The sequence below is a fragment of the Piliocolobus tephrosceles genome, chromosome 5 (assembly GCF_002776525.5).
Source record: "Piliocolobus tephrosceles isolate RC106 chromosome 5, ASM277652v3, whole genome shotgun sequence".
NCBI lineage: Eukaryota > Metazoa > Chordata > Mammalia > Primates > Cercopithecidae > Piliocolobus > Piliocolobus tephrosceles.
In genome coordinates, this window is record NC_045438.1 from 119,097,810 (window position 1) to 119,158,757 (window position 60,948).

At 35.8% G+C, this 60,948-nt stretch overlaps 1 protein-coding gene across 3 annotated transcripts; it reads left to right on the forward strand.

Annotated features, from left to right (window-relative positions):
* Window positions 1-13,318: 13,318 nt before the first annotated feature.
* Window positions 13,319-60,440, forward strand: CRISP1 (cysteine rich secretory protein 1). 3 transcript variants are annotated; one of them, XM_023213091.1, is made up of 8 exons: window positions 13,319-13,401; window positions 31,364-31,431; window positions 36,613-36,741; window positions 40,195-40,285; window positions 48,018-48,166; window positions 53,650-53,747; window positions 56,128-56,216; window positions 59,358-59,941. In XM_023213091.1, exons 2-8 carry the CDS (start codon window positions 31,366-31,368, stop codon window positions 59,483-59,485), a joined length of 750 nt encoding a protein of 249 aa, XP_023068859.1. In that variant the 5' UTR covers window positions 13,319-13,401; window positions 31,364-31,365; the 3' UTR covers window positions 59,486-59,941. The 3 variants fall into 3 exon arrangements, with proteins under 3 accessions (XP_023068859.1, XP_023068858.1, XP_023068860.1); XM_023213090.1 differs by lacking the exon at window positions 13,319-13,401 and adding an exon at window positions 19,995-20,101 and having other exon boundaries at window positions 59,358-60,200; XM_023213092.1 differs by lacking the exons at window positions 13,319-13,401; window positions 56,128-56,216 and adding an exon at window positions 19,995-20,101 and having other exon boundaries at window positions 59,358-60,440.
* The last annotated feature ends 508 nt before the right edge of the window (window positions 60,441-60,948 follow it).

Consider the following 60,948-nt stretch of genomic DNA (forward strand, 5'->3'; position numbering starts at 1 on the left):
ATGTCACTCCTTGATTAGAAAAGAATATTACTAATTATACTCATGTTTGTCTCATATTATTTACTAATTCTAGGATGCAAAGCTGGAATACAGGCAGTAGCTGCTACCCCAGACAAACTTGTTGCTGCACTCATCTGTACTCTTCAATCAACAAACCCTGATGCGAAAAACAGAAAAGGGGGATATGTAGGAGATTGGTCAGGGTGGTGGGAAAAATTATAGGGAAAGACACAAACCTTCTTGGAAGGCTGGGAGGTTTTGCAAAGCTTCGGGAGAGAATAAAAGCTGAAGGCATCTAGTTCTCTTACCCTGAAGCAGAGGGTGAAGGGTAGATAACGGGGAATATAAAGGAATTTATCTAGATGAATTCATTTACTTTCGTCTCTGGAAACCAACCTTTGATCATTCGCGTGTAGGACTGCTTTCTACTTGAGGATCGACAATGTTAATTACTCACAAATTGTGTTTGGTCCAGGTCTTTGTCATTAAAACTGTACTGAATAAATCCAAGCCTCTCTGGCTTAATGGGGCTGCACTCTCATCAGCAGTGTTAAGCCATGCAGTCCCCTAGCCATGCTCTCAGGCAGAATACCTGTGTCTGTGTACTTCTTTCATACGTTACTCAGCCAGAGTCTGTGGAACAGACTCTGCAATATCTGACACTTTTGAAAACATTTTTACATTTAGACAAAGGCATTTTTTGTTTGAAATGGAGTTTAGCTGTTGTCTCCCAGGCTGGGGTGCCATGGCATGATCTCGGCTCACTGCAACCTCCACCTCCTGTCCTGGATTCAAGCAATTCTCCTGCATCAGTCTCCTGAGTAGCTGGGATTACAGGTGCCTGCCACTACGTCCAGATAATTTTTGTATTTTTAGTAGAGACAGGCTTTCAATATATTGGCCAGGCTGGTCTTGAATTCCTAACCTCAGGTGATCTACCTGCCTCAGCCTCCCAAAGTGCTAGGATTCAGGTGTGAGCCACAGCACCCAGCTCAGGCAAGGGAATTTTAACGTCCTTAGGTTTAAATAGTTTCATCAACCCCCTTCCTCAACACATGCAATTCAAAACACCTGCAGTGGAAAGGCTACAGTGAAATGTCTTGCTTTGTGTTAAATATAAGCACAATTATGAGAATATATAAAGGGATATTCAGTCAAGAACTAGACAGAGAAGAGACTTCCTGAAGAAAAGGGCTTTAATCATTAACCTAATTCAAGTATGCATCACCAAATATAAGTTGTTCATTATGTTTTTCTGACCATAAAATGTACTAAACATCTTTATATCTCATTTTGTTTTTTTGTTGTATTCAGGTTGAGCATCCCTAATCTGAAGATCTGAAATCTGAAATACTCCAAAATATGAAACTTTTGAGTGCCATGACACCAAAAGTGGAAAAGTCCACACCTGATTTCATGTGACCGGTTGCACAAAACACAGTTTATTCTTCATCCCCAAGGGAAAAAAGACTCAACTGGCCCCTTCCGCTCCAATATTGTTTTCTGCACATGCCCAGATTCATCCACACCAGTACATACACAAAGAGTAATAAAATGACATGCATGCAGGTTGGGTGCACTAACAATAGGTTCCACACAGTGCCTTAAATGGGGCTGAGACCCATGTGTATTACTTACTATAGTATTTTTTTTTCTTATTTTCTGCTCTGTGGTGTATAGATGTTGTTGAAAATGTCAAAAAACCTTCAGGTTACCTTAGAGATAACAGTAATAAGAAAAAGTGAAGGCATTTCTGTTTATCTATAGCACAAAAAGTTAGATTTTGGGTAAACTGAACAGTGGTGTAAGTGTGAAATGTCTTACAGAAGACTATGGTGTTGAAATGACTACCATGTATAACCTGAAGAAACAGAAGGATAAACTATTGGAGTTTTATGCTGAAAGTGATGAGGATAAGTTAATAGAAAATAGAAAAACACTGCATAAAGTTTAAAGTGAAGATCTTGATCATGTGTTGAAAGACTGATTCATCAGCATCATAATGAACACATGCCACTAACGGCATACTGTCTACGAAACAAGAAAAAATGTATTGTGGTGAACTAAACAGTGAAGAGAACTGTGAATATTTAACAGGCAGGTGTCAGAAATTTTTTAAAAGACAAGACATTACATTTTTAATGACCTGTGGTAATTAAGCATTTGCTGATCTTAAAGCAGTGGAGAAATTATTTGATGAATTTTCCAAGGTCATGGCTGATGAAAATCTGATGGAAGAACAAGTCTCGAATGCCGATGAAACATCACTGTTTTGGTGTTGTTGCCCGAGAAAGACATTTACTGCAGCTAATGAGGAAGCCCCTCCAGGAATTAAGGATGCCAAGACAGAATAACTTTGCTGGGATGTGCTAATGCAGTAGGTACACATAAATGTAAACTTGCCATAATAAGCAAAGGATTGCATCCTCACTATTTTCAAAGAGTGAGCTTTTTACCAGTCCATTTTTATGCTACCAAAAAAGTATGAATCATTAGGAATATCTTTTCTGATTAGTTTCAAAGACATTTTGTACGAGTGGCTCATACTCACTGCAGGGAATTTGGACTAGATGAAAACTACAAGATTTTGTTATTCATTGACAATTGTTTTGCTCATCCTCCAGCAGAAACTCATCAAAAATGTTGTTTATGCCACGTGCTTTCCCCAAATGTGACTTTATGAATTCAGTCACGTGACCAGGGAATCCTTAGATCAATAAAGAGTAAATATAAGAATACTTTCTGGACCGAGGCATGGGTGTGGGAGTTTTCAAAAGGAGTTTAGCATGAAGGATGTTGTATATGCTGTTACCAATGCGTGGAACACAGTGACTAAAGACATAGTTGTGCATGACTGGCACAATTTCTGACCTGCAACTATGTTCACTGATTATCATGAGCAAGATGATGACTTCGAAGGATTCTGTATGTGAAGTGAGAATAAAAACAATGTCTGACCTGGTTACATATATAAAAACTATGCCTTGAGACTATGTCAGTAAATTGGAAAGTGAATATCAAAGAAGGTTTTAACATTGATAATGAAGCACCAGTTGTTCATTCATTGACCAATGGTAAAATAGCCAAAGTTGTTCTGAATACAAGTGATCATAATAGTGATGATGAAGATGACATTGTTAACACTGCAGAAAAATATGTATAGACAACATAGTGAAAATGTGTGATTGTTTTATTAAAGTGCTAGAGAGCTATGCATTTATAACAGAAGAAATCATTTTCAGTTTATAAAATCAAAGAGAGACTTCAGAGAGAAAAACCATTGTTAATGAGGCAGATGACTCTGGAGAAGACATTTTAAAAAACCACCAAACAAAGTTTCTTCTTACCCCTGGAGGACCAACCTTTTTGTCCCTCCAACTGCTTCTGATCTTTTGTGTGTGTGTGTGTGTGTGTGTGTGTGTGTGTGTATGCTGATCTTAAAACAGTGGAGAAATTATTTGATGGATTTTCCAAGGTCATGGCCAATGAAAATCTGATGCATATATATACACACACACATACACACACATATATACACATACATATATAATAACATGCAATCTGTACTATACATATACTTTATATACATATATATATAACATGCAACCTGTACTCTACATATACTATATATAATATATATATATTACACACACACACACACACACACACACACACACAGAGTACAGATTGAGGAAGCAGAGCAAGATGGCCAAATAGAACTCTCCAGTAATTGTCCCTTCTGTGGAAACAACAAATTCAACAACAATTCATACAAAAAAAGCACCTTTTTTAATAAGCTCCAAAAAATCAGGTGAGCAATCACAGTACCTGGTTTTAATTTCATATCACTAAAAGAGGCACTGAAAAGGACAGAAATGAAATCCTGAATTGCTGACACAATCCTGTCCCATCCCCCAGCAGTGACTGTGTGGTGCAGAGATAATCTGTGTGCTTTCAGGAGAGAGAAGGCATTGATCATGGGAATTTGAATTAGAACTCAGTGCTGCCCTGGCACAACAGAAAGCAAAACCAGGATGAACTCAGTCAGTGCCTACAGAGGAAAATTCTGGAAAGCCCTGCCACCATGGGCTAAAGGACTCTGGGGTTCTAAATAAACTTGAAAAGAGGTCTAGGCCACAAGGACTGCAAATCCTAGGCAAACTGTGGTGCTGTGCTGAACTTGGAGCCAGTGGACTTGGTGTACATGTGACCTAGCGAGACACCAGCCAGGGTAGCCAAGGGAGGAAAGGAGAGGAAAGAGTAAAAGGGACTTTCTCTTGCATCTTGGGCCACAGTTGGGTAGAGCAGCAAGCAGGCTCCTGATAATCCTGATTCCAGGCCTTGGCTGCTGGTCCTGGACCAGAATGGAGTCACTTGCCCTGAAGGAAGAGACCCCAGTCTGGAAACATTCACCACAAGCTGACTGAAGAGCCCATGGGCTCTAAATGAACATCGGCAGTAGCCAGGCAACACTTGCTGTGGGCCTGGGGCACTAGTGGACACAGGGAGAAACTCCTCTGCTTTAGGTAAGGGGAAGAAAGCATGGGGAAGACTTTGTCTTGCAGCTTGGGTGCCAGCCCAGCCACAATAGAATGGAGCACCAGGTAGATTCTTAAGGTTTCCTAATCCAGGCCCTGGCTCCCAGACAGTATCTTTCAGGGCTAAGAGAACTCATCACCCTTAAGAGAAGAAAGCAAGCCAGCTGGATTGTCATCTGGTGATTGTAGAGCCCCTTGGGCCTTGAGTGAACATAGGTGGTAGCTAGGCAGTGGTCACTGAGGGCCTTGGGTGTGACCCAATGTTGTGCTGTGCCAATAATAACAGGTCTTACCCAGCACAGTCCCAGTGGTAGTGGGCACAAGTATAATTGTGTCATCCCTCCCCAGCTCCCAGGAGCTCAACCCAGAGACAGACTCTGTTTGTTTGGGAAAAAGTAAAGGAAGAGAACAAGAGTCTCTGCCTTGCAATTCAGGGAATTATCCCAGATCTAACTCAAGACCTCCATGACACCAAAGACTTAGATGACGATACCCATGTCTCTTTGAATATCTGGAAACCCTTCCAAAGAAGAATGGATACAAATAAGCCCAGATTGTGAAGATTACAATAAATACCTAATTTTTCATTGACCAGACAATGGTGAACATCCATGAGCATCAAGACCATCCAGAAAAACATGACCTCACCAAACAAATGAAATAAGGCACGAGTGACCCATTCTGGAGAGACAGAGACATGTGACTTTTCAGATAGATAATTCAAAATAGCTATTTTGAGGAAGCTCAATAAAATGTAAGATAACCCAGGAGAAATTAAGAATTCTACTAGATAAATTCAACAAAGAGATTGAAATAATTAAAAAAGAATTAAGCAGAAACTCTGGAGCTGAAGAATGCAATTGATATACTGGAGAATGTATTAGAGTCTCTTAACGGCAGAATTAATCAAGTAGAAGAAATAATTAGTGAGATTAAAGTCAGGCTATTTGAAAATACACAGGCAGAGGAGACCAAAAATAAAAATAAAACAATGAAGCATGCCTACAAGATCTAGAAAATAGCCTCAAAGGGGCAAATCTAAGATTTATGAGCCTTAAAGAGGAGGCACAAAGAGAGATTGGGGTAAGAAAATCTATTCAAAGGGATAATAACAGAGAACTTCCTAAACCATGAGAAAGATATCAACATTTAAGAACAAGAAGATTATAGAACACCAAGCAGATATAACCCAAATATACCTACACCAAGGCATTTAACAACCAAACTCCCAAAGGTCAAGGATAAAGAAAGAATCCTAAAAGCAGCAAGAGAAAACAAACAAATAATATACAAAGGAGCTTCAATATATCTGGCATTAGCCTTCTCTGTGGAAACCTCAGAGGAGACTTCTCAATTGCATGATATGTTTAAAGTACTGAAGAAAAACAACTGTTTTCCTAGAATAGCATATCAAGGGAAAATATCCTTTAAACATGAAGAAGAAATAAAGACTTCTCAGACTAACAAAAAGTGAAGTATTTCATCAACACAAGACTAGTACAAGAAATTCTAAGGGGACTTTGGGAGGACGAGGTGGGTGGATCACGAGGTCAGGAGATCAAGACCATCCTGGCTAACACGGTGAAACCCTGTCTCTACTAAAAATAACAAAAAATTAGCCAGGTATGGTGGTGGGCACCTGTAGTCACAGCTACTTGGGAGGCTGAGGCAGAAGAATGGCATGAACCTCGGGGGCGGAGTTGACAGTGAGCCAAGATCACACCACTGTACTCCAGCCTGGGTGACAGAGCAAGACTCTGTCAAAAAAAAAAAAAAAAGAAAGAAAGAAAGAAAGAAAGAAAGAAAGAAAGAAAGAAAGAGAGACAAAAAAAAAACGCTAAGGGGAGTTCTTCAATCTGGAATAAAAGGGGTTAATGGTAAATATAAATTATCTGAAGGAACAAACCTCATCTATAACAGTACACAGAAAAATATAGAATATTATAACACTGTAGTTATGGTATGTAAACTACTCATAACTTGGGTAGAAAGACTAAAAGATGAACTCATCAAAAATAAAAACTATAACAAATTTTCAAGACATGGACATCTTATTATACGTTATATAATAAGATATAATTAGAAACAATAAGAAGCTAAAAATGGGGGAATGAAGTTAAAGTGTATAGTTTTTATTAGTTTTCTCTTTGTGTGTTTATTTCTGCAAACAGTGCTAAGTTGTCATCAGTTTAAATTAATAGATTATAAGGTATTATTTGCAAGCCTTATAGTAACCTCAAATCAAACAATCTATAACAGGTACAAAGAAAAGCAAAAAAGTAAAACTTATCACAAGCAAAAGTCACCTTCAACAAAAGGAAGACCAGAGGGAGGGAAAGAGGAAAGAGAAGACAACAAAACAACCACAAAACAAGTAACAATATGGCAGGATTAAGTTCTTACTTATCATTGGTAACATTAATATAAATAAATTAAACTCGCAATCAAAAGATGTATAGTGGCTGAATAGACAAAAAATAAAAAGAAAAAAACAGACCCAATGATTTGTTGCCTACAAGAAACATACTTCACCGATAAAGACACACACACAGAGTAAAAATGAGGGGTAGAAAAGTATATGTAATGGAAATGGAAACCCAAAAAAAGCAGGGGTAGCTATACTTACATCAAATAAAATAGATTTCAAGACAAAAACTATAAAGAGAGACAAGAGATTCTTATGTAATGACAAAGGGTAAATAGAGCAAGAGGATACAATTGTAAATATATATGCACTCAACACTGGAGGACACAGATATATAAAGCAAATATTATTAGAGATAAAGAGAGAATAGGCACCAATATAATAATAGCTGGTCTTCAACACTCTACTTTCAGCATAGGACATATCATCCAAACAGAAAATCAACAAAGAAACATTGACCTTAATCTGCACTATAGACCAAATGGACTTAGTAGATGTTAAGATAACATTTCATCATATGGCTACAGAATAGGCATTCTCCTCCTCAGTGAATGGGTCATTCTCAAGCATAAACTATACATTAACTCACAAAACAAGCCAAAAATTTAACAAAATCTAAAATAATATCAAGTATCTAATCTGACCACAATGGAATAAAACTAGAAAGAAAATGTGGTACATATACACCATGGAATACCATGCAGCCATAAAAAAGAAAAATATCATGTTCTTTACAGGGACATGGATGGCACTTAAAGGCCATTGTCCTTAGCAAACTAACACAGGAACAAAAAAAAAAAAAACCCCACAAATATTGCATGTTCTCACTTATAAGTAGGAGCTAAATAATGAGAACATATGGACACATAGAGGGGAACAACAGACATGGAGGCTGACTGGATGGCGGAAGTTGGGAGGAGAAAGAGGATCAGTAAAAATGACTGTTGGGTACTGGGCTTAATACCTGAGTGATGAAATAATCAGTTCAACAAACCTCTGTAACACAAGCTTACCAATATAACAAACTTGCACATGTGCCCCAGACTTAAAGTAAAAATTAAAAAATAAAGAAATCAATAACCAAAGGAATTACGGAAACTTTACAAACACATAGAGATTAAGCAGTATGCTCTTGAATGGCCAGTGGGTCAATGAAGAAATTAAGAAAAAAATTTAGAAATTTTTAGAAACAAAATAAAGTGAAAACACAATATACCAAAATATATGGGTATACTAAAAGGAAAATTTGTAGCTGTAAGTGCCTACATCACAAAAGTAGAAAAACTTCAAATAAGCATCCTAACAATGCATCTTAAAGAACTAGAAAAGAAAAAGCAAACCAAACTCAAAATCAGTAAAAGAAAAGAAATATGATCAGAGAAGAAAGAAATGAAATAAAACAAAGAAAACAATATAAAAGATGAATGAAATCAAAAGTTTGTTTTTAGAAAAGGTAAACAAAATTGGCAAACCTTTAGCCTGACTATAAAAAAGGGAAAAACTCAAGTAAATAAACTCAGAGATGAAAAAGATATTACAGCCAATACCACAGAGATTCAAAGGATCATTGGTGGCTAGTCTAAGCAACTATATGCCAATAAATTGGAAAACCTAGAAGAAATGAATAAATTCCTAGACACATACAACCTACCAGGATTGAACCATAAAAAATCTGAAAACCTGACCAGTAACAGATAAGCCCAGGACCCAATGTCCACTGCTGAATTTTATCAAACATTTAAAGAACTAATGTTACTCAAACTACTACAAAAAATAGAGGAAGAATGAATACATCCAAGCTCATTCCTCAAGGCCAGAATTAACCTGATATCAAAACCAGAAAAAGACACAGCAAAAAAAGAAAACTACAGGCCAATATCCTTGATAAACATTAATGCAAAAATCCTCAACAAACTATTAGCAAAATGAATCCAACAAAACATTAAAAATACTATTCATCATGATCAAGTGGGATTTATTGCAGGATATAAGGATGGCTCAACCTAAGCAAATCAATGTGATGCATTGTAACGACAAAATGAAAGACAAAGCTATATGATCATTTCAATTGATGCTGGAAAAGCATTCAATAAAATTCAACATCTCTTCATAATAAAAGCCCTAAAAAAAACTAGTAATAGAAGAAATATACCTCAATACAATAAAAGCCATATATAACACACACAGCTAATATCATACTGAATGGGTAAAAACTGAAAGCCTTTCCTCTAAGATCTGGATGACAAGAATGCCAGCTTTTACCACTGCTATTTAACATAATGCTAGCCGTTCTAGATAGAGAAATCAGACAAGAGAAAGAAATAAAAGGTATCCAAATTGGAAAGGAAGAGTCAAATTATCCTTGTTTGCAGATAATATGAACTTATATTTGGAAAAACCTAAGGACTCTACACACACACACACACACACACACACACACACACACACACAAAACTATTAGAACTGACAAAAAAATCAGTAAAGTTACAGGATACAAAAATCAGTATACAAAATTAGTAGCATTTCTACATGCCAACAGTGAACAATGTGAAAAATAAATTTAAATAGTAATCCCATTTACAATAGCCACACATAAAATTAAATACCTAGAATTTAACTTAACCAGAAAAAGTGAAAGATTTTTACAATGAAAACCAAAAAACACTGAGGAAGGAAACTGAAGAGAACACACACACACATACACACACAAAAAAAAAAAAAAAATGGAAAAAAATTCCATAGTTCATGGATTGGAAAAATCAATAGTATTAAAATGTACATACTACCCAAAGGAATCTACAGATTAAATGCAATCACCATCAAAATACCAATGACATTCTTCACATAAACAGAAAAAATAGTCCTAAAATTTATATGAAACCACAAAATACCTAGAATAGCAAAAACTATTCTGAGCAAAAAGAATAAAACTGGAGTAATCACATTACTTGACTTCAAATTACACTACAGAGCTATAGTAACTGAAACTGTCTGGCACTAGCATAAAAACAGTCTCATAGACCAATGGAACAGAATGCAGAACCTAGAAACAAATTGATACATCTACAGTGAATTCATTTACAACAAAGGCATCAATAACATACATTGGGGAAAGGACATTCTCTTCAATAAATGTTGCTGGGAAAACTGGATATCTATATTCAGAAGAATGAAACTAGACCCTATGTCTTGCCATATACAAAAATTGAATCAAAATGGATTGAAGACTTAAATCAAAGACCTCAAACTATGAAAATACTGCCAGGAAACATTGAGGAAATTCTCCAGGACATTGGACTGGGCAAAGATTTTTTGAATAGTACCCCACAAGTACAGGAAACCAAAGCAAAAATTGACAACTAGGATCATATTAAGTTAAAAGCTTCTGCACCATAAAGGAAACAATCAATGAAGTGACAACATAAACTAAATAATGGGAGAAAAGATTTGCAAACTATCTTTCTGACAGAGGTTTAATAACCAGAATATGTAAGTAGGTGAAACAACTGTAAAGAAAAAATTCTAATAATCTGATTTTTAAATGGGCAAAAATCTGAATACACATTTCTCAATAGAAGACAAACAAATGGCAAGTGAGTATACCAGAAGGTGCTCAACACCATTGACCAGAGAAGTGCAAATCAAAACTACAATGACATATTATCTTAGCCCAGTTAAAATGACTTTTACCCAGAAGACAGGCAATAATAAATGCTGGCGAGAATGTGAAGAAAAGAGAACTCTCATACACTGTTAGTGGGAATGTAAATTAGTACAACCACTATGGAGAACAGTTTGGAAGTTTCTCAAAAAACTAAAAATAGAACTATTATATGATCCTAGCAATTCCATTGCTAGGTATATAGCCAAAAGAAAGGAAATCAGCATATCAAAGAAATACCTCCACTCTCATATTTATCGCAGCACTACTCGTGGTAGCCATGATTTGGAAGCAACCTAAGTGCCTATCAATAGACAAATAAATAAACTGTGGTATATACTCCATATGTATACAAAGGAGTCCTATGCAGCCATAAAAAAGAAAGAGATACTGTCATTTGCAACAAGATGGATGGAACTGTAGGACATTTTGTTAAGTGAAATAAGCCAAGCACAGAAAGACAAACTTTGCGTGTTTTCATTCATTTGTGGGATCTAAAAATTAGAATAAATGAACCCATGGAGATAGAGAGTAGAATGATGGTTACCAAAGGCTGGAAAAGGTTGTTGGGTGGGGCAGGTTGGGAAGTGGGGTTGGTTAAGGGATAGAGAAAATACACTTAGATAGAATAAATAAGATCTAGTATTTGATAGCACAACAAGGTGATGATAGTCAACATTATTTTATCACATGTTTAAAAATTACTAAAATAATAGAATTAGATTTTTTAACACAAACAAATGATAAATAATTGGGCTAATGGATACTTCCTTTGCCCTGATGTGATTATTATGCACTGTATGCCTGTATCAAAATATCTCATGTACCCCATAAATATATACACTCACTCTGTACCAGAAAAAAAAAAAACAAAAATAAAAGTAAAGAAAAGGATAAAAATCATGGGAGGAAGAAAACACAGAAGAAGTTACAAAAATACAGTGTGTAGTAAATTTTTAATCAAGACACCACATTATAAGTGGAGACTAAAAACTTGCTGTTGTTTGTTGTTGCTGTTTAACAGCAGATACACGTATTCTGGTGATGCTACTCTATTGCTTAGTTAGCCTAAACACATTATTTTTCACTATATTAATGGTATATCATAATTGTTTTCTGTTAAGTACTTATGTGTGAATAAGTGTAAGAAAATGATTGTTTATAGATTGCATATGCATTTAGAGTCAGGAATAATGGCAATGCCAAGCAACCACAGATTGTCTAAATGGGCGGCTGAGATAGCAACATCTTTGCTTTCTGATGGTTCAATGTACACAAACCTTGGTTCATGCACAAAATTATTTTAAAATATTGTATAAAATTATCTTCAGGCTGTGTGTAAAGTATATATGAAACGTGAATAAGTTTGTGTTTAGACTTGGGTCCCATCCCCAGGATATCTCATTATGTATATGCAAATATTTTTAAAAAATTGAAATCCCAAACATTTCTGGTCCCAAGCATTTTGGATAAGAGATACTCAAACTGTATTTCATTAATATATCCACATCAAACACATTGAACACTGAATTGTGTTCAGATTATTTCATCTGAGTTTTCACCACAAATTATTTCTCTGTGCAAAATGTCTTCCTAGTTTGCTGAAGATTGACCCCATTGTTTGTTCTTGGTGACCAATTTATGAATTAGTAGAAATATCACCCTCATTAAAACTATGCAAGAGAGAAAGGGCATTTTAAATTTTGTTTCATTTAACTTATCTGTTTTAAAATGATGTGAAGCAGAAGAGGGTATTATTTTAAAATCCAGACTCAGAAGCTATAGGGCCTGGATTCCCATAGTTCTGAGATTTTAAGTTGCTTCTCAGAACCATACTCCATTCATACATAAGACAACGATGATAATATCTTCTATTACACAAGCATATTGTCATTTTCCTAACTGCATTAAGGAAAAATTGTAAATGGATTAAGAAAATTCTTCCTCTTCTTATATTAGTGGAGAAAAACATCCCCTTAGCAGACAAAGTGAGAGGTAAAGGAGCAGAACATAGAACAGGTACAATTAAACATATGACTTTGTGAGAGGCTGAGGTAGCATCCTTGTTTGTGCTTGTTTTTGAAAAATACTTGGATAATATACAGCATACTCTGGTAGATGGTTATATGTATCATTTTATTTATTTGTGCAATGTGATTACTGGATCAGAGATTTTTGACTATTGGTTTGACTGTTGAGGTTTTTCCCCAGGTCATGTTGATGGAAGTGATTTTAAAGTAATATCACATGGAACATTGTCTTTCCACTGGTGGTCTGAATTTTTAAAAATGGCTCCCAAATTTATATAAGGCCATGACTTTTCATCTATATTGTCAATAAACATTCCATTCTAATAGAAAGAGTATTTTATGAGAGTAATTTGTGGGACTACTATAAATCCAATGTCATGATTCACTCCTACCCATTTGCTCCCTCTCCTGACCTGCTTGAAATTTCTGGACCAGAAAGAATCATTGAACATATTGCCTGTAGTAGGTTATCAGGTTCATACCATGAGAGTAGGACTATATTAACTTTATCTTAAATCTGTGAAAGCCTAAAGGCAAGAGCTAAGCTTTAAAGGGTTCAAATTTCCTTAAAGTACAAAAAAAATTAATTGGAAAGTTATACTGTGTGTGTGTGTGTGTGTGTGTGTGTGTGTGTGTGTGTGTGAGCTTTATGCATTCATAGTCCAGTTTCTTTGCAGCCACCTGGATAGAGCTTGGTGAGATAATACTTTTTTTCTTCAACTTCTAAGTTCAGTGGTACATGTGCAGGTTAGTTACAAAGGTGAATGTGTGCCATGGTGGTTTGCTGCACAGATAATTGCATAACCTAAGTATTAAGCCCAGCATCCATTAGCTATTCTTACTGATACTCTCCCTCCCCATATCTTCCCTTCTGACAGGCCCTAGTGGGTGTTGTTCCCCATCATGTGTCCATGTGTTCTCATCATTCAGCACCCACTTATAAGTGAGAATATATAGTGTTTGGTTTTCTGTTCCTGTGTTAGTATGTTAAGGATAATGGTTTCCAACCCCTTCCATGTCACTGCAAAGGACGTTAACTGTGTTCCTTTTTATGACTGCATAGTGTTCCATGGTGTATATATATCACATTTTCTTTATCCAGCCTATAATTCATGGGCATTTAGGTTGATTTTATGTCTTTGCTTTTAAGAATAGTGCTGCAGTGAACACACATGTGCATGTATCTTTATAATAGAATATTTATATTCCTTTGAGTATATACCCAGTAATGAAATTGTTGGATCAAGTAGAATTTCTGACTTTAGCTCTTTGAGGAATTTTCACACTGTCTTCCACAATGGTTGAACTAATTTACACTCCCACCAGCAGTGTAAAAGCATTCCTTTTTCTCTGCAACCTCATCAGCATCTGTTCCTTTTGACTTTTAATAGTAACCATTCTGACTAGAGTGAGATGGCGTCTCATTGTGGTTTTGATTTGCATTTCTCTAATTATCAGTGATGTTCAGCTTCTTTTCATATGTTGTTGGATGCATGAATGTCTTCTTTGAGAAGTATCTGTTCATGTACTTTGCCCACCTTTTAATGGTGTTGTTTGTTTTTTTCTTGTGAATTTGTTTAAGTTCCTTGTACTCTCTGGATATTAGACTTTTGTCAGGTGAATGGACTGCAAAATATTTCTCCCATTCTGTAGGTTCTCTGTTCACTCTGATTTCCACTCTGCACTTTTGCTGTGCAGAAGCTCTTTAATTAGATCCCATTGTCAATTTTTGCTTTGTTGAAATTGCTTTTGGCATTTTCGTCTTGACATCTCTGCCCATGCCTATGTCTAGAATGGTATTGCCTAGATTTTTAAAGGGTTTTTGAAGTTTGAGGTTTTACGTTTAAGTCTTTAATCTATCTTGAGTTAATTTTTGTATAAGGGGTAAGGAAAAGATTCAGTTTCAGTTTCCTGTGTATGGCTAGCCAGCTCTCCCAACACCATTTATTCAGTAGCAATCCTTACCCATTGCTTGTTTTTGTCAGGCTTGTCAAAGATCAGATGGTTGTAGGTGGGCAGTCTTATTTCTGAGGGTTCTATTCTGTTCCACTGGTCTATGTGTCTTTTCCTATACCAGTACCGTGCTGTTTTGATTACTATAGCCTTGCAGTATAGTTTGAAGTTTGGTAGAGTGATGCCTCCAGCTTTGTTCTTTATGCTTAGAATTTTCTTGGCTATTTGGGGTCTTCTTTAGTTCTACATAAATTTTAAAATAAAATTTTCTAATTCTGTGAAGAATGCCAGTGATAGCTTAATGGGAATAGCATTGAATCTATAAATTACTTTGGGCAGTATGGCCATTTTCACAATATTGATTCTTCCAATCCATGGGCATGGAATATTTTTCCATTTGTTTGTGTCCTCTTTGATTTGTTTGAGCAGTAGTTTGTAGCTCTCCTAGATGAAGTCTTTCACCTCCCTTGTTAGCTATATTCCTAGGAAGCAATTGTGAACCTAATTAGGAGTTCATTCATGATTTGGCCTTCTGCTTGCCTCTTGTTGGTATATAGGAATGTTGTTGATTTTTGCACACTGACTTTGTATTCTGAGACTTTGCTGAAGTTGAAGTTGTTTATTGGCTTAAGAAGCTTCTGGGCTGAGACAATGGGGTTTTCTGTATGTAGAATCGTTTCATCTGCAAACAAAGAGAGTTTGACTTCCTCTCTTCCTATTTGAATACTCTTTATTTTCTTCTCTTGCCTGATTGCCCAGGCCATAATTTCCAATAATATGTTGAACAGGAGTGTTGAGAAAGGACATCCTCGTCTTGTGTCGGTTTTCAAGGAAAATGCTTCCAGCTTTTGCCCATTTGGTATTATGTTTGCTGTGGGTTTGTTATACATGGCTCTTATTATTTTCAGTTATGTTTCTTCAATACCTAGTTTATTGAGAGTTTTTAACATGAATGGGATGTGGTTCTTTAACAAAGACCTTTCCTGCATTCTATTGAGATAGTCATGTGGTTTTTGTCTTTAGTTCTGCTTATGTGATGAATCACATTTATTGATTTGTGTATGTTGGACCAACCTTGCATCCTGGAGATGAAGGCAACTTGATCATGGTGGATAAGTTTTTTGATGCACTGCTGGATTTGGTTTGCCAGTATTTTATTGAGGATTTTTGAATCATTCATCAAGGATATTGGCCTGAAGTTTTTGTTGTTGTTGTTGTCGTATCTCTACCAAGTTTTGGTATCAGGATGATGCTGATATTATCATAAAACAATATCCTGAAGGCAGGCTGAAAGGGCTGAGTCGACCAACCCTTAAAAATAGTGGTTTTCCCTACCCCAAGAGGAAAGTTATTTCTAACATTTACATTCAAAATCAAATGTCATTACTCTTTGCACATTATCAGTTATGATTTGAACTACTCTGGAAGAATATGAAAGGAAAATATCATGATTTTTCTGAGTGTTTTTAGTTATCTGAAATCAATTGGGTCTATTTTTCTAAATGTTTTACAGCATTAGGTGCCAGTACTTGCCTTAAGAAACTATATAACCATTTTAGTTCTAATATTATTCAGAATTACCATGTTTATTATTCAATGACTACTGAAGGATGATCTGTCATTAATAGTAATAACAACATTAGGTTTCTGGCTTGCCAAGGTTCTGTTATTGACTGAAAATGTCTTCCTCCTCGTTTGCTTATTTATTTTTTCTAACTCTGGAACAACAGAGAAAACTAAAATTCAACATGGTATATTAATTCAGAAGGAATACTTGAAGAGCATATATCCTAATTTCTATATTTTAAAATAAGAAAATTGAAGTATCTGTGGGTTGAAGAATGTATTTAAACCAATCAACTAATTAGGAATTTTCAGTCATACACAGATATTTGCTTGTGTCTATCAGTTTAACACTCCTTAAAATATATTAGAAGCTCACCTTTATGGCTCTGATTCACTGAAATGAAACTAGGAAATAAAATCTGGAGGTCAAATGGGTTGTCAAGTTTATATTTTTGTTAAGTGTAGGTACTGAGCTTTAAAAACAACTTTAAATATTTTATCTCCTACTGCTAATAATTTCACTACAGGTAGAACTGTTGCCACCAGTAATATAAGCAATACATAATCTTGAAAGAATTAACATTCCTTCACATTTAATATGACCAGTTCCATAAAGAACTCTGTTCCTTTGGCTCCATTTTGTTGATGAATAATGTAAACTTCATTCTTAATTATCAAAATTAAGTTTGAGTGTGCATAGTGAGAAATGATTTCAAGTATTATATTCTCTAGGTAGGAAAAATAGCCTACCATGAGGATACATAAGGTAATTTTAGGTTGGTTGCTTTATGTCAGGGACTGACTGCCAAAGTGTAAACTAAAAATTTATGAAGACTAAATATTGATTCTTAGTATTTGATCATTAATCAAATTAAATTGCATTTATTTTTAAAAATTAAGCAATATATCCTGAGATTTGCTTATGCTTCAAAGTTCTCTATGTTGCAAGGGCTCAATGACTCTACAATTGGTAGCTTTCATAATCAGAGTGAAAGTCAATATACATTTATCTTTCTATTCAACTTTGTTTTACCTATCTACTTCTCATAATAAATAATCCCAAGGCTCAATGATTTAAAGTAATAAATGTTGTCTCTTGGACTGGGAATCAGTAATTCAAGGATGGCTTGACTGAGCACATTTAGTTTATGGTGCCTCATTGATTGCAATCAGTTGTCAGTTGAGACTGCAGACATTTATGTCTCTGATGACTTTCCTGCTTCCAAATTGATTTACTTATGTGACCCGCAAGTTGGTACTGTTGATTGGTGGGAGGCCCTAGTTGCTCTCCAGATTGGCCTTTCCACAGGGCTTCTGGTTATCTTTATAACTTGGCAGTTATCTACTCCTGAGCAAATGATACAAGAACACAGGAGAGGCTGCAAATTGTAGAATAAAAGGGGGAAATTTTCAAAGGGCCACTAATCTCCCAAGGTTCTTAAAATTCAAATTCAAAAACTGACTTTGGCTTTATTTTATGTGCAACATAAGTTTGAATTTGTTAAAGTCTAGAGTACTTTTTGGCCTGAGATTCTGAGCAAGTCTGGAGTCATTGAGCCCTTGCAACACAGAGGACTTTGAAGCATAAGCACAATTTTACTGAGTGGTGTGAAGAAGCAATCAGACACAAATGAGATTGTTGTAGGTAAGAGTTCAGTCATGGAGAAAGTGAAGGGAGAGGAGAGGATGTCTGTGTCCAGTGGATAATTAGAATAAAGCCACAGCTAGAATATATGCAACAATTATTTTACAAATATGATTTTAAAATCACATTTAACACATGAATGCTTCCTTCAATATGTATTATTTGTATGTGGTTTATAAAATTTTTGTTAGCCAATCTCTGAATAAATGATTGATATAAAGGTTCTTTTTAATATGGATATATTCAGACAAACAAGATGTGGTTGTAAGCAAATTAGCCTTTATCTCTGAAGAGTGTTCTGGGATAATCCGAGTAGAAATATTCTATCATGTTGTTATATGCTAGATAAATGTGTCAGATTTTTATTTTAGGGAAAAAAAGTTATTGTAGATAATTTCCTACTATGCTAAAAAGCTTAAACAGAAAGAGAACAATCTATGAAAATAGGAAATTTATGAACAGAAACAGCCAACTGGCACCCATGTTTGGGACTCACATGCAAATCAAGTTATTCTTCACTTTCCAACACTTCCTAAATTCTTTTAAAACCATATTTGAAGCTGGATAACAACTCTATATGAAGACATCAGTGCTATAAATACAGACAGCATTGTGTTGGGTAGAGCAATGCCAGGAATTGACAGGACCAACAGATAAAACCAAAGCAATTAAGTTTCACTTGATGTTGAATCAACACTCTCCTTTATAAACAGCAGTTTAGCAAGAAATAAATGACAATTATACATTTCCAATATATAAACCATGCTGGTGTGGTGAAGTAACAGCATTCTTTTCCAGCTTTCTTTTTACAATGCAATTTGTTGGAGAAAGTTGCTCAATAATTTATAAGTGTTAATTTCAAGATCATGTAAAATTATTTAAAGTCAATTAAAGTTAAGCTAAAGATAATTCATCTTATCTATGAAAGACTTTACAGATAAGCTTTGGTATGTTTTTAAATTAACGCCTTCTCCCTCAAACAAAAAAAAAAAATTCTTCTGGCTGTAGGTGAGCAACTTTTAGTGATGTTTAGTTCTCCTTTCCTGCAGATGGTTTTCTGGACATTCATTATATACTTTAGCAAGACCAGAAAGTTCTATCTTAAGAGCCTCTGATCTTTCTTTTAATTTTTATTTCCTAACCATCACCCCAGAACTAACACAAAATAACTTATGACTACACACTTCTTTCCTTATTTTTACTCTTTCCTTTTAGATATTCAATTGCCCTTTCTTAAGCAAGACATAAGAAAAATATTTTTTATTAAATAATAATGTATTCTTTCTTACAAAGAACAAAAACTTAATTCATAATTTTAAAAACATGCCAGTAAGCTATGTAGAGACTTCAATATAAATGACCATGCACTCACATATACAAACATTTCCCAAGTTTTCAGAATAATAAGACAAGTCAACAACATGTGATTACACCTAGTTTCAGAGTAAATTTTCTATTCTCTTTGTGATTTTTGTCTGTGTGATATTTCTTTCTTTGTTCTAAATGTCCTGTTTATTTCTCATCATGTGACTCAAACGATATCTGGAATTTTTAGTGTTTTACAATTTAGTGTTCAGTATTTCTAGACCTCTCAAGGTAGTTAGTTGCTTCCACATTGTTTCTGGACAAATCTCTATTAGAATTCTCCCAAACTGCAGATAGTTTTCCTTTTAACCAGGAAGTTCTTAGGAAAATTGAGTATCTTTTCATTCCCAGAACCTCTCCAAGTATGTGACACATTATAGAACAGTTACCAAACTCCATAAGATTGCGTAGTTTATATGTTTGGTTATTCTATGTATCTTCAGATCTAGAAGAGAGCATAAATCATCTTAAGACCTCAATAAATAATTACTGAATGAATTTAATAAAGCTGAGAAGTTGTTACCCTTTTCTGGACCAGCAAGTCATTTTCCCTTACAGTGACCTTTGTTATCTGATTGTGGCTCTGCCGAATCATGCAACTGATCTTTGCAGTTTGTTCCCAAGGTAAACGTTTAAAATTGGTGAGGTTCATTGATGATGTTGCCTGGGTTACGAACTAGAAATGTCCCCACAATCATCATTTGTAATCTTCACAGACTCTAGATTTGTTCTGATTATCATGTATTCATATCCAGTGTCCACTGTAAATCCCTTGATCTGTTAGAGGCACGTACCTTGTACTGACTGCCTCATTGAACAAATCTCCCCCGTGTACTGTCATTTAAAAGCCCGAGTACACTACATAGTGAAAGGCTGGGTTCTTGTTAGGACACAAATTTACAAGCTGTGTGGACTTGGGTAAGTTATATTATATCTTTGTCCGTTTCTTTATTTGAAAATAAGATTCATAAGTGACTACCCAATAGCACTGCTATAATGTTAAATGAAATTACATGCAATGTTTTATTCTAATACTATTGTGATCTAAAAGTAAATGTTAGTTATCTCCATGCTTTTAATAAAGGAGTTTATAAGCTAAAATATACTATACAAATACAAAGTATTATTACATGTTGAGTTCATTCTCATGAACTTCTTGGGGAGGGCTTAGAAGAAACATTTTTTCATGTAGGGACAATTACCATGTGGTTATATAGATCTGAAAATGACAAGGTAGGCATCTTTTGTTTCATGAAATATTGAAAATGCTGCCAAAAGAATTAGCCAGTATTAAGGGGCCATAGTCAAACAGGTAATGCTCCTCTGTCTCTTTTGTAACTTGACATTTTATTTTGGAGAGTTGCTAGACATTTAATGGATAATGGCGATAAAAGATTTGTTTTACAAAGACTGTAAGGCAGCCTCTATCAGAACCAAGACAGCATGAAGGAGAAATTGAGAACTCAGTGGTGGGCCCCAGCGGCCAGGATTTTAAGCTGTCCAAACTCCTTTCTGCAGTCTTTCCATCTGCCAGTCTCCCTCTTTCTTCAAGTCTCCAGGGTCTTCATGCTAGGTCTTGGATTCGTAAATTACACAACTTTTGTGCCCCACCTGACCTCAGCCTTTCTCAACAACTTCCCTTTGTGCCCTTCTTGCTCCCTCACTCCCTTTCCAGTTTCTATCTCAATCCCATTAATGCTTTGTACTCTCTGAATTATTCTCCCCAAAACCACTTATGGAAATCTTACCTTTAGTAATATATTCCAAAACCTCTACCAAGTGCTTTCCTTTCGTTTTCACGAAGACCTTTTACATATAATGCAATGGATCAAATTGACTATAATCAGAGAAAATCACTAGACAAGAGAATTTGGAAGAAATGTGACTGCACACTTCAAATAATATCAGATAATTATCAAATAGCTGGAATTTATGTCTTACAAATACGATAGTTTGCACATTTAGATTTGTAAAAATAAGATGGTACTCACGTTTAAATCTATAACTCAAGGGAAATAATTTTTGTTTTTAGTGGAAGGTGGTGATCAGAATCCTTATCTTTCCTCTATTAGATATTCCATTGACCTCCTGTCTTTTATAAAAATGATCATTTCCCCACTCAATTGCATTTGAGACTGTCATAAATCAAGTGACTATGTATGCGAATTTGTTTCTGAATTACATAATATGCCATTGGTCCATGTATCTGTACTTGTGCTACTAGTACTCTGTCTTAATGACTTCAGCATTATAGTGAGTTTTAATACTTGGTACTGTAAATCCTACAGCTTTGTTCTCCAATATTTTTCAATGCTAAGTGTCTTTATGACTCATTAACTTTGGGTAACCAAAATTTCTTAAATAGAACACACACATGCCAACACATGCATAAGCACTAACATAAGAAAATAAAGATTAGTTAGTTTTATTTGAATTAGAAACTTTTGTTTAAACAAAAGCTACAACTAAGATAGTTCAAATCATAAGCCACAGACTAAAGGAAGATATTTGTAAAACATTTGACAATTGCCTTATCAAGAACATGTAGAGAATTCATACAAGCGAAAAAGGAAAAAAACAGTCAACCTAATTACAACAATGGAAAAAACATTCGAAGGAGATTATGCAAAAGATGGGATCAAAGTGGCTGATAAACACATGCAAATAAGCTCAATATCTTGTTATTAAACAAATATAAATTAAAAACTGCAATGAAATAGTATTACGCAAACATAATAGATAAAATTGAAAAAAGCTGAGAATACAGATAATAGGTGAGGATATGAAGCTGACGGGAGTATGATTTGATAAAACTCATTTGGAAAAATATTTGACAATATCTACTAAAGGAAAACATGTGTGTACCATACAGCCCAATAATCCCACTCTGGGGTATATATCCAAACACACACACATACATACATACATACACACACACACACACACAGAGTGAATAACAACAGTGTTTACTAAAAGAGGTACAGAGAAAATGTTCATAGTTTTACTTATAATGGTTCCAAGTTGAAAATAATAAAAATTCTTATAATTAATATAATGATTAAATTAATTGTTTCTGTGTGTATACAGTGGAATACTCTGCAGTTATTAACAAATACAAACTTCTTCACATGCAGCATGGATGAATCTCATAAGCATAATGAGTGGTGAAAGAGGTTAGACATTAAAAATATTTATTAAAATATTTTACATTAAAAATTAGACATTAAAAATTTCACTTATTTAAAATTTCACTTATTTACATTAAAAATTAGACATTAAAAATTTCACTTATTTAAAGTTTAAAAACTGATGAAACTAATCCTAGTTATATCAAGATAGGTTTTACTTTTGGGGTCTTCAGACTAAAAGGGGTGCAAGGGACCTTCTTGGGTGTTGGAAATCATCTATATATTGATTTTGGTAGTAGTTACACTAGTATATACATAGCTGTAAATGAATCAAACTATACACTTAAGACTTGCATGCTATGTTATATGTAAGTTACACCTCGGTAACTTTTTTAAACAAATAACAGATTCACTGAGGTGAGGAAGATTAAAAAGAAGATGTATTTTCTTTGGTTAAGGCAAGGAAGGGACTGTTCTTCATGTAAGTGCTGAGAAGGTCATGGTCTAACAATTGAATCAATGAGAGTGCATTCCCCAGGGCATGCCATAGGGCAGTACCCAGCTGTCCTCAGTCTTTTCCCTCATCTTTGATCTTTACTCTCACAAAATATTAACCTTTAGTTGTTTATGATCTACAAATTTGTCAACAAGAAATACAATCTGAAATTAAATGGTAAAGAAATACATTTAAATAATGTATCAAGTTGCTGGTATTATTATCTAAAAATATTTTAAGAGTATTGGCTTAAGATTGCCATTTGTGTATAAAATAATTGTCTTAAGAAGGAGTTAGGCTAAAGCCAATGGAATAATGCTTCTTCTTCTGTAATACTTCTGTTCAGAAGAGCTACCTTTACCTGAGTTCAAGCAGCTATGGAATTCCTTGGCTGAAATGGCCTACTTAGTTCCTAGATTTGCAATCCTCCAGGCGGTAGAGAATAATTTATTCCATTGGAACACTGGGATAAGATAAGTCCCAGAGGTTGGACTAGGGCTTAGTATCTCAGTCTGGATCTACAGGGTCTTTTATCCTGGACCCATTTATATTTCCACCCTCACAGCCTCTGTTCCAGCTCTGAGCTATGCTCTACAATTCTAATCTTTATGTCTACATCTTTCTTACATCAGTAAGATTTGCTATTTGCCAAATGCTCTATTTCCTGCAGTTTTCCATCCCTTCAGCCCTACCCAATTTCGACCCATACCTCCAGGAATTATCCAAGGGCCCAAAATCTGTACTATTATAATTCTGGGGCAACAGAGATACCTTCATAATTTCCTGTATTCAATCCTCATTCTAAAATGCTTAATTTACTGCTGATGTTGAATAATTAACTTTTACCTTCATATTGTGACTCAGTCACCCCAAGTGACTATTTAGACCTCAAGCAGACAAAAATAATGACCTCTTGTTTTTTTTTTTGTTTGTTTGTTTTTTTGCAGCTTCTTTTCTCTGAGAAGGTGTAACTTCGAGTATATGCATTTTACCTATTCATTGACCTCAAGCCAAAACATGGGCTGAAAAATCTAAGGTCCTTTCTTAGCAGTTTCCCTTAGCATAGTTGCCCTAAACTTTGATCAATCAGAATTTATTGGATTTGCCAACATGCAAAGTAACCATAATCCCAGGTGACACCGATTATCCCATTATCATTCTCAAGAGATCATAATGAGTTTTCTTCTGGATGCTTTTAGTACTTGCACAGAAAATAAGTTCTGGGATTAATTTACCTAGATTTGGTGTTATATCAAAATCACAGGTAAATTACAAATTAATCATATTTTCCAAATAAAATGGAAATTCTGAGAAAAGCAAGATAATATTTTACATAAATTATGTTTTTACGTGTAAATTCAACGAAGTATTGGATTTGTATATAAGAAAAAAAGAAGGCTTGAAAGACAAAATCTAAATTATCAGTACCAATTTTTATCTGGTGGAAAACAAATAAATTTGGGAGGGTAGTTCTTGAGCTTTTCATAACAGCTTTTTTGAGGTACAATTGAGGTACATGTAAGTGTACAATCATGAAAGCATCATAACAATCAAGATAATGAGCACACATCACCCCAAAAAAGTGTCCCTCAGAAAATGTAAAAACAGCAGTATAGATAGCCTCATAATGAGGACTAATATGAATAATAAAATGTCAGAGTATAGGTATATATATATGTGTTTACACATGTATGCAAAATATATAATGTAGAGATAAATATATGTAAAGTATATATATACGGATGTGTATAGTATATATATAAATGTGTGACTATACGTTAATCTACTTTGTGTCAGAACCTCCTTTTCTATTGAAACATAGTATGTGTATGTATTAATGGGGCACATGTGATATTTTGTTACATCCAAAGAGTGTGTAATATTCAAATCTGAATATTTGGGTCGTCCCTCACCTGGAGTATCATTTCCATGTTTTGAGAACATTTCAAGTCCTCTCTGCTAACTATTTGGAAATACACAATACGTTGTTGTTAACTATAGTCAGCCTACTCTGCTATTAAGCATTGGAATTTATTTCTTCTATCTAGCTGTATGTTTGTACCCATTAACCAACCTCTCTTTATCCACTCCCATGTGCCTTAACCTACACACACACCCTTCCCAGTATCTGATATCTATCATTCTACTCTCTGTCTCCATGAGATCAACTATTTTTCAGCTTCTGTATATGAGTGACAACATACAATATTTGTCTTCCTGTGCCTAGCATATTCACCTAATCTAAGGACCTCCAGTTCTATCCATGTTGCTGCAAATGCATGATTTCATTACTCTTTATGGCTGATAGCATTCTGTTGTGTATATATGCCACATTTTCTTAATCCACTCATCCATTAATGAGCACTTAGATTGATTCCTTATCTTGATTATTGCAAATAGTGCTCAAATAAACATGGGAGTATGGGTATTCCTCTGATATACTCATTTATTTTCTTTTGGATATATACTCAGTAGAATTACTAGATTGCATGGTACTTCTACTTACATGTTTTATAGGAATCTCCATAATGTTTTCAATAGTGGCTATACTAATTTATACTTTCACCAACAGCATATAAGAGCTCTCTTTTCACTAGCATCCATAACTAGCCTCTGTAATTGTTTGTCTTTTAATAATAGTCATTCTAACTGGGGCAAGATAATATCTCATTGTTTTAATTTGCATTTCCCTGATGATTAGTGATGTTGAACATTTTTTCATATATTCTTTGGCCATTCTTATGTCTTCTTTTGAGAAATATCTGTTCATGTCCTTTCACACTTTTTAATAGGATTATTTGTTTTTTCACTGTTGAGTTGTTTGTATTTCTTACATATTCTGGATATTAGTCAAGAATATTCGCAAATATATACTTCCATTAAACACATTGCCATTCACTCTGTTGATTGTTTTCTTTGCTGTGAAGAAGTTTTTAGTTTAACATAGTCCCATTTGCCTATTCTTGTTCTTGTTGTCTGTGCTTTTGAGGTCTCAATAATAAAAGCTTTGTCTAGATCAATGTCCTGAAGTTTTTCCTATGATTTTTTCTAATAATCTTATAGTTCCAAGATTTGTGTTTAAGTCTTTAATCTATTTTAAGTTTATTTTTGCATTTGGTGAAAAATAAGGGTTCACTTTCATTCTTATGCATATGAGCATCCAATTTTTTTGCACCATTAATGAAGAGGATGTCCTTTTTCTAATGAATGCTCTTGGTGTCTTTGTCAAAAGTCAGTTGGCTGTATGTATGCGGGTTTATTTCTTGGTTCTCTCTTCCATTTTATTGGTTCTCTCTTCTATGTATCTATTTTTATAGCAATACCTCGATTTTTATTTACTAGAGACTTGTAATATACTTTGAACTCAGGTACTATCATGACTGGTTTTATTCTATTTGCTCAGAATGGCCTTGGCTATTTAAGCTATATTTGGTTCCATTTAATTGTAGGACTTTTTTTCTATTTCTGTGGAAAATGACACTGGTATTTTGATGAGAACTGTATGAATCTGTAGATCACTTTAGACATTATGGTTATATTAACAAAATTAACTTTTCTAATTCATGAGCATGGGATTACTTTTAGTTATTTGTATCCTTTTCAATTTTTTTCATAAGACTTTTGCAGTTTTCCTTGTAAAAGTTTTTCACCTCTTTGGTAAAATGTATCTTTAGGTATTTTATTTGAAACACTACTGATTTTTGCATGTTGATTCTGTATCTTGCAAAGTTACTTAACTTACTTATCAGATCTAAGAATTTGGTGGAATCTTTAAGTTTTCTAGATATAAGATCATTATCATCTGCAAAGAGTGAAAATTTGACTTTCTGTTTCCCAATTTGAATGCCTTTTATTTCTTTCTCTTACATGATTTCTCTTGCTAGAACTTCCCAGCACTATGTTAAATAAGAGTGCTGAACATGGACAATGTTGTCTTGTTTTAGGCCTTAGAGGAAAGACATTCAGCTTTTGCCCATTTAGTGTGATGCTAGATGTGGATTTGTCATATATGGCCTTTATTATGTTAAGTTATGTTCTTTTTTTTTTTTTTTGATGGAGTCTTTCTCTGTCACCCAGGCTGGAGTGAAATGGCATGATCTTGGCTAACTGCAACCTCCACCTCCTAGGTTCAACTAATTCTCCCACCTCAGCCTCCTGAGTAGCTAGGACTACAGGTACATGCCACCACGCCTTGCTAATATTTTGTATTTTTAGTAGGGACAAGGTTTCACCATGTCGCCCAGGCTGGTCTTAAACTCACGACCTCAATTGACCTGCCCGTTTCGGCCTCCCAAAGTGCTGGAATTACAGGTGTGAGCTACCATGCCTGGCCGAGTTAGGTTCTTTCAATGCGTAGTTTGTTGAGAGTTTTTTGTTAGGAAGAGATATTAAATTTTATCAAATGCTTTTAAGGAGTCTATTGAGATTACCATATGGTTCTTTTCCTTTATTTTGTTAATGTGATATGTCACATTTATTGATTTGCATATGTCGAACCATCCTTGCATCCCTGCTATAAATCCCACTTGATCATTGTCTATTATATTTTACATGTGCTGTTGGATTTGGTTTGTTAGTATTTTGTTAAGGAACTTTGAATCTATGTGCATCAGGGATATTGGCCTATAGATTTCTTCTTTGTTGCATCCTTGTCTGGTTTTGGTATCAGAGTAATGCCAGCCTCTTAGAATGAATTAGGGCAACTTTACTTTTCTTGAATTTTTTTTGGAATAGTTTGAGAAGAATAGGTGTTAGTTCATATTTGAAAATTCGGTAGAATTCAGCAGTGAAATCATCTGATCCTGGACTTTTCTTATTGGTAGAGTTTTTCTTACAATCCAATGTCATTACTCATTATTGGTTAGCTTTGGTTTCTATTTCTTTCTGGTTCAATCTTGGTAGGTTGTATGTCTCTAGGAATTCATTCATTTTCTCTAAAATTTTCAGTTGTTAGTATACAGTTATCCATGATTGTCTTGTGGTCTTCTGTATTTCTCTAGTGACAATTGTAATATCTTCTGTTTTTCTGATTTTATTTATTTGGGTCTCTTCTTTTTTATCTTGGTTACTTGACCTACTGGTTTATCAGTCTTGTTTACATTTTCAAAAAATCAACTTTTTTTATCCTTTGTATTATTTTTTAAAGTCTCTATTTTGTCCAGTTCTGCTCTAAACTTTGTGATTTCTTCTACCAGTTTTGGGTTTGATTTGTCCTTTTTTTTTTTTTTTTTTTTTTTCCATTCTTGAGGTGCTTTGTTAGAGTGTTTATTTAAAATCTTTCTTTTGTTTGAGGTAGTTGTTTGACACTATAAATTTGCCTTTTAGCACTGCTTTTGCTGTATCCCCATAGGTTTTAGTATGCTGTATTTCCATGTTTGTTTGTTTAAAAAAATGTTTGATTTACTCCTTAATTCCTTCCTTGACCCAGTGGTCATTCAGGAGTCTGCTGTTTAATTTCCACATTTTTTACAGTTTCCAAAGTTCCTCTTGTTATTGATTTCTAGTTTTATTTCACTGTAGTAAGAGAAGATACTTGACATCATTTCAATGTTTAAAAATATGTTGAGACTTGTTTTGTTTTCTAACATATGGTCCATCCTAGAGAATGTTTCATGTGCTGATGAGAGGAATGTGCACTTTGTAGCTGTTGGATAAAATGTTATATAAATGTCTGTTAGGTTTCTTCAGTTTAATATTCATTTTAAATCCAATGTTTATTTGTTAATTTCTATCTATATGAGCTGTCTAATGTTGACAGTGGGGTGTTGGAGTCCCCACTATTATTGTATTGGGGTTTATCTCTCCCCTTAGATATAATAATATTTGCTTTATATATCTGGGTGCTCCATTGTTGGGTGCATACGTTTAGAATTGTTACTTTTTCTTGCTGAATTGATTCCTTTTTTCATTACATATGACATTCTTTGTCTGCTTTTGCTATTTTGAACTTAAAGTCTGTTTTATCTTATATAACTATAGCTATTTCTGCTTGGTTTTGGTTTCCATTTGTGTGGAATATCTTTTGATATCCCTTTACTTTCATTCTATATCTGTCTTTATAGGTGAGATGAGTTTCTTATAGATAGAATATAGTTGGGTTATATTTTAATCCATTTAGCCACTCTATATTTTTTAAGTGTAAAATTTAATCCATTTATGTTCAATGTTATCATTGATATGTCATTTTGTTAGTTAATTTCTGGTTGTTTTGTATATTTTTTGTTTCCTTTTTATCTTATTGTTTATCATTGTGGTCAGCTGGTTTTACGTAGTGATAACATTTGAGTTTTCTCTCTTCCTTATTTGTGTTTGCTCTACCAGTATGTTTAATACTTTTGTGTGCTTTCATGATGGTAGATATCTTTTCACTTCCATGTGTAGGACTCCTTTAAGCATTACCAGTAGGGCCAGTCTAATGGTAGCAAATTCCCTTAGCTTTTGCTTGTCTGGAATATACTTTTTTTTAATCTTTCATTTATGAAGGGCAACTTTCTTGGTTATAGTATCCATAGGTGGAAGTTTCTTTCTGTTTTTTTTTTTTTTTTTTTCTTTCAGCACTTGTTAAATATATCGTCTCTGGCAGCAGCAGCTAGGTGCAACAGACACTTCAGGTGGGAAATGTCAATGTGGCTCCAGAGATGTGGATATGCAAGGACTGTTGGGACCCTGTGCAGAATGCAGCCTGGTTGGGAATAGGATCTCTTTAAATAAAGGACCCTTCTGTAGCTGCCTAGCACTCAAGGGTGTGTGAAACCCATGGGACCCACCGTGAACTCTCCTCTCGAACTGTGCCTTTGGGCAGTCTCCAGGCAACTCTTTGGTAGCCTCGGGGAGGAGGGGTCTGTGAGGGTCTAGAGGCATCCCAATGGCTAGGATGCAGAAGTCCGTGATGAAAATGTGCATTAGTGGGGGTCACTCTCTTACCCTTTCCATACATTAAGGAGTCTTTCCAGGCTCCCAGACAATCTCAACTGAGCAGACTGCCTTATTTTTCTCTCCCTCCTTGCTTTAGGTGTTTCATGTCACTTATCTGTTGAATACTAGATGGTCTATTTGGAATTTAATTATCTACTCCTTATTTTTGTTCTTCTTTGTGGAGAAGGCAAGTGCCAGATGCTTAGTCAGCTATCTCTCTTGAAGTCCCTCCCCTCAGAATCTTCCTTTTATTTTACCTTTTTTTTCAGTTACCTCAGGGTTAATATTGTCTGCTTTACTAGATTTTTTGAGGATTAGCAAGAAAAAGGGATTTTTATCATCTGTGTCACCATATTACGATAAATCTTCAAATGTGAGGCTATATGAACATTTGGAGCGAGAGAGAAAGGCAAGGAAATAGACAAAAAAGAATGATAAAGGTGAGATTGTTTACATGTGTATGTTCTCTGAAAGAATTGATTTAGAGAGTTCTCTTTCATATTGAGCATGTCTGGCAGTCAACATGGGAAGCGTGAGAGCAGTGGTAAACTACATCATTGGGGGGAAAAGCACGAGTAATTGTCTGCCCTGTATTATTCTGCACAAATCTGGCAACTTGTCTTCAAAAGTGCTTGCTTTTGTAAAATGAGGGCCAAACTGTTAGCCTTTTTTGCTTCTCACACAGCAGGATTAATTCAGAAATAAACTTCGCAGATGGTGAAAAGAAGGTGCCAACCAAATTCAATAATCTATACTTATTAATATCCTAGAGTTAACTAGTTATATTAACTAAAAAGAAAGGAGAGGGTATATTAGCTCTGATTTGTTTGACTCATAATCACAACCGTGATTAGCAAGATGATCAGATATTATGGAATGTCTCTAAGTCACTTACATAAATTAGTAGTACCAAATTACTCCTCTTCTTTGTAGCTGATGGAGAGTTTAAATATAATCTTTCCGTTTCTTATATTAGTTTCCTCTTGCTACTATAACAAGTTATCATAAATTGAATGTTCTAAAATAAATATAGGTTTATTATCCTACTGTTCTGGAGGTCAGAAATTCAGATAGGTGTTCCTGGGCTAAAATCAGGATGTCAACAGGGAAACTCTATGGGGAGAATCTGTTTCCTTACCTTTTCCTACTTCCAGAGGCTATCCATATTCTTTAGCTTGCAGTATCTTCCTCTGTCTTCAAATTCAGCATGACTGGTCAAGTCTGTCTCATGCTCATCACTGACATTGACTCTTTTGACTTCCTCTTCAACATTAAATACCCTTGTGATTATATTGGGTCCACCCAGATATTCCAGGAAAATCTCCCTACTTTAATGTTAGCTATTTAGCAGTTTGAATTCCATCTGCCACCTTAATTCCCTTATGTCACACAATATAACATATTCAAAGGTCCAGGGATTAAAACAATTTATATTTTTGAGAGTCTACTATCCTTCAAACAACAGTTCTGCCTTCCTATCTGGGTCCTAATGACTAACACATTAAACCTTGTTTGGATCCTAAAGGTTTCTTTTAGGGAAAATATTGCAAACACATGTAAAAGTGGTTTAAATAAAGTTTATTATAAGATGTTATCCCATGAATTGAGAATAATCTAAAATTATGTTATTTTTCTTTTCAGGGATGGAAATTAAACACCTCTTGTTTTTGGTTGCTGCTACTTGCTTACTGCCTATGTTGTCCATGAAAGTATGTGAGGGTTGGGTTTCATAGTTACTTTCTAAATAAAGATAAGAGCTAACACTTTAACAGAATTCACGTCAGAGGCACTGTTGTGAGACTGCTACACCCATTACTCACTTTGTTTTCACAATAGCCCTGTTAGAAAAGTATTCATCTTAATACCATTTTATAAAGGAGAGAACCAAAGAATAGGGAAGTTGAGTCATATGGCCAATGTCTGAGGACTAGGACATGGCAGTGCCTGAAATTATACCTAATCAGTTAGCTCCATGGGTCCATATCTATTTCACTGTGGCCTCTCTGGATAATATAGGAAAAAAGCTGAGAATGCATATGAGCAATATAATTTTTTACTATAACAATAATTTAAAGCATCAAAATTAAATGTAAAATGGAAAGGTGCCAACAGCACAAAGAGCGACATGAGGAGCTGATTAGCAGTTTGAATTCCGTAGGCTACCTTAATCTCACTAATAATTAAAAACAATAACTTTAACAGTCACAAAACAGAAGTAGAACACCCAATGACATAATATTCTATGATCAGCCAATAATAGTCACCATAAATAACTTCAATGATATAAAGAAAATAATATATATTTCAATTTACCCAAAATTTTATGACAAACTGAAGTAAATAACCTTGGTATAGAAAATGAGTAGTTTTTATATTTTCATAGGCCAGGTAGAGAAGTAAGAAATAAAAGGCACTTAGTTTTATTGTGGAAAGAAAATCCATATGCAGTAGGCTATTAGGGTGTTGGTTTGGTATTTGGATCCTATTACTCACTCCTCTTCCCCAAAGAGAGACTAGGTGGGGCTCCTGTTTAATGCCCAGTAATCCTCCAGTAAGTTGGGATTAGTGTCCTGAATTAGAGTCCTAAACAAGACTTCTTCCTTCCCTCTGATTCTCTGACCATTTTACTTCCCCAGTGTGGAAGGGTGATCTTCGTGCTTCATAATAAAGAAAAAGCTAATCTGAAGTGTAGCCACCATTCCAGAGGAACGGGAAAAGGGCAAACAGTCAGAAACATATATTTGCCATCAAGACCTAGTACTAGGCTGTCTAGACCACTTAGGCCAAGTTCTGGGAAATAGCCTAACCCAGATTGTCATGTGAAAGATGAAATTAGCATCGCTAGTTAAAAGTCCAGAGCAAAGAGTAGATAAGTAGAACTCCACCCATCCAAGGGAAACTATACCCAATCCGCTTTTGACCAAGAATACAAAAGAAAAAGTAGAAGGCATTGATAAAACAATATGTTTAATCTTTATAACAGAGAACTATTAGAATATTTTCATACACTTTGTAGACAGTTTGGTCATAAAATAAAGGCTTAAGAATTTTAAATTTAAACAAGAAGATAAATTAAGCCCCCAACACAAATTTATTACATAAACTTTAAACATGAGTCCCAGTTAAAGTAAATAATGTGTTCCAATTTGCCAACAAAAATAGTATTATGCTTTCTTTTTTTCAGATTCCAGGTAGAAATCAAATGGACTAACCACCAGACCTGAATTGTATTTTAAACTTCCACAAGTGGCAGTGTTTGCTGGGATATTAAGCATCTAATTTAACAGAAATTGTTTTTACTTTTTATATAGGTAGTTTTCCACGACAATCTGGTAGATGTTACACAAATAGTTTTCTTGAGGAAAACTATAGAGAGTTGTGATCAGGTAACAGGAAGGCTGAATCTTCTCTGAGTTAATTAGAGACTTCTCTGAGCACATGGTACACCTGGGATCTGAAGAATAAGTTGACCTTGCAAACGAACAAGGTGTACTATCAAAGGTACAGGCATGGGCAAATATTCTATGGCAGGAAGGAAACTGGCACATTCAGATAACTAAAAAAAGAAAAAAATTACTGTGACTACAGCAGGGATAAGGGCACATATCCTAGATAGAGGCTGAGAATAAACAGAATATTCAAAAGCCTTGTTAAAGATTTTAGTTTCTCTTTCTATGAATGGTAAACTGTTGAAGACTTTTAACAGTAAAGTGACTCCATTGTGTCTATGTTTTAAAATTTTTGCTCTGAATGATGACTGGAGACTGGATTAGGAAAGAATGGATTAAGGAGTGGAACAGAGAATATAGATGTAGTAAAGCATTAGTGGATTCAGGAAGGCCAGCGGAGAGCTAGACAGTAGCCACAATCAGTCCAGGTGAAAGAAACAGAGAAGTCTGAAAGGAAAGAGAAAAATAGAGTATTTTGTTCCTCACACCAAAGGAAAGACTATTTCTACACTGAAAGCTTAGTGAGAGGAGTCAGCTGCCAATAAACAAAGTAGAATAAAGTCATTAAAACAATATTGCATATGCAAATTGAGCTTGTCAGAGTCCTTAATAGGAGTATTTTTAATGGAGGCGTTTCCCAACTTAAACCTCATTACCTTTTTGTATGAGATAATTATTTGTTGTAGGGAGGGCTGTCCTGGGCCTTGTAGGAATTTAGCAGCAGCATCCTTGCCCTCTATTCATAAGATGGCAATCTTGTCTCCCCTTATCATGCCCATATGACAACCTCAAATTTCTCCAGACATTGCCTAATGCCTAAGCAGCAGGGGAGGTGGAACACCTAGGATAGAGAACATATTATTGAAAAAATGGGGGGAGGTAAATGCAAGGCTCTATTACTTGGGCAATTGTAGACAGCCAGAGTTGGCAATATTTTCCAGAATACAGATAGGGAAAGAGAGCAGAGACAGAGAACAATAGTTGAATGGGAAAGTGAGGTAAACGAAGAGATGTTTGCTTGTTTATTTATTTTAAGATATAAGCAGCATGTAGCCAGGCATGGTGGTGCATGCCTATAATCCTAGCTACTTGGGGGGCTGAGGCAGGAGAATCACTTGAGCCTGGGAGGTAGAGGCTGCAGTGAACCAAGATCATGCTACTGCACTCCACTCCAAGCAACAGAGCAAGACTTCTTCTCAAAAAAAGATATAAGCTGCATAATCATAAATAAACAGGACTGGGAAGGGCCAAGAAAAGAAAGAGTGGCTGACAGCAAACAAAATGAAAAATAATGTAAGATTTTGGGGTAAAGGTAGAAGAGAATGGACTGAATAACACTGTTGGAGAGTTGAGCCTTAGAAAGATTAGAAAGAATGACCCATTCACTTGTACCACAGAAGAAGAGGAAAGAAAGGGGACAGATACAGGTAGATTGACAGACTGGGTAAGACAGTTGAAGCAGCTGCCCTCTGATTGCTTCTCTTTACTGAGGGAAGAAGGATGTTTCACAATCTGTTGAGAGAAGGTAGTTGTGAATAGAGGAGAGTGCAAAAGTTCTACAATAATGTGGAGAGTGACAGAGTGAGTTAATCAAACAATTCATTAGAATTGATTAGCAGAATTAAGGAACTGTTTGAGGTCAATCTTACTGATTTGGGGTCATGCAGATATGTGTTGTGTTGTTTTTTGAGACATTTTTCTGGCAATGCTCAGCTGATGGAGCAGGCAGGAGAATTGTCAGTCTCATCCAAAGTTGGGGTGTTTTAGGTAGGCATTTCTAGATGATGGTGTGCACACAAAAGATTAAATATTGCAAAAGGAGAGTTGTGAAAATAGAGAACACAGATAGAGATGAAAGGAAAGACAAGAGAGGGCTAGTAGGGAAAATGAAGAATGAATTAGCAGGCTCAATTATATTGAAGAACAGTCAGAATGTCTGACTGTGGCAAGAACAGGAAATTCTGATCAGGCAGGGAAATGCTTGACCAGGTGATTTGAGAGGTATGATGTTTTGGGATGTAGTGAGATACAGTTGATGACCATTAAAGTGAGGATAAAGAGGATTGAAGGAGAAGTCTAGAGGAGGAAGATTTTAAGGGCCTGAGACATCAAAGGGTTGGATTCATCCATGTGGACATTAAAGTCCTTTGAGTTGACTTCAGAAATCTGAGTGGAAAAGATGAATTCGTTTCAGGAAACACAATTTCCAGGAAAGAGAGGAAGTAGGAAAAAAAAAAAAAAAACCATGATAAGATGTTAAATAAATGTTCAAGAATGAGGTGTGAGAGGCAAATGTCATGAGTTTCCATACCGCAAAGGTTTTCAGAGGAGCAAGGAGAGTTGTAATCTGGAAATAGTATGTGGAACCATGTGGGTCCTCAGCCTTTCCTCCAGTCCAAATCAGAGTGACTTGCAATGTGAGAAAAAAATAACACCGTGTGAATATGTCCATAGAGACAGTCTGTAGAGGAGTCTTCTGAATTCCATATTTAAGTTTTCTCTCCATACCCTAAACTGTTGATATAAATGACAGTGAATACTTCTTTATTTGTGTAAGTTATAGTGCTAGATCTTACCCATTCATAAACTGTGCTGATGGTCATGTGGTACTAAGGAAGCAACAGACACCCCTCACATTATAGTACATTCGTTCTGCCACATTTTTTTAAAAAGGTATGAAGTACATGTGATATCACACACACACACACACACACACACACACACAATAATGCTCTTTATAGTGATTAATACTAAACTAAATACTTTGGTCATGTATTTTTCTTCTTAGTGAGTTTCAGAATAAAAAATAAATAAATGAAAAGAACAGTCACAAATTCAAGATTGTAGGCTGAATTTGAATTCTATGTTATACTCTCTCACACATACACTTGAGAGCATTGATATTTTCTCATATGAACAGGAAGAAGACACAGAATTTGTGTTGATAGCACTTGTGGCTTTGTCCTCAGTAATGAATTTCTTAGTTTGGGTTCTCCCAGACACACACCACTAGACAAGGGTTCCAGTGGAAGTAGTTTATTTGGGAAGCAGAGATACAGTTGTTGCAGGGTGGGAGGTGTGGAGAATAAGCCAGAGAAGTAAGTAACAGGCGTGCTTTGAAGATATCTTCCTTTGTGGATCTTACTGCCCAATAAAAAGTGCTTCATCATGGTCCAAAGTATGAACCTGGAAAAACCCTAATCACAGGATAACCAGTGCATTATTCTGAAGACTAATGTAAGGTCATCCTGATGTTCAGAAATCCTCAAAACTAGTCCTGGAGAAACAGAATCCAATATAATGAGACACTATAAATTCGAAAATGCTATAAATCACTGTTTAATAGAAACTATAAATTTGCATTGCCTATAGGTCTGCAAAATATATGTGACAAATTCCACTTAAAAGAAGTAACACTAATTAATATTTTTCTGGTAACAGAGGAAATCAGCTAAAGACCAATTTAATAAGCTCGTCACTGACTTGCCAAATGTACAACAAGAGATCGTTAATATACACAACGCCCTCAGAAGAGGAGTAGTTCCACCAGCCAGCAACATGCTGAAGATGGTAAGATCGAACAATAGCAACAACCATGATGGCAATAATAGTAGTGGTGTTTACTGAGTTTTTGTCAAGTTCTACGCACTTTCAAAGTGCTGAAGGTTTTATCTTCACAACAAATATTTTACGTAGCGGAAGAAACAGAGACCCAGAGAAGGTAAGTAACTTTCTGATGATTATATGGTTAGTCAAGGACAGAGCTCAGCCAGCCTCGCTTCATTCCTCAGAACTCTTAAGACAGTGCTTCTCAGCCTTTAATGTACTCAAGAATTACCTGAAGAACTTAGTAGAGCACACTTTCTTGGGCCCCACTCTCTGATATTCTGATTCAGGGGATCTGACCTGGAGACCACCACAAGCTCCCAGCTGATGCTGATGCTGCCAGTATATAGGACAAATATTGATTAACAAGTTGTCCGTGCATTTCATAGCTGTCTTCATTGGGCAGTAGTCCAGAGGCTAAGACACTCTTCCTAGAGATAAAATGTCCAGATATCTAGTTAGTTGATGTGGCCAGTTAAATAAATATTGGCAAATTTATCCACCAGCTTCATTGCATCCCATAAAGAGGAAGAGAAATTCTTTCATTATAAACCTGCTATGCTCTGCTACAAGAAAAATTTAGGGAAGTCTCAGGTGTTTAGGTGATTACTCTCACATCTGTTATCCAGCAGCATCACTCAGTTTCATGAGCACCCTCAGCCTGCTTCCTTGAACCCTGGACCAGCCTATAGCAACAAGGGTTAGAAACAGTTCAGGCTGTGGAGGGTGATTCTAAGGAACACCTTTCTCTTACAAATAATGAAGAGGATGAAACAAGGAAATACATAAATGATTTTGAGATTTATCTCTTAATTGCTTTAAAATCCAAAGACGTATTTGGACTAAAGATAAAAATCAATAGCTTTCATAGGCATTCCTGCATGGTGTTGTAGCAAACATACATGTTGTGTTTATTATTCACAGGCATTTTTCGAATACCTTGTTACATTAGCTCATTTCATTCTTCCAATACAATTTTCTTCATTTTACATATTATGACACTGAACCTAAGGAAAATTGAGGAACTTATTCAAAATCTTAAGAACTGGGGCCCAGGTTAAAATGCAAGTGGGCCAGATCCAAGGAGCTGGAGAAGTAGAGTCCAAATTCCTTGGTTGCCAGATGAGCAAATAAGTTTACCTAGGAGGTACAAACAAGGTTAAAGAAAAGTGAAAAATACAGCCTCTGATTGGAGATTGGAGATGAAAGGCAAATACGGAAGAAAAACTGAAACAATATAAGAATACATATATTCAAGTGCTAAGGTACAAAGTTATGAAATGTCAACAAGATGATAAAAGTAAGTGTACCAGTAAAACTGAGAAATATTTCAAAAGAAATATGAGGGTTCAGCTGCTCCACAAACAATGCATAGGACATGTATAGGATTAGAAGTAGCAACAGCAAATTTAAGAAACAGTAGGACTGAAGAGTTAACCACAATTACCAGGCAGAGATTTTGTTAAAAAAATAGTTTCTGAACACAATTAGAACCAGAGTAGAGTCACTTGTTACAGCTGGAATTCAGAGCTTTGGTACGATCATAAATACAAACTTCAATTTTAATTGTGAATATGTCGCAAAAAAGGAGTATCTCACCGACATTAATCAGAGGTAATGTCCTATATAGCTTCTTCAAAGTGCAAACATTCTGCTATATTTTAACCAGATAAGTTCCAATTCCCATAAGTTTTCTTTGCTAGTGAATGCCATGATATTCCCCCAGCCCAGAGAGCCTATACGCTGGTAGATGTGTTGTGTCATTTCTGCTCATCAGTTAGACATAGCCATAACTAAATTTTTTTTTTTTTTTTTTTTTTTTTGCTTGCAACGATCAAAACCTGCAAAACCATGGTTTTACCCAGTGCTAAGCTAATGAGTTATTTAATTCGTCTCATGGTTTAGTAAATTCAACCCCAAGGGTAATTCAAAAAGTTGACCACAAGATGGCAGCAAATACATATAATAATTAAACTTTACATGCTCAGGACGATACTGAAAATGAATGTCCTCCAAACAGTCTAAAGAGTAGCTGAATGATTTACATAAAAACTTATAGTAAAAACAGACTCTACACCTTCTGTTGGCAATGTGTTATATGCACATATAAGGGTATTCTTTTAAATGGATGTATATGCTGCTGAACACCAGGGGTTCAGCCAAGGTATAGTTGCTTGCAGCACAGAAAGCCAGTCACAAGATGAGTATTGCCCATTGCCTGAGAAGAAAGACTTTGTTGTGGGTGATGTCAGCCTGTCAAATCCTTCCCTCTCCCTAACCAACCAAAGTTACAGGTTTATATAGGAGGGACGGAAAACAGGAGGGACAAGAAAGAGGAGCTGGTCAACAGGCAGTAGCTGTGTCTCCTTGCCCAGGTGCGGTGATCAGGAAAGCCTCAGTTCCCTGCTACCACCTGGGGGGCCTGATGGTGGGTTTCCTGACAAAGGAACTCAGATAAGACAAATGTTCATAGGCTCCGTTCTTTGTAAAAATTGGGCAGTTTCATATACACCACAATGATAGAAGAATGTTAGGGAGATCGTTTACCACAGAATGTGACACCTACAGATGCAGAATTTCTCCCTTTCTGCATTGGGAGAATAGCTGTTACTTACTCATACCTGACCAAATGCTTCAACTCAGCATAGTGGATGCACACTGAGATTCAAGAACACATACTCTAAAGCCATCCTAAGTGGATTCAAATTCTTATTTTGTCAATTATTTATAGTGTGACCCCCTAAAAGTTACTTAACATCTCTGTGCCTTAGTTACCGTATTTACAAATGGATATAATATTATCTCTTTTGTAGAGTTGCTATGAGGTTAAAGTGAGAGAAGATACACACAAAATTGGTGACAGATTCTGGCATGTGGAGTTAGCTTTCATTTTTGTTATTCATAATTTTAGATGTAAATGTGACTGTGTACTTGCTTCTAATCACAGCCATCATTTATTCAATACATAAGATTTATCACATCTTAGTTGTATTCCTTGGATTATCACATTTGAACAAATCTTTGGGCATAAATTACAGGTAACAGTTTCCAGACGGATAAACTGAGATTCAAAGAGATAAAATAACATGTCTGAGTTTAAACTACAAATAAATTACTAGGTAACTCTGGTCTGTTTCCCTGGAAGCATTTACTTAAAGTCTCTACTACATCTGTGAGAGAATCTCTCTCTGAATGTAATTACCAAATTTTGAATTTGTGAATTCAAGGGCCAACATAATAAATTGAAATTGTTGTCTTTCTCTTTCTACTAGAACATTTAATAGTAATCTCATTATTTACATTTCTAGTTGATACAATTGAAGATATTATATCTCATGGATTATTAGAAACAGTAAATTAGAATCTTATGAAAATATTAATTGGAACATGTGCTTTTTTTTTTTCTTTCCACTACAGAGTTGGAGTGAAGAGGCTGCACAAAATGCCAGAACTTTTTCAAAGTATTGTGATATGACAGAGAGCAACCCCCTTGAGAGGAGACTTCCAAGTAAGTGTGTGTCTATATGACCCGCCTTTGGACTAAAAAGAAAAAAAAACAATAGTAAAACAGGGATTGTTATGTACCCTGATGAAAGTAAATTAAGTCATCTAGATTTCCTTGTTTGCACTGGGTCATACATGGCAGTGAGTTGTGGACTATTACACTGTTTTTAACTCATTAATTTTTAAGGTTTATATCTTTAAGTTTTCAGATTCCAAGTTCTGAAGTTTTCGGATTCCAAGTTCTGACCATCAGGAGAAATGAATCAAAACCCTCAGTATTGCAGAAGAGTGGAATGAGCAGCTAGAGACCTAGGTCTCCATTCTGTATAGTTACTTTAGCTACTGAACAATAACACCAGGGGATCTTCTTAGCTTTAGAACGGTAATGCAGTTGAGAAATAAGTTATATGCAGCCCTGCTCAGCTGCCCATAAGATAATTTTAGGTGCTCAAAAATGAGCCCATCTTTTTTTTTTTTTTTTTTTAAACTTTAAGTTCTAGGGTACATGTGCACAATGTGCAGGTTTGTTATATATGTATACTTGTGCCATGTTGGTATGCTGCACTCATCAACTCGTCAGTACCCATCAACTTGTCATTTACATCAGGTATAACTCCCAATGCCATCCCTGCCCCCTCTCCCCTCTCCATAATAGGTCCTGGTGTGTGATGTTTCCCTTCCCGAGTCCAAGTGATCTCATTGTTCAATTCCCGCCTATGAGTGAGAACATGAGGTGTTTGGTTTTCTGTTCTTGTGATAGTTTGCTGAGAATGATGGTTTCCAGCTTCATCCATGTCCCTACAAAGGACACGAACTCATCTTTTTTATGGCTGCATAGTATTCCATGGTATATATGTGCCACATTTTCTTAATCCAGTCTGTCACTGATGGACATTTGGGTTGATTCCAAGCCTTTGCTACTGTGAATAGTGCTGCAATAAACATACATGTGCATGTGTCTTTATAGCAGCATGATTTATAATCCTTTGGGTATATACCCAGTAATGGGATGGCTGGGTCATATGGTATTTCTAGTTCTAGGTCCTTGAGGAATCGCCATACTCTTTTCCACAATGGTTGAACTAGTTTACAATCCCACCAACAGTGTAAGTGTTCCTATTTCTCCACATCCTCTCCAGCACCTGTTGTTTCCTGAATTTTTAATGATTGCCATTCTAACTGGTGTGAGATGGTATCTCATTGTGGTTTTGATTTGCATTTCTCTGATGGCCAGTGATGATGAGCTTTTTTTCATGTGTCTGTGGCTGTATGAATGTCTTCTTTTGAGAAATGTCTGCTCATATCCTTTGCCCACTTTTTGATGGGGTTGTTTGTTTTTTTCTTGTAAATTTGTTTGAGTTCTTTGTAGGTTCTGGATATTAGCCCTTTGTCTGATGGGTAGATTGCAAAAATTTTCTCCCATTCTGTAGGTTGCCTGTTCACTCTGATGGTAGTTTATTTTGCTGTGCAGAAGCTCTTTAGTTTAATTAGATCCCATTTGTCAATTTTGGCTTCTGTTGCCGTTGCTTTTGGTGTTTTAGACATGAAGTCCTTGCCATGCCTATGTCCTGAATGGTATTACTTAGGTTTTTTTCTAGGGTTTTTATGGTATTAGGTCTAACGTTTAAGGCTCTAATCCATCTTGAATTAATTTTCGTATAAGGAGTAAGGAAAGGATCCATTTTCAGCTTTCTACTTATGACTAGCCAATTTTCCCAGCACCATTTATTAAATAGGGAATCCTTTTCCCATTTCTTGTTTTTCTCAGGTTTGTCAAAGATCAGATGGCTGTAGATGTGTGGTGTTTTTTCTGAAGGCTCTGTTCTGTTCCATTGGTCTATAACTCTGTTTTGGTACCAGTCCCATGTTGTTTTGGTTACTGTAGCCTTGTAGTATAGTTTGAAGTCAGGTAGCGTGATGCCTCCAGCTTTGTTCTTTTGACTTAGGATTGTCTTGGCAATGCAGGCTCTTTTTTTGGTTCTATAGGAACTTTAAAGCAATTTTTTCCAATTCGGTGAAGAAACTCATTGGTAGCTTGATGGGGATGGCATTGAATCTATAAATTACCTTGGGCAGTATGACCATTTTCATGATATTGATTCTTCCTGTCCATGAGCATGGTATGTACTTCCATTTGTTTGTGTCCTCTTTGATTTCACTGAGCAGTGGTTTGTAGTTCTCCTTGAAGAGTTCCTTCACATCACATCCCTTGTAAGTTGAATTCCTAGGTATTTTATTCTCTTTGAAGCAATTGTGAATGGAAGTTCATTCATGATTTGGCTCTCTGTTTGTCTGTTACTGCTGTATAAGAATGCTTGTGATTTTTGCACATTAATTTTGTATCCTGAGACTTTGCTGAAGTTGCTTATCAGCTTAAGGAGATTTTGGTCTGAGACGATGGGGTTTTCTAAATATACAATCATGTCGTCTGCAAACAGGGACAATTTGACTTACCCTTTATTTCTTTCTCTTGCCTGATTGCCCTAGCCAGAACTTCCAACACTATGTGGAATAGGAGTGGTGAGAGAGGGCATCCCTGTCTTGTGCCAGTTTTCAAAGGGAATGCTTCCAGTTTTGGCCCATTCAGTATGATATTGGCTGTGGGTTTGTCATAAATAGCTCTTATTATTTTGAAATACATTCCATCAATACCAAATTTATTGAGAGTTTTTAGTATGAAGGGCGGTTGAATTTTGTCAAAGGCCTTTTCTGCATCTATTGAGATAATCATGTGGTTTTTGTCTTTGCTTCTGTTTATATGCTGGATTACATTTATTGATTTGGGTATGTTGAACCAGCCTTGCATCCCAGGGATGAAGCCCACTTGATCTTGGTGGATAAGCTTTTTGACGTGCTGCTGGATTTGGTTTGCCAGTATTTTATTGAGGATTTTTGCATTGATGTTCATCAGGGATATTGGTCTAAAATTCTCTTTTTTTGTTGTGTCTCTGCCAGGCTTTGGTATCAGGATGATGTTAACCTCATAAAATGAGTTAGGGAGGATTCCCTCTTTTTCTATTGATTGGAATAGTTTCAGGAGGAATGATACCAGCTCCTCCTTGTACCTGTGGTCGAATTCCGCTGTGAATCCGTCTGGTCCTGGACTTTTTTTGGTTGGTAGGCTATTAATTATTGCCTCAATTTCAGAGCCTGCTATTGGTGTACTCAGGGATTCAACTTCTTCCTGGTTTAGTCTTGGGAGAGTGTAAGTGTCCAGGAAATTATCCATTTCTTCTAGATTTTCTAGTTGATTTGCGTAGAGGTGTTTATAGTATTCTCTGATGGTAGTTTGTAATTCTGTGGGGTCGGTGGTGATATCCCCTTTATCATTTTTTATTGCATCTATTTGATTCTTCTCTCTTTTCTTCTTTATTAGTCTTGCTAGTGGTCGATCAATTTCGTTGATCTTTTCAAAAAACCAACTCCTGGATTCATTGATTTTTTGGAGGGTTTTTTGTGTCTCTATCTCCTTCAGTTCTGCTCTGATCTTAGTTATTTCTTACCTTCTGCTAGCTTTTGAATGTGTTTGCTCTTGCTTCTCTAGTTCGTTTAATTGTGATGTTAGAGTGTCAATTTTAGATCTTTCCTGCTTTCTCTTGTGGGCATTTAGTGCTATAAATTTCCCTCTACACACTGCTTTAAATGTGTCCCAGAGATTCTGGTATGTTGTATCTTTGTTCTCATTGGTGTCAAAGAACATCTTTATTTCTGCCTTCATTTCGTTATGTACCCAGTAGTCATTCAGGAGCAGGTTGTTCAGTTTCCATGTAGTTGAGCAGTTTTGATTGAGTTTCTTAGTCTTGAGTTCTAGTTTGATTGCACTGTGGTCTGAGAGACAGTTTGTTATAATTTCTGTTCTTTTACATTTGTTGAGGAGTGCTTTACTCCCAACTACGTGGTCGATTTTGGAATAAGTGCGATGTGGTGCTGAGAAGAATGTATACTCTGTTGATTTGGGGTGGAGAGTTCTGTAGATGTCTATTAGGTCCACTTGGTGCAGAGTTGAGTTCAATTCCTGGATATCCTTGTTAACTTTCTGTCTCATTGATGTGTCTAATGTTGACAGTGGGGTGTTGAAGTCTCCTATTATTATTGTATGGGAATCTAAGTCTCTTTGTAAGTCTCTAAGGACTTGCTTTATGAATCTGGGTGCTCCTGTATTGGGTGCATATATATTTAGGATAGTTAGCTCTTCTTGTTGAATTGATCCCTTTACCATTATGTGATGGCCTTCTTTGTCTCTTTTGATCTTTGATGGTTTAAAGTCTGTTTTGTCAGAGACTAGGATTGCAACCCCAGCTTTTTTTTTTTGTTTTCCATTTGCTTGGTAGATCTTCCTCCATCCCTTTATTTTGAGCCTATGTGTGTCTCTGCATGTGAGATGCATCTCCTGAATGCAGTAAACTGATGGTTCTTGACTCTTTATCCAATTTTCCAGTCTGTGTCTTTTAATTGGACCATTGAGCCCATTTACATTTAAGGTTAATATTGTTATGTGTGAATTTAATCCTGTCATTATGATGTTAGCTGGTTATTTTGCTCATTAGTTGATGCAGTTTCTTCCTAGCATCGATGGTCTTTACATTTTGGCATGTTTTTGCAATGGCTGGTACTGGTTGTTCCTTTCCATGTTTAGTGTTTCCTTCAGGATCTCTCATAGGGTAGGCCTGGTGGTGACAAAATCTCTAAGCATTTGCTTGTCTGTAAAGGATTTTATTTCTCCTTCACTTATGAAACTTAGTTTGGCTGGATATGAAATTCTGGGTTGAAAATTCTTTTCTTTAAGTGTGTTGAATATTGGCCTCCACTCTCTTCTGGCTTGTAGAGTTTCTGCCGAGAGATCTGCTGTTATTCTGATGGGTTTCCCTTTGTGGGTAACTCGACCTTTCTCTCTGGCTGTCCTTAACATTTTTTCCTTCATTTCAACTTTGGTGAATCTGACAATTATGTGTCTTGGAGTTGGTCTTCTCAAGGAGTATCTTTGTGGCATTCTCTGTATTTCCTGAATTTGAATGTTGGCCTGCCTTACTAGGTTGGGGAAGTTCTCCTGGATGACATCCTGAAGAGTGTTTTCCAACTTGGTTCCATTTTCCCCCTCACTTTCAGGCACCCCAATCAGACATAGATTTGCTATTTTCACATAATCCCATACTTCTTGAAGGCTTTGTTCATTTCTTTTTCCTCTTTTTTCTCTAGACTTCTTTTCTCAGTTCATTTCATTCATTTGATCTTCAATCGCTGATACTCTTTCTTCCAGTTGATCGAGTCGGTTACTGAAGCTTGTGCATTTGTCACGTATTTCTCTTGTCATGGTTTTTATCTCTGTCAGTTCATTTATGGCCTTCTCTGCATTGATTATTCTAGTTATCCATTCTTCCATTCTTTTTTCAAGATTTTTAGTTTCTTTGTGCTGGTTACGTAGTTCCTCCTTTATCTCTGAGAAGTTTGATCAACTGAATCCTTCTTCTCTCAACTTGACAAAGTCATTTTCCATGCCAGCTTTGATCCGTTGCTGGCAATTTCCAGCATTCCTTTGGAGGGGGAGATGCGCTCTTATTTTTTGAATTTCCAGGTTTTCTGCCCTGCTTTTTCCCCATCTTTGTGGTTTTATCTGCCTTTGGTCTTTGATGTTGGTGACGGTACTGATGGGGTTTTGGTGTGGGTGTCCTTTCTGTTTGTTAGTTTTCCTTCTAACAGTCAGGACCCTCAGCTGCAGGTCTGTTGGAGATTGCTTGATGTCCACTCCAGACCCTGTTTGCCTGGGTGTCAGCAGCAGAGGCTGCAGAAGATAGAATGTTGCTGAACAGTGAGTGTTCCTGTCTGATTATTGCTCTGGAAGCTTCATCTCGGGTGTGTACCCTGCTGTGCCAGGTGTGGGGTGTCAGTCTGCACCTCGTGGGGGATGTCTCCCAGTTAGGCTACTCAGGGGTCAGGGACCCACTTAAGCAGGCAGTCTGTCCTTTCTCAGATCTCAACCACCATGTTGTGAGATCCACTGCTCCCTTCAAAGCTGTCAGACAGGATCATTTACATCTGCACAGGTTTCTGCTTCTTTTTTTCAGCTGTGCCCTGTTCCCAAAGGTGGAGTCTACAGAGACAGGCAGGCCTCCTTGAGCTGCTGTGGGCTCCACCCAGTTTGAGCTTCCCAGCGGCTTCGGCTTCATTTACCTACTGAAGCCTCAGCAATGGCGGGCGCCCCTCCCCCAGCCTCGCTGCTGCCTTGCAATTAGATCGCAGACTGCTGTGCTAGCAATGAGGGAGGCTCCTGGGTGTGGGACCCTCCGGGCCAGATGTGGGATAAAATCTCCTGGTGTGCCCTTTGCTAAGACCCTTGGTAAAGCACAGTATTAGGGTGAGAGTTACCCGATTTTCCAGGTGTTGTGTGTCTCAGTTTCCCTTGGTTAGGAAAAGGGATTTCCTTCCCCCTTGCACTTCCCAGGTGAGGCGTTGCCTCGCCCTGCTTCAGCTCTCACTGGTCGGTCCGCACCAGCTGACCAGCACTGATAGTCTGGCACTCCCCAGTGAGATGAACCTGGTACCTCAGTTGAAAATGCAGAAATCACCCATCTTCTGTGTCGCTCACGCTGGGAGCTGGAGACTGGAGCTGTTCCTATACGGCCATCTTGCTCCACCCTCCCAAGCCCATCTTAAAGCATATAGATTAGGTAACTTACTGCTAGTTTCCAGGAAATAAATTTTAAAAAAACATTATTACTTCTGTGTTACACTGTTTTTGTGTTGCTATAAAGAAATACCTGAGCCTGGGTAATTTATTAAAAAGAGATTTAATTAGCTCATAACTCTGCAGGCTGTACAGGAACCATGGCACCCACATCTACCTGGCTTTTGGTGAGACCTTAGGAAGCTTACAATCATGGCAGAAGGTGAAGGGGGAGCAAGTGTCTTACGTGGTGAGAGAGGGAGCAAGAGAGAGAGAGTTAAGGGGTGCCACGCACTTTTAAACAACCAGATCTCTTGAGAACCCACTCACCATTATGAAGACAGCACTGAGTTATTTGAGGAATCCATTACTGTGAGGTAAACATCTCCAGCCAGGCCCCACCTTCAACACTGGGATTACATCTCAACATGAGATTTGGAGGGGACATCCAAACTATATCACCTTCACTCAGGAATACACATTATATTTTAACATGAGAATCTTTTTAAAATTAAGATGTTTTAAAAATGCTAACTCACATTTGTATCTACAGAATACTTAGAATCTTAGTCCAATGCTTTTGAGCAGTGAAATAGCAAAGTGGTTCCTGCCTGCCTTAAGAAAAGGCAGATACTCCTGAATACCATGTTCAATCAAAAGCCCACACCATACATGAATGGCTAAATAAACAAATGATCATTCAACATCTTTGTATTGTGAACACCTGTGTGTAGCTTCTTTTAAGCCATAGACCCTGTTAAAACTCTTAGGCTTCTCAGATTTGGTTTCACCTATCTAAAGCAGCTTGGAAGCAGCAGAGACTGAAATGTTGATTGATTTGATTTCAAAATGTGTTCATCACCTACTATCAACTTTTCACCAAACTTGAGTACCACATGCTCATTCATCAATGAGAAAGAAGGCTTTCAGCAGGGATACAACAGATTTTACTCCCTCTCAGAAGATGTTGTCAAGATGATCAGTGAACCATTCACAAAATAAAAATGAAGAAAGTCTCCTTGTATACTATTTCTCATTTGTTCAGAGTATGACTCAGCCTGTTTTCTCATTTCAGATACCTTTTGCGGAGAAAATATGCATATGACATCTTATCCTGTATCATGGTCCAGTGTAATTGGAGTCTGGTACAGTGAGTCTAAAAATTTCAAACATGGACAATGGACAACAACGGATGATGACATAAGTACTGACCAGTACACTCAGGTAACCTGTGTGCTGGCAAACATGCACATTGTTTAAGAGATAAGCATGTGTGTGGAAACATAAGTGAGAAACAACCGAAAATCATTCTACCTTCTTATGGCAATCTTTACTGAATTTACTGAGTTCCTCTTATAATTTGGAATAGAAGGAATTGTTCTGTTCAAAATATGGCTTAGAGAAGATGCCTAACTTCTCAGTTTCCTTCTTTACTCACCAGATTTTCCAGGAACTCACAAAATCATAAGATGTCAATCTAATTTGATATTGGTAGTATTTTAAAAGTGAAAATAATGGCACCTTAAAATACAGGGAAATCCCTGATTTCTAACTTTAGTTTTATTGTGGTAAAATATACATTTTAAAAATTATCATTTTAACCATTTTAAATGGTTTCATGTTCAGCATTAATGTGGCATGAATGTTCAGTGGTAATAAGTCCACTCAAATGGTTGTGCAACCCCATCACCAGAATATTGTCATTTTCCCAAACCGAAACTCTGTACTCATTAAACAATACCTTCCATTCCTCCCCCAAACCTCTGGCAACCACCACTCTACTTTCTGTCTCTGTGAGCAATTTCACTACTCAAAGTACCTCATAACTTTGGAATTATATGATATTTGTCCTTTTGTGTCTGCTTTATTTCACTCAGCATAATATATTAAATCTATGTTCATCCATGTTGTAGCATGTGTCAGAATTGCATTCTTTTTTAAAGGCTAAATAGTATTTCACTGTATGTGTATATCACCTTTTGCTTGTCTGTTCTGATGGGCATTTGAGTTGTTTCCATTTTTTTCAGCTATTGTGAATAATACTGCTTTAAACATTGGTGTGAAAATATCTGTTTGAGTGCTCGCTTTCAATTGTTTTGGCCATATGCCAAGGAGAGGAATTACTGGATCATATGTGAATACTATGTTTATTATTTGAAAAACTGGAGTACTATTATATTTTCTGTTGCAGCTGCACCGTTTTATATTCCCACCAGCAATTTACAAAATTTGCAATTTCTTCACATCTTTGCTCTGTTAGTCTGCTTAGGATGCCATAACAAAATACCACAGCTGGGTGGATTAAACAACAGAAATTTATTTTCCCACATTCTGGATCCTAGAAGTCTATGATCTTAATAGAGCATAGTCAGTTTCTAGTGAAAGCTTTCTGCCTGACACCTTCTCATAATGTCCTAACATGGCTTTTTCCCAGTGCAAAAGTGGAGCCAGAGAGAATCAAGGATAGAGACAGAGACAAGAGAGACCATAAGAGCAAGCTGTCTAGCATCTGTTCGTATAAGGACACATCCTACTGGAACAGGGCCCAAGTCATATGACTTTATTTAATCTTAATTATTTCCTTAGAAACTCTATTTTCAAAAACAGCTACACTGGATGGAAGTTAGGGGTACAGAATATGAATTTTGGGGGACCAATTCAGCTCATAACATTGTACCATTGCCCCCCCCCAACAAATTTATTTTCTCTTCACATGCAAAATAGATTCATTCTATCTCAAGAGCCCTCAAATTTTTAATTTATTCCAGCATCAACTCTAAAGTCTAAGGCCCAAAGTCTCATCTAAATATTATCTAAATGCATGAGATTCAAGGTGTGATTCATCCAGAGGTAAAATTTCTTGCCTGCAGTGAACCCATGAAACAAGAAAAGTTATATGTTTCCATAGTACAATAGACAAACAGGCATAGGATAGATATTCTCATTTCAAAAAAGAAATAGAAAAGGAAGCAGTAATGGGTCCCAGGCAAATCCAAAACTTTGCAAAAGAAATTCCATATGATAGTAAGGCTTGAGAATAATTCTCTTTGGTTTGATGCTCTGCACTCTTGGCCAACTTGGAGGCAGCATCACCCATGGCTCTGTGGGCAGCCTTTTCCCTTTAGCTCAGTGAGGCAACCTCATCAAATGACTCTCTGAAGAGGCCCTGCTAACATGGCTGCTTTCAGAGATCACCTGAAGGGACAATACTCTTTGAAGCTAAGTAGGAAGCAGCCTTGCGCCCTGGACCTGTAATGGGAATGGCAGCCATCATGATCTCTGAAACATTTGGGGAGTCATTCTTCCCTTTTCTTGAAGGATAATGCATGTTTACAATGAACTATCTCCATCATTCTTTCTGAAGAGTCTAAGAAGTCTGACAGCCTTCCATCACTTGGGTCTGTTTTCTCTGTCCACTTTAGTTCAAACTGGCAGTACCTCCACTGTATAATCACACGTCTACTTCTGCTGAGATGTATGATTGAATCCATAAATCATATCCACAGTATCTTTATCTAATGGTTGTTCAGCGACATTAGGGTTCTCTTTGGAAAATACTTTCTCATTTTCTGTAATATAGATGGGCTAATGATCGTGTAAATCTTCAAGTTCTGGTTCGTCCTTGCATAAATATTTCTTCAATTTCTTTCTCTCCTCTTGTAGTTTACTGTAAGTGGTGAGGAGAAACCAAACCACTCCTTCAACCCTTTGCTCTGAAATCTCCTCAGCTAAATTTCCACGTTTGTTGTTCACAACTTTTGCCTTCCACAAACACTAGAAGACAAGGCAGCAGCCATTTTGTTTGCTGCTTTATAACAAAGAGTCCCTTTCTTCCAATTTCCAAGAACATGTCCCTTATTTATATCTGAGACCACAACAAAATATACTTTAATGCTCTTATTTCTATCACCAGTCCCTTCCAAGCAATCTACACTTTTTATAGCATGCACTTAAAACTCCCGGTCTCTACCCATTACCCAATTCCAAGGCTGCTTCCACATTTTTAGATATTTGTTGAAGCAGCATCTCAGTTCTTGATACCAAAATCTGTTTTAGTGTTCTTAGCCTACCGTAACAAAATATCACATTGCTGAATGACTTAAACAACAGAAATTTATTTTCTTGAATTCACAAAGCCTGAAAGTCCAAGATCAGAGTGCCAGCATGGTTAGTTTCTTGAGAGGATTCTCCTTCTGGCTTAAAGATTGCTTCCTTTCACTATATTCTCACATGTGCCCATTGGTAAGTTTCATAAAATAAAATCCACTTGAAATAAAGCCTACTTAAATTTGATGTTAAAAGCCAATGAAGATAGAGCATATTAAAAAAGAAGCATAATCACAGAAATCAATGCAGAAATCCTAAATAAAACACTAGTAAATAGCATTTTCTTTTAAGATTGATACACTTAGACACAAAGGGTATGTGGCAGGAATCCGGGAGTATCTTAACATTAAACTACTTAATCATATAATTTACCTTATCAAAGGATTAGAGGATAAAAATACAGTGAATATCTAGAAAGCTAAAAATCTAACAAATTTGTGGCCTTGATTCAAACCTTCTATTTCCTATATAAGTCAACTAACACACTAATTTTATCGCAAAAGCATTATCTCATTGCTGTGGTATATTAACTGAATTCTGTCACCTTCAGATAATCTTGATTTGTCTCCTTCAAAGTGAATCATTGTCACTTTCAAAATAGAACATGTTTTATCAAAATGATTTCTCTCATTTCCTGTTGCCAAGGAATGAAGACAATGAAATCAAAGAAATTTGCTTTCATTTGCTTAAAATTTAATGCAATAGAATATAGAAATATTTTACATTCCACCAGTTATGGATTCTTTTGATGGCTCGCAAATGGAGGAGTGAGGACTAGAATCCAGATCTGAATCCTAGTCCAGTGGTCTTTACACAGCTCTTAATCTTTCATATGCATTGGAGAGATGGGAACTCCATTTTACCTAGTGTTCTAAAAATCAGAAGCAGCTGAGGGCAGGGAAGGGCAAGGAGCAAAATATAGGGTTCTAAGCAGAATCAACTGAACAACAAAAATGTTAATGTGAAGGTCAGTAAGCCCGTGACAGCAGGCCCAGTGGGGGAATATACCACAAGGCTTTTCCAGACATTTTCCGACATTTTCTGTAGCCTTGTATAAATACATTAGTACGTTCATGAAAAATTTTGTAAAATAAAAGTTCTTTTTCTAAAGTCATTTGTGTCTGAAGACCTAATGAAAAAAGTTTCAGTTTCAATTTTTCTTTGCTATGAGTTAAAGGAATAAACGAATAAATTAAGTTCAATAATCTTATTACCAATTAACATACAGAGGGAACATAGCAAAATAGATGTTCAGCTGCATTTTTATTAAAATCATGTTTCAGGTTATGTGCTCCATTAGAGTCTGAATTCAACAGGGTCTCTTATGGAAAATACTCATTGGTAGAAAATGTTAGCAAGAACCTGCAAACAAAGAATCTACATTATAAAAATTTTTATGCCCAGATAGAGCAATAGTTTTAGTAAAAGCCTAGGTTAGCAGCAGAAAATTAAAAGCCATATGGTGTGGAGAGATTGGCACTCATGCATGACTCTCTTTGTAAAGAGAAAACAATATTTTATCTAAAAGAGTCATAACAAACATGTTCTGGAATCAAGAACATGAACAGAAATGTGAGGAAAGTCTATAGGACCGTAAGAAAGCTACCCAGGCTCATGTGGGGCAGCGGCAAGTGGGAGCAATCACACTTACTGAAAACATCTCCTTTTGAACCACTTAAATATTTGAATGTTTAATCCTACCTTTCACTGATGATGTAGAGGACAACATTGCTGTATCCCATTTTACAGCTGAGAAAATGAAACTCAGAGGCATAAAACAAACTTCTAAGTACAACCTACCCAAAAAGTAAATGATGGAATTTAAACCTGGCTCACTATTCCTCAAAAACAAACTCAGTACTCTACAGTATGCCTGTTCACTGACCAATAAGAAAAGTTTCTTCCAAGGTTTCATTTTTATATAATCACCAAGCAGCCTTCATTATGTAAACTGATAAGTTATCTCGTCCACATAAGTTTGATGAGAAAGGGAGAATGAGCCAGCATTGAAGACAGCCTCTCATGTTTCGTTCCAATAAGAATGAGTCATGGAGAGTCGACATAGAGTTCTGATCAGCCGTGAGTACACTGGATACGATCAGAGAAACAGTCCTATGCACAGCCATGTACAGCCCATGTCCAGAAAGGCAACACTCAAGTTTCCTTTGAACATCAGCCTGTTCATAACAAAATGATCAACACTACCTTCTGTATCTTTACCCTCTCTCTATCCATCTCTCCTATCTCAGAGAAAATGAACATTGGGATTTTTTAAAATTAGAAATTACATCTAGAAGCCCTACTTATTTTCAGAAAGAAAAACTGACCATAAATAGAGACAATGCCGATCATCAAGTCACCCTCCCCTGTCAGCTGATTTTCTCCACCTGGTTTGCATTGTGTGCAGCTATGTGTGTGTATATGCATGTATGGTATCTAGACATGTAGGAGTCCTTTTGTTTCTATGACTTCTTGTTAAGCCATATCCAAAGTAAACCCAAAAGCAACATGTTAACTTTTAATCATGGATGACTATATTGATATTATGGTCATTTAGCAAAATATCTAATCTGCAGTAAAACAACTCTTTATCATTGCAGATTGTTTGGGCCACGTCTTACCTGATTGGCTGTGCCATTGCATCATGCCGCCACAAAGGATCACCTCGATATTTCTATGTTTGTCACTATTGTCATGAGTATGTATTATTAGTTTTTAAAATATATAACCCCCTAAAGTAACCTAATCTAGTTTTTCAAACTTTGTTTTTTGTGTGTGCACAAATGTTTATAGCCACTGTATTCATAATAGGCAAGAGCTGGAAATAACTGAGATGTCCTTCAAAGATGAATGGTTATACAATCTGTAGTTTGAGTCTTGGCTACTTCCTATTTATGTGAAAGCACATATTTAGTTACATATTATTTTATTCTTTTGACTGTATTTTCTCTTATTAAAAAAAAAAACTCCAATATATTTTCAGAGCATTTTACCAGCAGTCTTCCTATGTGTCATTGATTCTTCAGGTAATTATTATATAAGAGAAACAAATTTAGTTAAGCAAAGAAATGAGGACATTTACTTCAACAAAACAAGAGTATTGTTAGACCAAAAGGACAGGCATGCAGTGGTGTCTTAACAAGGAAACAAATGGAAAGAGCCAAGTATCTTTCTCTGTACTTAGCTATCTAGTAAAAAAGTTGATGTATGTCTTCTCTTTAAAAATGAAATTCACATGTTACAGATTCTACCACAGATGCTAGTTGCAATTCCTAGAAAACTTAATCTGATTGTTTCAGTAAGGGTCTGCTCCACCTTCTTCTCCTATCAACTGTGATTATGACACAAGATCAAGTAAGACAAAGATGACTGCAGGGCCCATCTGTGTGGCTCCAGTGATGATTATCAGAAAAGAGAAGATTGTTCAGAGTTGGCTAGAACTGCCTGATATTTGACTACAAATGCCAGTTCAATATCACTTCTGCTGATAAAAGTCAGTGACGCCATTATGCATCTCCTTCAGCTACATGTATTTCTTAGATTAACACATAAGTCTTTCCTCCGTAATGTTAGCTCAATGAGTTGTGCTCAACCACTGTCTCCCATGTATGTAGCACAACACTAGATGTTCAATATAAATCAATGAACATGACTGATTTGAAAATACACTGCCGTACGTCACATTTGCAGTGGTGCCTCCACTATCACCATTGATTTAGAGTGTAATATCATCATATAATAACTCTATCTGAGTTATATATAAATTGCGCTGAAGACAATAAAATCTCTTTGCCCCTACAACACATGGTTTGCAAAATGTATTTTCAAGGGTTGGTGGTCTGCAGTGAACTTCAACTGCTCCAAAAAAGAAAAGTATAAAACATGGAGAGCTATGATAGGGGAATTTTCTTGGTTGAAGATTAGTCCAAGTCTCTGACTAAATCTCTTACTGAATTTAGTAATAATCTTCTTTTCAAAGTGAAATTTTAGCAGCTCAGATAAACAAATACCAGATTAAAAAAGGTTTTTTAAAACCAGAACATTTACTTTTTTAAGTTGTATTACTTTAGAAGCAGATACTATCTACATTGTGTTTTTAGACATACACAGGTAAGAATTGTCTTTTCTGTTTTGTTTTTCCTTTTGAGATAGGGCCTTGTTCTGTCACCCAGGTTGGAATACAGAGGTGTCAACATAGCTCAATGCGGCATTGACCTTCTGGGCTCCAGCTATCCTCCCACCCCAGTCTTCCAAGTACCTGAAACTACAGGCATGCGCCACCAGGCCTGACTAATTTTTTTTTCTTTTTTTTTTGGTAGATATGAAGCTGCTTTTTTTTTTTTTTTTTTTTTGCCTCGGCTTATCTCGAACTTTTGGGCTCAAGTAATCCTTCCACCTTGCCCTCCCAAAATGCTGGGATTACAGGATAAGTCATTGAGCCCTGCCTGTCTTTTCAAAAGTTTCAAGTTAGTCCAGAACTAGAACTTCTTATCTACTTTCTTTCCCACACCCCAACACTTTAGTTTTATCCATGCTGATGTACTTTCATCTTTTATATACACCATCTGTTTCAACAAAAGACATTAACATGTGAAAAATTTCTTATAACATAGTGCAAGATGGAGTTAGAACCTCTCTAACTTGCCTCACTTGAGACTTTCTTCTTAACATTGGTAAGAATCATGCCCTTTTAAATGATGGTTGACCAAGTCCTTATAGGTATTAATGAAGAATAGTGTTCTGTTGTAATTGGCTGTAAAGCTCTCTTGCTTGTGAGTGCTCTTGCTTATACTCGAGGGTACCCAAAGTTCCCAAGTACTGTTAGGACTTGACTGTCCAACGAGATGTGCACATTGCCTGAAAAATATTTTCATGTCACTCACATTTATTGGTTCTATGTGCTAAAAAAAAAATTATAGCTCTAAGACTGGAAATCTTACACCCATTTTAAAAATTATCACTCTTCTTTACAAAAATATTTGCACAATTTGTTTTTAAAATTGGTTGTACACTGTGAGTAAAATTTTATATGCATTTTTCAAAGATGAGTTTTATGAAATCACTTTTTTTTATTCAAGGGGAAATAATCCTGAAACAAAGAATGAACCTTATAAGACGGGTGTCCCATGTGAAGCCTGCCCAAATAACTGTGAAGACAAACTTTGCAGTAAGTTTTCTACATTCTGTTTGTTTACAGTTAACCCATTGGTCTGGGAACCATACATCTTTTAAATTAAGCATTGAAAAACATTGCACTTTTGTACAGCTTTCATCTCATTCATACCAAAGAAAATACACAAATTATTTCTGCTTACCCCTCCCCAGTTGCCAGAGTGACTGAAGACCGTTGATTTAACCCGTGGCAAAGGAAATCACAAAGTCTAGGTCTGAGAACTCGAGTTCCCACCCGATAGATTAAAATACTTAATTAAGGTCAACCTAGATAAAATATTGAAGTAAGTGTAGATTTTTCTCTGCTCTCTAAAATGTTCTTGGGCCCTCTTATTGCAGCTCATTATTTAGGCTTGTTGCTTTCAGTTTACCGATGTTCTCCAATTGCTTGCCGCTCCATGATTACTCAGGTTGCCCGACCACTTATTATGGCATGAAATTTTTACTGAGTGATCGTTATTCTTCTTTTGTTCCTGTGAACCACCTAAAAAGTTAGCTGATGCTCACATTAGTCCTTACATTCCTTATAGCCTCTTTTTTTTTTCAATTTCTTGAATAAATCTTACCTAAGGTGAAGTTGTAGCCAAATGGGTGCCTTTTTGTTTATTTACTTAGATAGCCAAATTTCACTTTTTAAAGCCTACCTGCAACTATAATTTCTTAATTCCTAGGAATAATCTTGATTAAGATAAATTATATTAGTAATAAGTCTGTGGAGAAAAAAATAAACCTAAGAAAAATATCCTGTGACCTCCAACTTGAAAGGTCACTTATTTTTCTTCACCTAATCAGGTTACTCTATTTGCTTTTTTTTTTTTTTTTTTCCCCTGCCTGTCATTGTTTCATGAGGTAGAACCAGGACAAGCCTTATAGTTTGGGCTGCGGTATAGGGATTCCATCTAGAGTTAGGCTGTAGTTTGACCATTGGCTCAGTTGTGGATTTTGTTGTCGTTGTTGTTGTTGTTTTTTTATTTTTTATTTTTTATTTTTTTTTATTTTTATTATACTTTAAGTTCTAGGGTACATGTGCATAACGTGCAGGTTTGTTACATATGTATATATGTGCCATGTTGGTGTGCTGCACCCATCAACTCGTCAGCACCCATCAATTCATCATTTATATCAGGTATAACTCCCCAATGCAATCCCTCCCCCCTCCCCCCTCCCCATGATAGGCCCCATTGTGTGATGTTCCCCTTCCCGAGTCCAAGTGAGCTCATTAAAGTAAGAAAGAAAATGGATTCTTCTTCCTCCTTTTACCTTTCTCTCATTTCTCTTCTCTTTTAATTTATTTACTTCTCTGTCTGTCTCCCTCTCTCTTTCTCTGTATCCACTTCACTTTTTATACCCCATTTCTGGAAAAACAATGTAGTTGGAGAGAGTTTCCTCCCCATCAAAAAAAAAAAAAAAAAATCAACCAATTATCTATGCCTTAGGGGGAGAAGGGATGGCAATTTAGTAGATTTTTAGAATCTAGGTGAGAAAAACAATGTCTGTAGTGGTATAACAATTTAATAGAAGTAAAAGAAGAGTAGGAAAGAGAAATGTTACTCAAGAAGATTGATTCTATTACATAGATGATGTATATCATAAGCCTTTTCTTTACCTGTAAGAGTTTGAGGAAGTGAGAGCTATTAAAGAAATATATGAACTTAACAATTGAACATATTGGGCACAAACAATGCTAAAAATGTAAGACCTAAATATGCAGATATAAATCATTTAATGCAATTCAAATGAAATTTATAAAAAATAATAATTCTTACTTATAATATTAGGAAAGTATATAAATTAATAACAACAGATAAAAGAAAACAATGGATTACAACACTTTATAGGTTCAAAGAAAAAAATATGTTGCCTCTAAAGAAAAAAAAAATCCATTGATAATCTTACAGATTCAAAGAAAAAAGTGTTACCTCTAAAGAAAACAAATCCATTGATAGTCATATTTCACCAGAATATTACATAAGAGAATAAAGTAGGATAATGATAGGTAATTGATTTTTTCAAAAAGGAGTAATGACTTTAGCAAATTGCTGATTATAGGAAAAAGAAGCAGAGATACACTATCAAATATACAATTGCTCAGGAGTAATATAACATCCACATTTCATTTCCTTGTTGCACCTTGATAAATCTACTGTAGTTATTCTCCAAGTTCCTGAAAGGTGAATAAGTTTAACAATTTAGGAAGGGAAAATGTATGTAGCGTAGAAAGATATTGACTAAAATAATAAACAGTAAGACATAAATGTAAATTTAAAATTTATAAGATTGTTATAAATTTCATGCAATGGTCAAACTTTATAATTGAAAGAGAAGAAATATAATGGAAAAATTTAAATTGACCACCAAATTATCAAGATTCAAATTCAGGACTGCATGATAAGGTCAGAAAATCTTAAAAGAGAGAGGGAATTAAATTATTGTTATTCTTGCCTTTATAGAGAGACAAATAGATCCATTTGTTATTTGTGATAGAGAATTCAGGTTAAAAACTATTTTAGTAAACTTTTTGGTGCTATTGCCACAAATTTAAAATGTTGGGTATCTTCATTGTGATTGGAGAATTTTGTGTGCATTTCTGCCTCTGTATGTACCAGAATATAGGTGCGTGCACATCCATGGGATAGAGCAAGGTGAGAAAAATCACTAGAATGTTAATCGAGATAACTTCTGGGTGGGTGGGTGCCATCCTATATGTGGTTTTTAATTCCATTTTCCATTGGATATACATCACTTTTAATAATCCAAAGCAAACCTTTAACCAATAAATAATGTAGCATTAGATAATTAGACAAAATAGTGTGAATATTTTATATTGCAATGGCATAGTTAATACTTTCAAAATGACAATGTAATTTAAAAAATGATTCCTCTCCAATCTGTTTATACTGGATTTGAAAAATTGTGATAAAAAACCTGTTTTATACAAAGACAAAAATTTTACCTTTTTCTTTCAAATATGATCTTATCACCTGTTTTGCATTCGGATTTAGTTAGCTTATGCTAATGAAATTGAGTTAGCTATTTTTAATAAAAATTTCTTTGTGTCTTTAATAAGATGATCTCTTTCCTCAGCAAATGTGATTTTCAAAAGGTTGTGTTGTAAAACCATACTATTTTCTTTCAGCTAACCCCTGTATCTACTATGATGAATACTCCGACTGTGACTTACAAGTCCATTATCTTGGATGCAACCACTCGACAACTAACCTGTTCTGTAAAGCCACTTGTCTGTGTGACACGGAGATAAAATAGGTCTTTGTTATTTTCATCAGTTCTGTGCTGTGACGATGAGGAGAAGATGTCTGTTGGATCTTATCTTTTGCTATAGTTCAGTAGTTTCTGCTAAATTTCATTTGATTTTAATCATGCTGGAGATCTTAACTCCTGTGCCGATACATCCTGAAGTAACACTGTTCTAAATTTTCTTAGTGCTGGAGTAAAAGGCCAAGTCCAACACCTGCCTTAAATTTAAATCATGCAATTTATAGTTCTTAAGTTGGCATAATTCAACTTACGGTATAACTGAGTCTCTCAACAGTAACCTGGGCTAAAGTAGGTCTTATGTGGTTGAACTCCCACCCCCGCTTTCCCCATATTTTCAGCCACTCTGATTATCTTCCCTGCGCAACTAACATCCAGTAATAATTCTTTACTTTTAAAATTTTACTTCTACTTTAAATCAATCATTAAAGGAATCCACAAAGCAAACAGAGTTCAGTCTCATCTTGCAAGGTAAATATCACTTAATTGGAAGTAGTTTAAATGTCTCATTGTTTTATTGTCACATCTATATATACATTTGTGAAGCAAGAAACAATAAAAAAAGCTTCGTGTGCCATTAATTTAACAAAACATGTATTCAGTACTGATTGCATACAAGATGTATGTTTATATATACAGAAAGAATACAGTTTCATTTCATTTCAAAGGCAGTATAAAAGAAATATGAAAATAGCATAATATGAGAAATAAACAAGTCCCTAAAGACATACGGGTACATATTATTATTGCCAGATGAGCATAAATAGCTTTTGTTTGGAGATTCAGGAAAGCCTTAAGGGTGGAATGACACATCTTCTGAGTAAACAGGATTGCAAAGGTTATGATTATTTCAACACAATGGAACAGCACAGTTAAGGCCAACAAACGTAAAATGCACTGAAGCATTAGGGAATATTGAATGGCTTGACATGAAGAAAGGGAAGGCAAGAAATATTTGGTCAAATTTTAACATTATACCAAAGTTATACCCTACTTGTATATTTCTTTACTCATTTTATTTTTTTATTTTTTTATTTTTATTTTTTTTTTTATTTTGATACAGATATGCAATGTGTAATAATCACATCAGGATAAATGGGGTATACATCAGCTCAATCATTCATCCTTTTTGTTACAAACAATCCAATTATACTCTTTTTGTCATTTAAAAATATACAATTAAATTATTTTTTATTATAGTCACTCTGCTGTGCTACCAAATATTAGGTATTATTCATCTTTTAAACTATTTTTTTTTGTACCCATTAACCCTCATTTTAATAAAAAGTAGCTCTACCTACTTGTATATTTCTTTACTCATTTTAATAAAGTGTTTGGAAAAAAAAAGACATCACTCACTTTCCAAAAGTAAAAAAGCCATACCTCAAACGCATTCTGCATCATACAGAGGTTCTTGTCACAGGTACAAACATTCTGTGTGGCTCCAAGAAAAG

What these genes read in the sequence shown, in the direction of transcription:
- CRISP1 (XM_023213091.1), top strand. Translation starts at nt 31,366, where the DNA reads ATGGAAATTAAACACCTCTTGTTTTTGGTTGCTGCTACTTGCTTACTG. An exon ending in TGCCTATGTTGTCCATGAAA is followed by an intron (nt 31,432 to 36,612) that starts GTATGTGAGGGT and finishes TTCTGGTAACAG; the next exon opens with AGGAAATCAGCTAAAGACCA. An exon ending in GTTTGTCACTATTGTCATGA is followed by an intron (nt 53,748 to 56,127) that starts GTATGTATTATT and finishes TTTTTATTCAAG; the next exon opens with GGGAAATAATCCTGAAACAA.